Raw genomic sequence first — 60,948 nt, forward strand, 5'->3', positions numbered from 1 at the left:
TGCCCTCTCTCACCCTCTTCGCCTTTGCTCTTTCTTTCCATCTCCATTTGCTTTCATATCTACTCTACACCCATATCTCATCTCCATTTCTCTCCTTACTACGCCCATATTACTAAATTATTTTCCCAATCTCCAAAATTACATAAAATTCAGCATAAATGTAGCATGTTAACCTCTGCAAATATGGGGTTTTCATCCACAAAAACTCCCATTTTCTTCACCTCAATCAACTTTTGTGGCGTCAAATGCAAGAAGGAGACCGGCGGTTAACTTGAAGATCTACACATGGGTGAGTCCAAGCTTCTTTGAGCTTTTAACCACACAAAGGATCTTTCCAAATCTTCACTCCTCTCATTAAACCTCTCAGCCCTTCTCACCCATTTGTATATTGTACTACTAACCCTTCATAGTGATTACTAACTACTAACACTAACATGTGTAAATAAACACCCACCCACTCTACTACTTTTTGAGTAGGCATTGCTACAAGTTATTTACTCCAACTTCTACATCACACTCTCCTCTCACCTTCAATAATTCTCTCACCTTGAACCCACATCCATGTGACTCAAGGGATAAGAAGAGACCCACACTCATTTCAAAAATTAAAAATCCATAATCTATGATTTCTTATAATAAAATTGATTAGTCTTAATCCTAATTGGGGCTTCTCAAACCTATAAATAGAGCCCATCCATTCCTTGCAAAGGGGGGAATTGCACACATTGTACACCACTCCCAACTCTAGTGTGTAAGGAGATAGTGAACTTGTGAGCTCTCTCTATACATCAATACCTTTGATTGCATAGAGAAGCTTGGAGCTAGTCATGTCATTGTGAGGACTTGAGTGATGCCATACTCCCTTATCACAATTGTATCTTGCTCTTGCTGCATAAATAAGATTAGTAATTTGGGTGCAATTGTGTATAAAGTCTTGGACTCCTACATCTCCAAAGTTGATTTATGCAAGCAATCCGATGTTTGATTTAAGGTAAATTTGATCCTTGCATTTTTTTGTGGTGTGATTTATGCTTGGCGACTTGAGGACTTGTTTTTTTGATTTGTTGCCTTCTTTCAATCCATGGTAAGAGGGTTGTATGGTGAGAGGGCTCCCATAACCTTAAGACCATGTGCATAGTGACGACAACAAAATCAAGCTTAGTGTCTCTCTAAGTTCTTCTCCAAGTTTGGTGTGCATCTATTTGTGTTATGCTAGTCTCTTTCACACACAATATCCTATGCTTGGTGCGTGTGCCTTTTGATGTATATAGTTAGCTTGTATTGATTGGCTACAAGGAAAGATATTTTGTGTCCTAGTTCACACACATAACTAGGTGGTGCCCCCTTTTCAACCTATTGGTCAAATGACCTGTATATGTCTCTCTCTTTCTCTCTTTCTTTGAGTTTTTGTGCATGTTGTTTTGCGAGTCATGTTCGGGTGTTCTTTTTTCTTGAGCTGAACCTCACCCAAGAATGCTCCTGCAATATTTCTTCACAAATGAGAAAGGAGCAAGAATCTACTTAGATATCAACAACATGCACTACGTGCGAGAGGATTTGGGTAATGTTAAATTCCTTGAGCAGGTGGAAGCTGAGCTAAGAGCAGATAGGTATTATGATAACAAGGGAATAGCCTATATTCCAATGGAATACCCTCAAAGTGTAGATTCAATGGGAATGATAAAGGGAGAAGAAGTGATGGATAGACCACCACTTGAAAATGATGTTCGTGCAAAGTTTCTTTCCAAGAAAGAACTTGAAAGAGTAGTGGTCGATAATCGCAGGACAAGATCGTATAGAATGATGACGAAAGATGGGGTATTAAACTACCTCCGAGAGAACGTTGTGGGGTGGAAGGGAAACACACACAATGCCTCTATTATCACCCGACACACACTCTTGGAGTAACACACACACGCTAGGGGCACCAGACTCACACACACATACTCAGGAAAACCACACAGACACCCTCGGATGTGAGTCGAATCGAGGGAATCGTGTTGTGCGTAGCTTTGAATGGGTGCATACACACATACACACACTCACACACACACACAAAATCAGAGAATTGGGGTAATGAACCTCTGATATTTCCTCATTAAATTGATGAAGTACCATTGAAATGGAGAGAATGGCTCACTCACATAATGAATTGGACATAAAATAATTCAAATTTGAGGAAAAACCTCTCAAAAGAAAACACTCAACACCACGTGCTAACAATAGGAAATGGAAGCATTTCTGGGCAAAATGGATCTCACCATTGTGTTTGGAGCGGCCAAAAACCCTAATCTACAACCTTGGTTTGCCGTATTCTGACACCAAATGAGAGAATTAGAGGCAAAATACACATGAAAAAGAGGGTATTTTGGGTAGCGACTGACTTCCTTGCTTGTTGCTTGTTGCTGTTGCACGCCTATTTTTTGCACTTTTTTCACTTATATGCAGGCTTCACACTTGCCCTTACTAATGTGGGCACCCTTGGGCACCATTTGGGTCCATAATTGACTCCCAAGTGGCTAGAAATCACCCACACAGTCAAGACCGCATCTTTTTGCTGTCATCTGCACACATGGCACTTGTCTTCTTTCAATTATTTTCACATTTTTAACCATAAAATGCACTCAACCATGTGAAGATGGACCCATTCTCTACTCGCATGATGACCTCTCTGTATAATTCATCTCATAAGAAAACACCCCTGTTGTGTCTTCACTGACCCACGCATAAGACTCGATCCATCTGACCTCTTGACACTAGATATCATTTGATGCACCTGCTTACCTCATGAAGTGGGCCTGCAAATAGCTTCCTCGAGAAGTTTTATGCTACACCAACTCCTCATTATTGCATAAAATCACATGGATATTGATAATAATCAAAAACGATGTATCATGCACACACTGTCCTGCCTGTACACATGTGGGCCCCACTAGCTCACTTTGCCTTCGAGGATGGGCATCCTTTTATTCCAAATGCCATGCATGCATATATACATATGTCACAATATATTCACCAAAAAAAAGCCTAATATAGTTTGCCCAACCCCTAGCCTGCTAGATCATTCATGATCAACAGCAAGAAATAGAGATGCGAGACTTTCTGCATCCCATTTTGCAACATCCTTCAAATACTCTGTGTCATCTCCAGACTCCTCACTCTTTTGCACCATCATCAGCCTTGCATTATAGATCTTTAGCTGTAGACCATTCACCCTTGAGGCATGTAACATCCCATCCAAATCAGCCAATTGATAAGTACCATTTGGAAAGCAATCTGCCACTCTAAAGGGACCCTCCCACTTCACCTGAAATTCCTTTTGAAAGGTTTTATCAAGTCTGTTATTGTAACGCCGCACCAAATCACCCTTCACAATGCCCTTATTCTTGATGTTTTGATCCACCCTAGCCAAGGCCCTCTCTTGCATCTTTTCATAGTACTCCAATGCAACCATTCTGTCCAATTGCACTTCTTGCAAATGTAAGAGCCTCGCCTTGAATGCATCATTGGAAGGCTCCAGCAACTTTTCTAACAACTTAACAGCAGGCAACTCGACTTCCACTGGTAATAATGCCTCCTTTCCATATACTAAATGATATGGAGTAAACCCTGTACTTGTCTTTACCGAGGTTATATAGGCCCACAATGCACTTGGAAATTCCAAGTCCCAACTCTTTCCTCGATGCTCTGTAATCTTGGAGAGAATTTGCACAAGTTCTCCATTGAACCTTTCATTGAGTCCATTACATTGGGGATAGTAGGTAGTGGTATAGTTATGCTTGATCTTCATCTTAGTACACAAGTAATCCATCAAATCAGCCCTAAACCCTAATCCTTGATCCGAAAGGAGCTCTAGTGGTACCCCAAACTTACAATAAATGTCTTCATAAACAAACTCTGCAACATCATGTGCAGTAATGTGCTTGATTGCACTTGCTTCTGCCCATCTTGAAAGATAGTCCACTGCAGTTATAATGTAACTCTTCCCTCTGCTCGTAATAGGTAAAGGACCCACTGCATCGATTCCCCACTTCTCAAACACATCAAATGCCAGGATAGTTTTACGTAGTTCTGGCTTTAACACCCTTTTACCAAATGACTGGAACTTCGCACAAGAGGTGCACCAATGATGAACATCCTTTTGTATGCTAGGCCACACATAACCTTCTTGGAGGATCTTGTGTAATGTAATTTTGAATGCAAAATGACCCCCACATGCTCCTTCATGATTCTCCTCCAAGACTGTATAAAGCTCCTCTTTCCATGGCACACGTCGCAAGACCAAATCTGCCCCTTGCACGTAGAGGGTATCACCAAGGAATTTGTATTTGTTGGCTCTTCGCACAAAACCGTATTTCTTAGACTTCTCAATGTCCTTGGGGATGACCCCTGTCAATAAGAACTCCTCTTCCTTGGTTAAGCTTTCTCTTCCATGATACAAAGGCTTATCACACTTAACCACAAATAATACACCAATCTTGGTCTGTGCTGCTGCATGAGCTTCTTTGTTCTCAGCCCGCACTACATGCTTGATACTCCATGCTTCAAACCTTTTTAGCAAGCCTTTAATCCTATAACGCAGCTCCTTAAGAGTTGGATTCTTGCTCTTCCATACACCAAAAACTTGCTTTACCACTAAAAGGGCATCTCCTCTGATGCAAAGTCTTCGCACACCATTCTTCAAACATATTTGTAGTCCAATCTCTAGAGTGGAGTACTCTGCCTCATTATTGTTGTGAGCATTCACTACAAAACCCTTCTTACAAAGTAGATTTTTTTTAGGATCATACAAGACTATGCCCCCTGATGCTGTATCATGAATCTTTCTATAAGAACCATCAAAAAACATGACATGTGCATTATCAATCTCTTTCTCACCTTCACTTACCTTCCTAACAACCTTCTCTTTGATGAGAAGAGGACTCTCCTTATAGGTTAAAAGATCTGCTAATGTAGCCCTAGTGCTCTCTTCCACCAAGAAGAACTCAAATTCTTGTAGTTCAATCACCCATTTCTTAACTGCCCTTGACATGTTGACACCATTGATTAGCTGAGGCAAGAATGTATAACTCGTCAAAAATACAAAAGGGCATGGCAAGAGATAATGGCGAAATCGTCGACCAGCAAACACCACACTTGCCATTACTAACTCCACTTCCGACAACTTTCTTTCTGCCACAAACTTCACTCGACTTGCACAATAAACTGGCCGCATATATTGGCTCCCCTTACCCTTTTGCAAAAGCATAGCACCAATGGCATCCTCCCCTACAGAAGGGTTCACATAGAAGACTTGTTCCCAGTCAGGAGCTTGCATAGCTGGCATTGCCCCTATTATTTCCTTGACATTTTGGAACACTTCTTCACACTCCTTGTCCCAATTTAGTGGATCATTCTTAGTAGCATGTTGTAAAGGATATAAAGACTGTGATGACAAAGGAATGAATCTTGCCATGCATTTCACCTTTTGAATAAATGTTGCCAACTGCTTCATACTATTAGGTGAAGGAAGGAGGATGACTGCCTTAACCTTATCTGGATCAGCTTCAATTCCATTATCAGAAATCACATGACCCAATAATTTCACCCTAGGTTGTGCAATATGACACTTCTTTGGATTCAGCTGCCCACAATACTCATCATAGCATTGAAGCACCATCCTCAGTTTCTCACAATGTTCTGCCCTTGTACTATAGATACAAAAGTCATCTATAAAATCCTTCACACAACTACCAATAAAGGGTGAAAGTACCAAGTTTTCCCTCCTTTGATAGTGAGCCGGTCCATTTGTAAGTCCATAAGGCAAAACTTTATAGCAAAAATAGCCCCACGATGTTATGAATGTTGTCTTTTTCTGATCTTCAGGGGCAATCTTTAGCTGAAAATAGCCTGAAAAACCATCACAGACGCTATATCGCTCATGACCAGCCACAGAATCTAGGATTTGATCAATAAATGAAAGAGGGTATGGATCCTTTCTTGTAGCTGCATTCAGAGGCTTAAAATCCACACAAACTCTCCATCTTCCATCCTTCTTAGGAGCAACCATAGTAGGACTCACCCACTCTGTAGTTTCCACAAGATATATAAAATCAGCCTTCAAAAGTTTGTCAACCTCCTCTCGTAAGGCTTGCATTTTCTCTTGGCCCATTCTTCTCAATCTTTGTCTCACTGGTTTCATGCCATCCTTCAATTCTGTGCATAAACTTTCTCCCTTGAACCCCCTAATTTCTTCATATGAGGTGATAAAGAGATTTGGGAAGCCAGATAACATCTCCAAATATTCATTCCTTTCCATGACTGAAAGATCTGAACTTAACATCTTCATAATAATCCCTTGCTTCCCTGCCATATCCATTTTTGGTTGCATTAATTCCTCAATTACTTCATATGGTCCTGCATGTTCTTTTTCATCTTCATTCATCAGTGCCATCACATCCTTTTCCTTGTGCTCTTCATCCACAAAAAGAAAGGCCACTTCTACATCTTCCCCACTAGTGGTTGTGCTGTCACTATCAACATCTGATGTGGTGGATGATACTTCACTACTTGAGTCATCCTCATCTTCAAGATCTTCACTCATAGGCTTCCTCCCATCCATATTGAATGATCTCTTTACACCTGTCTTACCATAAAGAGATATTGTGCCACTTCTCCAATCTTGTACTACTCTTACTGCTCGTAGCCATGGCCTTCCAAGAATGATGGGATAGGCCCCCAACCCTGCTGGCATGACATGAAAGCCTACCATTGTTTTAACATGATAAGCTTCAATATCTAGATCCTTGACCACACCTAAGCATTTGACCTTCTGGTGATTAGCCATCCGTATGCGGAACCCTGATACTCTAGTAACTTTGAGTCCCATCCTTTCTACGCATGTTTTTGTAATCACACAAATCTGAGCTCCGCCATCTACATAACCTTCTCCAAGGTTCTTTTGCTTATGCCAGACATTCACCACTGGACATATTTCTGCCACTTCATCAATTGATAAAACCTTTACTGAACCATTTTGAGGCTCCCTCTCTGTTGGACTAACCAACTTCTTCCATTGGCGCTTAAGCTTGGGTACCATTTTGTACCAACTGACCAAATGTCACATCAACCTTCCTACTAGTAAGATCTTCTTTGAGGGTGTAACTTGATTGCCCATCCCCTAGTGGAAAGTCTGACACATGAAACCTTCTGCGTGCTCTTCTCTTGCGTTTTGCCTTGACATCTTCACCTTCATGGGCCTTTCCCTTTTTCTTACTTGGACCTACAACACCTCTTCCCTCCTTCTCCTCCGTAGTCCTCTTCCCAATTGGCATAACCAATGTATCTTCTGGCATTGCTATCTTCTCTAACGAGACCACATTGATGACCTTTGTCTTCCCTTTCTCTGCTGTAGTCAAACCACTAGGACCTGCTTCATCCTTAATGTCAATGCCAAAATCGTTGGCCCTGTTTGGCAACTGTGTGGGCAAGGGATACATGTCTCCTCCCATCCTTCTTAGTTTATCACAATGCGGGCTAATGTGACCAATCTCACCACAATTGTAGCAAGTAGGTATATTCTTCCACTTTTTGTTATTATTCTGCCCACCATCATTGTTGGACTAATTGGATTGCCTCCCATAGCCACGATTGTTTCCCACATTACTTAGCAAATTTAGGCTGAGATTCTTCATTAGATCCACCACTTGTCTCATCTCCTGCCTTAATCCATCATCTGGTACTGTGGCATTAACCACTGCTGGCACAACCTGAGGAGTAACAGGAACCACTGGTACATGATGAACCTCTGGCATGCGACCTTGCAAAGAATCCACATGCTGAGACTCGGGTCTCCTAGGCAAAGACTCCACACCTAACTGGGTCATCCTTCTCAGCTTCCACTCTTTGTTCTTTGCCACATCCAATGCATCTTCGTACAACCTGGGCTTCTTAAGCTCCACTCTCCATCGTAGATTCTCACCGAGACCAGCCAAGAATCTGTCCTTCTTCATCATGTCGGGTGGGGGTACTTGTGGTGTTAAGGCCTTACACATTCGCTCCCATGACAATGAAAACTTACGTATGTATTCATCCACTGGTTCACCCTCTCTTTGCATTAGACCCTGTACTTCATGCCACGCTTTATTCGGATCCTCTGTCTTCCTAAATTCCTCCACCAAAGCTTGCCTGAGATTGTCGAAGGTTAAGCCAATAGGTGGGTCGACTGTCTGCAACTCCTCTTCATAAGATCTAACCCATGCTCGTGCATCCCCTTTCAAGCAAATCTGTAGAAGGCGTAACATCTGTGCAGGGTTTTGTACATGATTGCTAATACATGAAATCTCCATTTTCTCCAAAAAATCTTCCACATCCTCATCACTTCCACCATGGAATTCTGGATAAGAAGAAACCATGGCTACCCAACTTCCAACCACTTTGAAAATCGGCTGAGATATTACCAATTTATGTGAACCTCCACACAAATTTAAGGGCCTAGAAAAGAACAAAGACATGGACGTCAAAAGAATTCTCATAGATGATCATCGGAATAATGACTGGCAAGGGTGACTCAAGTATTTCCCTCAACCTCTCAGGGCCGAACATATACACAATGCGTTGATGATAAAATATCTTTCTATCTACATGCACATTCACACTAATCCTCCGTGTAGTATGAAAGGGCAAGAATGGTGGCCTCTCTTGGTTATTCATGAAAGAAAACCTATGCTCATGTGGATGCCAAAGAACCCTCTAACTTTGCCAAAATTTTGCCTGAGTCTCCTTTGTACGATGGCACTCTAGACCAAAAAAAACTCAAAGCCTGTCTCAAAGTCTGTCACTGAACTGGGGATAATCTGTAAGGAATCTTCGACTTATAAATGTCACTGATAGCATTGACTTTCGATGCATGCACTTGTGTAATCAATTCCTCAACGGCGTAAGCACAAAGATGTGTTCTCGTGTCTATCCACAAACCAATACATCCTAACTATCCTCCAGAGGGGTGCTCGAGGGATATGCTCCAGCAACCTAATCCACCAATGTGTTCCTACGCCACGCTCAGAACACACTAGCTTCACAAAACCTCATGCAGGGTCCTCACATGTGGCTAGCAACTGACCCTAACCACAATAGCATACATGCTATGAACTTAATTTTCTGTAACCACGGCGGCGGTTTTTACCACAATGACCATACATCAACTGCAGTCCAAATTGATAAATTTAGAGAGAACTTCTCTCTAAATTCCCTGCAAAAGTGAAGCAATGCTGGTAAATTGTAAAGCGATGCAATCGCAATCCTGTAAGTTGTAGCCTGTACTTCAAAACCTGTAATCCGACAATCCGAAGGTACTCACAGACGAAGATCCTCAGTGGGGGCACCAAAAGAGATGTGGGGCAGAAGGGAAACACACACAATGCCTCTATTATCACCCGACACACACTCTCAGAGTAACACACACACACGCTAGGGGCACCAGACTCACATACACATACTCTGAAAAACCACACAGACACCCTCGGATGTGAGTCGAATCGAGGGAATCATGTTGTGCGCAGCTTTGAATGGGTGCATACACACATACACACACTCATACACACACAAAATCAGAGAATTGGGGCAATGAAACTCTGAGATTTCCTCATTAAATTGATGAAGTACCATTGAAATGGAGAGAATGGCTCACTCACATAACGAATTGGACATAAAATAATTCAAATTTGAGGAAAAACCTCTCAGAAGAAAACACTCAACACCGTGTGCTAACAGCAGGAAATGGAAGTATTTTTGGGCAAAATGGAGCTCACCATTTCATCCGGAGTGGCCAAAAACCCTAATCTACAACCTTGGTTTGCCCTATTCTGACACCAAATGAGAGAATTAGAGGCAAAATACACATGAAAAAGAGGGTTTTTTAAGTAGCGACTTCCTTCCTTGCTTGCGGCTGTTGCACACCTATTTTCTGCACTTTTTTCACTTATTTGCAGGCTTCACACTTGCCCTTACTAATGTGGGCACCTTACTAATGTGGGCACCCTTGGGCACCATTTGGGTCCATAATTGACTCCCAAGTGGCTAGAAATCACCCGCACAGTCAAGACTGCATCTTTTTGCTGTCATCTGCACACATGGCACTTGTCTTCTTTCAATTATTTTCACACTTTTAATCATAAAATGCACTCAACCATGTGAATATGGACCCATTATCTGCTCGCATGATGACCTCTGTGTATAATTCGTCTCACAAGAAAACACCCCTGCTGTGTCTTCACTGACCCACACGTAAGACTCGATCCATCTGACCTCTCAACACTAGATTCCATTTGATGCACCTGCTTACCTCATGGAGTGGGCCTGCAAATAGCTTCCTCGAGAAGTTTTACGCTACACCAACTCCTCATTATTGGATAAAATCACAAGGATATTGATAATAATGAAAAACGATGTATCACACATACACTGTCCTACCTGTACACATGTGGGCCCCACTAGCTCACTTTGCCTTCGAGGATGGGCATCCTTTTATTCCAAATGCCATGCATGCATATGTACATATTTCATAATATATTCACCCAAAAAAAGCCTAACAACGTCAGTCCTATTGAGTTGACACAAGTAAAGGAGTTCTACTTGTATAACTACCAGTTTGAACCCTTTGCTAGACCTGTTTTAGTGGATAGCACTCGCCATGAGTACAAGTTCACTAATAAGAGTGACTTTGAAGGGTTGACCTACATGGGGAAGCCTTTTTTGATCATGTATCTTGGCCAAGCACTAGCTAAAGTGACTACGAACCAAGAAGTAAGCCTCATGGAAAGGGTTACTAGGATCCCAACACCAGTGATGGATGACTCGAGAGGAATGGGACCACTACCTGTGAAAGCTATAGAATTTGGAACTAGACCTAGTTTAGTTTCACAACCCATGCAAAGGAATGGTGGTTTTGCGGTCGTTACAGGGTCATCTATGCCACATCATCATGTTGAGCAACCAACAAGAGATATACCTACAGGTGAATTACCTAGAGGTACCCCAAGAAGAATGACTCCGCCAGGGTTTGCATTACCAGAAGTATATGACGTCCCGGGAGCAAGAAGATTCATGGTAGAAAGCCATCCAATGCATCCTTCACAGGTAGCAAAGTGTATGGCTTCCAAGTATAGTAGATCGGGAGATCCCCACGCACATTCTTCTTCTTTTAAGAAGGTATTGAGAGTAGAAAATGTCATAGATCTCCACATTCAGTATGAAGGATTTGGTTTTTAACCTTGGAATGGATGGCCCTAACTTGATTCTAACATTTAAAAAGGGAGGACTATGCCAACATAGAAGCTTTGCTGTAAGATTCTGTGGAAGAGTTTTCTATGAAAGGAATAAAGCACAACACGGTCTCTTAGATACATGCTTTCAGGCAGAGAGATGAAGAGAGCGTCCAAGATGCGGCCTTGCAATTTAAGTAATACATCGAAAGATTTCCACCAAGAGAAAAGCCTCAAGAAGATAGAACAGTTGTCTTGTTTATCGAGGGCATACAAAACGAGCACTTGAAAAAGAACTTGCACTTAAAGAAGTGTAGCACATTAGATGAAGTCAAAGGGAGGCGGTCTACCTAGTAGACAATTGCCAGATTTATGGAGAAGTGTCCAGGGACACTGATGCTAAATCCAGTGATGCAAAATCTAGTGCTAGTGATAGTCAAAAGGTGAGGTCGACTCCATTGATAAATCCTGATCAACTCGCAAACTGAGTCATGAGAAGACTAAGCCAAAACTTGAAAGTGCAGAATCAAAGGATGCCACAGTTAAGAAGGTGTATGACTTGTGGAGGAGAACATCCTACAGAAACATGCCCACTGACAGTGCCTCTCAGACAAAAATGGTGTGCAATAGAGAATAAATGCACAAATCACACAACAGAGGAATGCTATTACAACAAAGGAGTCAGGGAAAGGCCCTATCAACCAAACCCTGGTTATCAACAAAACCCTCTAGTGAATCCGTAGTACCAACAGCAAGCGAGGAATCTGCAAATGTTCCCTAGATTTGCACCAAGGCAAATGAATGCACAAGGGGGAGCAGAAAGACCTAAGCCAATGTTTGGATAGTAGCCACCATTGCCAAGTGTAGACCAAGCAGCTGTGAGGATTCTTAAACTAGACCAACCCGAAGAAAGCCATGTCTTAGTCCCAACTTGGCCATACTACGAAGAAGGGAGTTTCAGTGGTCATGTTGCTTATGAAGATAGCTATGTAGCTATTGATTATGCTGACTTGCCGGCTTCGGAATTGCCTTATGAAGGTACTTACAGTCAGATGGAAGGATACTCTAGTGTTCCAGGAATGCTTATGTTTATAGCCAATCAGGGCGAGCCTGATGTAGTCCTTACCCACAGAGACCCTACGCGCAAGTTCAAAGACCTCAAAGAGTGTTAGGACCATGTTTCGGATGTCAAGGTGAACATTTGCGGAAGGATTGTCCTCTAATTGCAGCAAATGCTATTAGAAATGTTCAACCTAATGTGAGCCAAACTATCAGTCCTGATGAATGTGGTCATTGTTCAGATTGTGGTAAAAAGCATCTATTCAAGGATTGTCCACATCATCGAGACCAAAAAGGAAAGGCCTCTGTGAACCTCATTGAGGTATTGCCGTCAACCAGTGGTTCAAAGTCTAACACAAAAGTGCCATTAAATGTAGTAACAAGGGCACAAGCATAGAGGGAAGATGTCACGAATCAAAAGGATATTGAGAGAGAAGCGGACTCAAGCAAGTCTGTAAAGACTAAGTCTATGAAAAGAGCACTGCGACACAAATATAGGTCTCCATATCACAAGAAGTTAAAGGCTATCACAGTTGAGCTGTCAAAAGCCCAAGAGCAACTACAGCAAACACCTCAAAGAGAGTCAAATGTGAGAGAAGAGGAGATACTGCATGAAGCTGTGCCTGAAAGAGTAGAGCCAAAGGAATTCACTTCTGAAGGTTCGGTGTTAGCTGATAAGCATTTTGAGCCATTAGATGCTATACTAAAGGCTTATGAAGCTGAGCTAGAACATCGGTATTTGACTCAAGAGAATAAGTGGAGAGCCTACCCTGATGCGGAACTAGAGAAGTCTAGGCTAGAGATGTGCATGAAGTTGATTGCGACTACACAAATGTTAATGGAACCAAGTGTACCATAGCCTGAGTCCGATAGGATCATCCCGAATCCACTTTTTTCGAATGAGCCACAAAAGTTAGATGACACAAGAACAAGGGAAGATCCTGGGATAAGCTCTTCAAACAAACAAAGATCTCAACAAGAGGTTTCAGAGCCTTTTGTGTTGAGTGAAGAACAAAAGGAGATAAGGAGAGCTCTACAGAGAAGAGTTGACAACACAACAGGTTGTTCTTCCTATTCTCAACCACAACTAGTGCCCAAAGTTGAAGAAGATTAGCCTCAGCAACTATGGTCGGAAGTGCTGAAGCCACAGAAGGCAGTAATACATGGGTAGATACACTGCTAGAGGAAATAGGCCAACGAGAAATTATGGGCGACGAGCTGCCATCGATGTATGATGACCAAGGCACTAAAGTTACCAAAGATAGTAGGGAGGAAACACTGCATGAAATGCCTTCTTATGTAGGACCCTATGAAGCTCAGCCGGATGTAGTGTATTCAGCAACTAAGCAATCCCCAATTTATGGGGCAATCTAATAGCTCGCAGGCCCACCAACCAGCTGGCAGGCCCACCGACCAGCTGGCAGACCTACCGACCAGCTGGCCGACCAGCTAGGTCTGGCCTATAAAAGGCTTCTGCCCCCACACTTCCTTGGATAGGGACAGGACCTGCAGCTGCTCCTCATCTCCTCCATCTTTTGCTGCAGGCCCGCCTGCTCCATCTACCTCTCCTCTTCAGATTTGCCTTCACTGCTGCCTCCTCTTCTGCCTCTCCTTCCTACCTCCTGGCTGCTCCATCCTCTCCTCCAGATCTGTCCCAACTTCTGCTCCTCTGCTCAGATCTGCTCCTCTACTTCAGCTCTGTTCCTTCTGCTCCAGATCTGTCCCATCCTGCTCCAGATCTGTCCCCTTCTGCTCCTATACTCCAGATCAGCTCCTTCTGCTCCAGATCTGTCCCATCCAGATCTGTCCCCTTCTGCTCCTCTACTCCAGATCAGCTCCTTCTGCTCCAGATCTGTCCCATCCTACTCCAGATCTGTCCCCTTCTGCTCCTCTGCTCCAGATCAGCTCCTTCTGCCCCAGATCAGCTCCTTTTCTTCATCATGTTGCTATTCCAGATAGCCTGAAGGTTCCTTCCTCAGAGCATGCTGGTTTTCAGCCATTTCCTAGGGCAGCTCCAGCCCTTCATCATCCTCGTCATCATTGAGCTACACGGAGGACTGCGTTACGCTCCCTCTGCTGCTATCTTTTCTACTGTCTCTCTACATGGAATCATCTTTCTGATTCACCTCAGCCACGGTCCTTCAGACACGACGGCTTGAGGTTCTTGTATTCAGTTTTTCATATTACCGACAGGCACTATGTTTTCTGAGTTCCGTTCTTCAGTTGTGTCTAAGTATTGTTTACTTTTTGATCGCTCCACTGCAAACCCTACAGTTTCTCTATATAGTGTATCTAAACTCATATAGAAGAACAGAAATGCCAAAGATGGATACACATAGTCTGCAGGAGTTAATGTCCACACCCGTGAAGTGTACCTTGATGCTAGCCGATGAGCTACTGAAAATGAAACCTCAAATGTGGAAAGATGTGGGCAAGTGCTTAGAGAAAATGGGAGTGATAGCTTCAGAAGAGACTCTTAAGAAACAAGCACAGGACTTGGAAAAGCCCAAGCAGTAGTCAAAGCCGGTACCTCTGAACAAAGTAGGAGAGTACTGTGAAGGTGAAGATGGATATACCACCTTGCCAATAGAATACGGAGATGTAAAAACCACTGCTATTCTAGACAGTGGGGCAGGTGTCGCCATTGCTACTAAGTTGGTTTGGGAGAAATGGGGAAAACCAGCACTTCGACCAATGCGCTTAAAGCTATAGCTAGCTGATGGACACATTGAAAGACCCATTGGTCTCTTGGAGCAATTAGTAGTTAATTCATGTGTGATATAATATGAGCATACTTTTGCAGTAGTAGATTTTGGTACAAAGAATAACTATGATGTTATTCTTGGTAGACACTTCATGCGTCAAATGAAAATGTTTCAAGATTGGGGCTACAACCGCATCTACTTACGGCATATGGGAAATACCACAAGAGTAAATCTGCTAAACCACAGCTACAGGGATGTCAATAGGACTCCAGTGGAGGATTTTGAGTCGACAACAGCTGCAGAAACTTCACTAATGTCTTGGAACAAACCAAAAAAAGTTGACTTATGGGCCTGTGAAGCTTCAGAGTGCACATGACAAAAACGAGTGGAAAGGAGACAGTTCATATGAGGATTCTGAATACATTCCGGACCCTTTCCCAGAAAAGCAATTAGAACCATTGGAGTGGGTGCGAATTTTGGCCACATTAGATGTGTGTGTAAATAAAACCACTCCAACCAAGTTTTGTGATGATGAGGGGTATGACATTATTCCCATTAATATGGTTAAGCCCATGCTAAAGGAGCCACATAATGAGGACGAAAAAAATAGAGAAACGCAGGAGTTAGAGGAACAGATCCAGTGTCTAAGGATCAGAGATGAAATTTCTATCAGAGATTTAGACACTAGAGAATCTGCTACAGAAACAAGATAGACCTTGGACAGTGAGCAGGAAGATGAAGCATTTCAAGATGCTCTTTCTGCTATGGTTGACTTGAATTTGGAAGCAAATGATGAAAAGTCAAGTGAGGAAGAAGTAGGTAGCCATGAGCACGACAGCTTCTATGATTTTCCTAATCAGAAGGCTAGAAAGCAAGGCTACTATAGGAGGAAATGAGAGAGAAAATATGCAAAACAGAAAGCCTATGCCAGAAGTGCAGGGTAAGATGGCTTATCTGAGGTTGGTGAGAGCAGAGGATTGCATAAGTGATCAAGTCATGAGAAGCATGTCACGACAAAGCAACCAGCCTAGAAGAAAGATAAACAAAACAAAGGTAGAGGAAACAGCAGTTGAAGTTAGAGCACAAAAAGATATATCAAGACTTGAAGAGTTCCCTTATCTGAGAGTGGACAACTGACACGGAGAGTGAGGAGGAAATAGATTCACGATAGGATAAGATGAGCGTACCTTCCCACTACAAAAATTACGTCATACAGGAATGAAGGATTGTGATTGAAAATCCTGTAAGAGAGCAAAAGGAGCTAGGAACATCTTTTGATGGCCCTGAAGATGCCAAAAAGATAGACTTAGCTGAGTCAGGTGAAGAGTCAAAGCCTGTATATATTGCTACGGATCTCTCACCTGAGGAGGAAGAAGTCTTGATTAAGACACTTAAGCAATACAAGGATGTCTTTGCGTGGTCATATAAAGATTTAAAAGGGGTAGATCCTGACATCTGTCAGCACACCATTCCCTTAAAACGTGATGCAAAACCATGCAGATAACGCCCCTAAACTTACAATGAGACTTTCGCCAGAAAGATCAAAGAAGAGATAGACAGGCTTAAAGATGTTGAGTTTATATATGAGATAGAACATACTGAATGGGTATCGCCCATAGTTGTAGTTCCTAAGAAGAATGGAAAGCTACGTGTATGTGTCAATCTCAAGAAAGTAAATGCAGCTACAATAAGAGACAACCATCCTCTTCCTATTACTGTTCATGTGATAGAGAGAGTAGTTGGGAAAAAGGACTATAGTTTTCTAGATGGCTTTTCAGGTTACAATCAACTGTGTTCATTCGGTACTTCGTGAAGATCATATCCAACAATTGATCAAAGTATTTGAAAAATGTCGCACTTATTGCATATGCTTAAATCCAGAAAAATTTGTCTTTATAGTCCATCAAGGTAAAATATTGGGCCATATAGTATCTACAAATGGCATAACAACGGATATGGACAAGATAAAAGTCATCATAGACATGCCGAGACCAATGATTGTGAAGCAGGTTCAATCATTTATGGGGCATTGTGGATATTACCGCAAGTTTATCTACATGTACGCTGTAATTGCTAGACCTCTTTATGGATTGTTAGTGTCCTTTGTGTGGACTGAAGCATTAGGGGAAGGATGGTGGAAGGGCCCTTTATCTTGCCAGTCAACATGATTACTTAAGGCGCTTAATCTATATGCTTCCCAACGATCATATTTTTAAATTCAAATTTCAAATGAAAATGGAATTTCAAATTGGTATGAAAAAAGTATATCATGTGACATGTCTATGGAAAGCTCTTGATGAGTAGAGTCTAGATCTACCTTCTCCGCTCAATTTTGACCATGTATGTGAAAGTTATGGTGGTCCAAAAAATGAAAAAGTTGCCCCCACCTTTTTGGGAGGGAAAAGTGGTCAACTCCAACCCTTACAAACCCAACATTCTTGTACACATGGCACATAGTTACTTGCTAGTCCCTTAATAACTCCTTAAGTATGGTGCCTAAATAAGAGGCCCTTGTTTAGCCCATCCTTCCCCTAATGACTGTGAGGAATCATTTCAGAAGCATAAGCAAGCATTGATCTCTGCACCGGTGCTAAAATTGCCAGATTGGATGAAGATTTTTCATGTGCATGTTGATGCTTCTGCTTATGCCATTGGGTGTATATTGGCACAGCCAAACCAGGAGAGGGGAACATGGATTTTCCAATTTCCTATGCTAGTAGACAGCTAAACACCGCAGAAAAGAACTATACGACAACAGAGAGAGAAGGGTTAGGAATGATCTATGCTGTGAAGAAATTCAGGCATTATCTCCTAGCTAACAAGTTTGTGTTCTTTGCTGATCATCAAGCTTTGTTGTACTTGGTGAATAAACCGTGTAACACCAAAATGATTGTTAGGTGGTTTATTTTCTTGTTAGAGTTTGATTTCATTGTGGTAGTAAAGAAAGGGACGACTCATCAAAGAGTTGATCACCTTTCTAGGTTGTTAAATGGTGAATCACCTACAGGCATAGAGGATGACCTCCCTGATGCTTATTTGTTCAATATTGAAATGGTTCCCAAGTGGAGTGAAACCTTGACATCTCTCCTATCCATTGGGCAATTAAAGATTGAAGATGAGTTTGTGGATTAGAGCTTGATAGAGCAAAGCTCTCAATACCAGCTTTTAAGTGGAAGGCTGTACAAACAAGGAAGAGAGGGAGTTTTACATTTATGTATAGAACCCTCTGAAATCCCCGCTTATTTACAGATAGCTCATATAGACATTGGGATGCATCATGGTAAGTCACGCATATATCAAAACCTAATGCATCTAGGTGTATACTAGCCAACAATGAAGTTAGATGTCCATGAGCTAATCAGCCGATGTTCCAGGTGTACAGTGAAACCTCCAGTTGAATACAGAACTTTGTTTCAGGTGACTATAGCACCACACTGGAGTAAGTATTTACTTGACTACTTACAACAGAAACCCTTTCCCGAACGCATGTCAAAAACAAGATGAAGGGCCATACAAGTTGAAGCACGAGAATATCAGCTTACTGGTGATCAGCTATACAAGCAATGCAAGGATAATCAGCTGAGACTGTGTTTCCGAAAGCGAGTATATACCGATATTGCAAGAAGCGCATTCCGAGATAATGGGTGGTCACTTTTCCGCTGATAGGACAGCAAAGATCATTATGTTTGCTGGACTATGGTGGCCAACCATGTTCATGGATGCTGAAGAGTATGTCAAACGATTTGACAAGTGCCAGCGGACCAAGATTCCTATCAGAAAAGATGAGATGCCGATGAGACCTATGATGGGGGCCAGGGCATTTGCTAAATGGGGCATAGATTTTGTTGGACCCATTTCACCGCCGGCCTACAGATCACATTTAGAGTACATAATAGTCACTACAGGCTATTTAACCAAATGGGTTGAGGCTCAAGCTATGCATAAGAATGATGCAAGTGATGGGGCAAATGAGCGCGAAGTCGGGCTGCTTCATGCTCGTGCGCACTCACTCACAAGGTCACTCAAAGAACGGAGGCACCACCTTGCTATTATGGTCGCAAGGAAACCAATGCATAAAATAGATAAGCAAGTATGGACGTGATATGGTCACGTAGTAGAGATATGTAGAGATGGACTTCACAAATCTCCTCGACGGTTGCAATTGATCCTCACAATGACATAGCAAATGAAATGTAGTTTTCTTTCTTATATATGGTGATGATGATAGTGCATCCAATTGAACCAAGGTGTGGATTCGATTGGAGAGAGTGTGACTTTGGATTAGAGAAGGAGAGATGTGCTCATGCAAATCATGCAACGCTTAGAGTTGGGGCTTGGCCACCTCACTCCAAGGGTTGGCTATGGCTAAAGCAAACAACAAGTGATGGGGGTAAGGGAAGCATGCATCCATATAGTGGGCAAACAATAATCAAACTCCTTGCATAGATTGCAAGCATGATCCAAGAAAAAATGCACACATAATCCTCACATAATGAAGGTGAGGTGAATCACCATAGCCACATGGAGCACGGAATTACAATGCTCAATTAGGAGTGAGCTCACACTAGTGCATGGGGGAGTTATACAAGGCTTACACAATGGCTTGAGGCCCCAAGATGCTTAAGAAAATGGGGTGGGGATGGCCTCCTTTTATAGGATTTTTGAGATTAAGGTGGCCCTAATTACAATTAGGGAAAGGATCATCCTAATCTTAATTTACAAAGGGGGGTAGTGAGTAGGGATGGTTACCATTTGGACAATTAAGCTTAATCCCTATCTAAAATGTAGGGGTCCTCTAGCACCTGCAAATCATGCTCTGCCAAGTGTCCTTTATCTCTTGCTTGATTGGCCATTGAGTCCTTCTTCCAATGAGAAAATAGCATTGATTTATGTGATTTAATAGGGGGAAAATAGTAGAGAAAATAAGAGAAATAAGGGAGAGAAATGGAGAGCATAGCTCTCTGTTATGGGAAGGGAAGGAAAGAGAAGTGTGATTTTGATTTATTTTTTTTTGTGTAATGGGTGGTGAGTGTGTGTGTGGAAATCTAATATCTAGTGGGTGTGCAAGATGAGGAGTCGTGGAGGGGGAGGAACAAGGCCAAAAAAGCAAATGATGCTCTTTTGGTAATGCTTAGCTAAGGGAAATTGGATGGTTTGGGGTGGGACCTAGTAAATATTTGAGAGATCATGGAGCATAGGCTTATTTGTGCAAAATAATTCTTAAAATGAATTGGGGAAGGGCTTCACCGCACACACTTGAGGGCATTGACAAGTGGGTCCCATGTGGAAGGCTTGTCTCCCGCCTCTTAACTCCATAGTCCAAGTGGCTAAGCCACATAAGAGAGAGAGAGAAAAGTGGGTCAAAATGATGTATTTTTTAGGTGTGGGTGAAAGAGAAGGAAAAAGAGCTTATTTTCATGAGGAAAGTGATGAAAATGAAGGGTTTTTTGGTAGGATTTGGGTCTAGCCTTATATTTTTATGATAAAAATGAGAAAGTAGAAGAAATAGGGCCCTCTAAAGATGAGGACAAACAAGATTTCGAATTTGGAAAGGTCCAAAAGAGGAAGTGGCCATTTCATTATGAAAAAGAGAGAGAGTGTGTGTAGCTTATGTCCAAGTGTGGGAGAACCTTTGACTTCAGCTTTTTGGCCTTAAGGGAGCTTGCACATGCTCCACCTCCTTCAACTTCCTTGTCCCCTTATTGGCTGAATTTGTAGCCTCCAATAAGCCTCCCCTACTTCACATGAGCCATGGGCATCCATCCACATGACCTTAGGCATAGCATGCCACCTAGATAAGGGTCCTTTCTCTTCCCTTAAGCAATGTAGAGTCTTATTTAGGCCTTAGATAAGAAGTTTTCCACCTCCTACTCCGACTGCCCTTAGTAGAGGGTGTTCCCACCTTCTAGAAACTCAACTTATTAAGCAAAAAGATGCATATGTACATGATATTTTCAAAGGGGGGCTCACTTAGAAGGTTGTGATTTCCCACATCATTAGCCCTCCCCCAGACACTAGAGGCATTCATGCCTCTTGCTCCAATGTCTCCTTAATGATAAAATTTCCCTGTAACCTGCTTGTGCACTCATCCTCTCCACCATTGGAAAGATGTTCCATGGTAGTGCCTGGGTCACAAAGAAAAGTGTCTATGCATGGCCTTGTAATTGGCCCTATACTCATGCTCATTATGTAGGGAACATGCTGTGCAAAAGATGGGTCTTGGGCAGTGGATCCCAAGGGCTCGTAGCTTTCAAGGCTTACCTGTGCCAAGTCCACCTGTTCTTCAATAATTTGTGAGAAATATGGCTTAAGTAGCCACCCATTTACCCTTGTTTTGTGTAGATCTCCAAAAATGTCCACCAATTGGTAGCTTCCATTACTAAATTTCTCAAGCACCTTGAATGGTCCTTCCCAATGCGGTATGAACTTGTCGCCCTTGTTGTAGTCAAACCGGTTATCGTAGCATAGAACCAATGCCCCTTCCTTGATGCTCTTTGTAGCCAGCTTAGTATTAAACTTCTTCCTCCTCTTATCAGCTTGTTTAGCATAATATTCCATTGCGTCCTCCCTGCTCAAGGCTAGCCTCTCCAAATCTAAGATGCGCTATTTCAGCTTCTCCTTAGCACTCTTCTCATGTTGCATTAAAACATGCAAACTAGACAGCTCAATTTCTATAGGCAATAGTGCTTCTTGGCCATACACTAAATGAAAAGGTGTGAAACCTAAAGATGCTTTGAAGGAAGTGCGATATGCCCAAAGTGCTGCATTGAGGTGCCTATCCCATGTCTGCGTTTTATCCCCAACATGTTTAGTGATGATTCTACAAATCATCCCATTCACTTTCTCTACCAAGCCATTACATTGTGGATAATATGGTGTAGAGTGCTTGTGCTTAACGCCCAATTTTATCATCAATTCTTTAACCAGGTCCCCTCTAAACCCAAGCCCTCTATCGGAAATGATCTCAAGAGGTGTACCAAACCTACAGCAGATGTTATCAAACACAAACTTAGCCACATCCTTGGCAGTGATCCTACTTGTTGGTGCAGCTTCAGCCCATCTGGTCATGTAGTCGACGCCCACTATGATGTACTCCTTCCCTGCTGCGGTTCTTGGCAAAGGCCCAATTGCATTGATGCCCCATTTCTCAAATGGCCCAAAAGAAGTGATAGATTGTTGAGGACCATAAGTAAGTCATCTAGGCCCTATGCGCTGACATGCATCATATGTTTTGCACCAAAAATGTGCATCTCTTTGTAGAGATGGCCATACAAACCCTGCTTGCAAAACCTTTCTGCAAGTAATCTCATAAGCAAAGTGCCCACCACAAACGTCATTAGGGCATGAATGTAGGATGTGATGAATGTCATCCTTGGGAGGGACCTTTCGAAGCACTTGATCCTTCCCTTTACATAAGAGATCTTCGTTGATGAGTCGGCACCTTACTGCTTTTCTCGCCAGCCATCTTCTTTCTCCTTTGGTAAGGTGTGGCGGTGGCTCTCCTGTTTCCAGGAAACATATCACATCTTGGAGGGACTCCCTTCCTTGAAGCTTTGGCTCTTGGAGCTTGACAACATCTGCTTCTTGGGGAATCCATTGGATGCTCTACTGAACTGTGGTGGACAGTGCTTAGAATAGAAATTCTATGGTTCTTTTGGATTGAGAGGTTAGCGGAAACTTTCAATGGTAACACACAGAATGCTAGCTCTTTGCAAGAGAACCTGTTGAAGGATGGAGAAAGATTCTACCAAAGGAAGCTCAAAGCCACTAACTCTAAGATATCAAGGGTGCAGGAGAAGATTTTTAGGAAGCCTAGGAAAGAAAGACATAGGTTACTCCTCTGTCACCTTTATGACAAAAAGGATCACCTTGCAAAAGTGGACTTCAATTATGTATTGAAACTCCAATACTTGTAACTCGTCTCATCCTTTTCTTGATATAAATCTGCCTCTTTTTGGGGGGGGAAAAAAAAAGACTTTGCTTTTGAAAATTGAACTAAGGCTAAAAGTGATCCCCAACACTTTTGTGTTCTTTTTGGACAATGCTTCATATGAAAAATACTCATTTTGTGAGGAGGTATCCTCTAAATAGTCCCTCACTAAAAAGTGAAACAAAATAGGATGACACTACTCAAATTGACTTCAAGAAGTTTAGGAATTGTATTACATAGTGTGTAATATTCAGGTTAAGCTCAATTGTTCAAAAAGATTGTGCATTATATTGTGTTTTGTAGAGTATGAGTTTTAAGGGTGATATGATAGATCCTTGGTGGGTAATGAATTGGGTAAGCAAGCTACTATATGAGATCGAATTTGTGGACCTCTAGAAAGTAGCAGCTATTTCACCTCACATGAGCCAAAAAAACTTGCAGAATTGCAAACTTCTCGGTTTGGTAGTGTTAGAAATGGTCCATTAATATTCACACGTCCAAGGCAAGCTGCCTAGGCCAGACCCATACTTGTGGTCATGCAAAAGTGAAGTGCGATGGTGGGCAGGGCCAGGGTGGTTCAAGCTTGATAGTTTAGTCCATGGCAAAGGTGCGACGGTTGTGTGAGCGCACTGGTGGGGGGGCCGAGCCCAATTGCTTAACCACAATCACATAAAAAAGGCATCTTTTGGGCTAAAAAGTCTAGGAAGAGAGAAACACCACATTCATCCACATTTCATTTTTGGAAACTAAAGTACGTGCACCCCTCTCACATTTGGTAATCAAAGCTATGGCTTTCTCATAGTGCTTCTCTCCCTACTCTCTCTCCTAAGTTGTAGCTTTTGTCTCAAAAGTAGGTGGAAGAGTGTGACAGTAGCCAACACACACGCGCACTTGGCCTCATCTAAAGTAGCCACGAGTGCACAACAACACACATACCACTGTCGACAATGCGCAATGCGATAGACAAAACAATAGTAATGCCACGATAGTCGACTAACGAGATAGCTATGAGCCAAAAAAACTTTCTCCTCTCTTCCACTTGATGCTAAGGTCTTCTTTTTTATTATATACCCTAGCTCTCAAGTCAAAATTCTGGCATGTGGGATATCTATCCTACTTCTTGAATTCTCAAATCCTCTTACAAGCTCATTCTAGGAAAAAAAAACAACCAAATCTCTCTCAAGTTTCACCCTCTTTTACACTCACTTTGTGCAAAGCATAGCTCACTGTTGTAAGCTTTGAATTGTGACCCATTTGTGGTGGCACGTAAAGCAATTTGAAGACTAGTTTCACGACTCCTAAGTGCCACAAATACACAAGAAAAAGTAGTATGTAATTGGTATCTAAAATTGCACATAGGGCAAGTCATTTACGCTTGTTTTTTAAAAGAATATCTACGTGGTGGGGTCAATGTCAAGGGCTTTGGTGATTTGTGAGTAAGGGGCAAATTGAGGTCAGAGTGCTGAAAAATTGCAAAATTTTGTGAGGTTTCAAACAACGTTGATTGAGCATTTTGAAGTGTGCAATTGGAGTGTATGTTTGTGCACAGAGGTGTGGGTGAAGAAGGAGAAGAGACATAAATGTATGGACTCCTTGCCACAATATTGGTTAGGGATTGTGAGTATATGGTACAAAGAATAGGTCGCTATTAGTGTCTAGCCGCCTCATGTGGCTAGACTAGCACATTGGGCTTTACACCCCAACAAACTCCCACTTAAAGGACAGTGTGCCTTTAAGTCCGAGGTGTCTATGTATACATGTACATACATCTATGAGATAGACCATCTACCTTAAAACCATAAGTGCACTAGAATGTGCAAAGCACTCTGATGGTATGCCCTTTGTTTTAGTAGATGAGCAAGGTTATCATTTGTGTGAACCTTGACAAGCTGCATGCGCTTGTCCTCAAGCACTTCTTGAATGAAGTGAAATTTCATAGTGTGCTATGTCTTCGCATGAAACACTAGGTTCTTGGCTAATTAAATAGCACTCGGACTATCACAGTGTGACAATGGCATCTCAATAGTTATACCCAAATCTCCCACTAGACGACTGCCTCCTTGCATGCCTCTGAAGCTACAACATATTTGGCCTACTAGTGAAAATGAAGGCATATCCTAATGTGAACTTTCTCTTATCATATCACCTGCATAATCTGCATTTGTGTAGCCAACTACATTTGTTTCTTGCCTTCCAAAGCATATGCACAACTCCTTTGTACCATTAAAGTACTCCTTTGTACCATTAAAGTATCTCATGCGCCCTTTGAGTACCTCCCAATGCTTCTTTTGCTAAGGTTTGACATGAATCTACTCAAAACTCTCACTGCAAAAGCAATGTCTGGGTGCATAGAAATCATTGCATCCATCAAACTCCCCACAGTAGATGAATAGGGCACTTTTGCCATTTCAAGTTTTTCCTCATCAGATTTAGGACAGTCATGCTTAACTTCAATATGGAGGCAATGGAGTATTCAATGCCTTCTCCCTCTCCATATTGAACCTTTTGAGAACTTTTTGAATGCACTCTATCTGAGACAAATAAAGCAACTGCTTATCCCTGTCTCAAACAATACGCATACCAAGAATATGGCTTGCTTCCCCCAAATCTTTCATGTCAAGGCTCTCACTTAACTTTAACATTAGGGTTGAAATTTCGTCACACTATTTTAGTTGGAAATAAGCATGTCATCCACATAAAGGATAAATTGCCATCCATAGCTTGCTTGGCATAGAGGCAATGGTCAACATCACTCCTTCGATAACTTGAGAGAGCATAAAAGCATGGAACATGTGATACCACTCCCTTGGTGCCTGTTTAAGACCATAGAGGCTTTTCTTTCGCTTACACACCAAGTGCTTCTTAACTTTATCCACAAACCCTTCTAGCTGCTCCTGCTGCATGTAAATATCTTCATGAAGATCACCATGCAAGAATGCTATCTTAACATCCATTTGGACAAGATCCATGTCCTTCCTTGTAACCAACCCAACATCCTAAAGTGGTCATCTTGACAATGGGAGAGAATATCTCATCAAAGTCAACACCTTGCTATTGCTTAAATCCCTTAGCAACTAAGTGTGCTTTGTACTTTTGATTGCCATCACTAGGCATAATCATCATCTTGTATACCCATTTGCAAGATAGTGCTTGCTTATTCTTTGGAAAATATACCGAATCCCAAGTAGCATTCTTATGCAGTGAATCCATATCTGATTGCATAGTTCACTCCCACTTATGCTTATCATCTCTCAACGTAACTTCTTCATAGAAGGATGGCTCCTCACAATCTATCAATATGACATAATCTAGAGATGGAACATAATGATCAGGAGGTCGAGAAATCCTTATAGACTTCTTCAAAAATGGATGAGCCTAAATAGCCTATCATTCCACTCCATCACCATCAACCATGGGTTGATTTTGTTCTTCAACAATAGGTGTTTGTTGTCCATGTTGTACATTAGCCCCCTCATGCACATGTCCATCCTCTTGAATGATAACCTTTCTTATCTCCACATTAGGGAAGGGGCTCTTATGCATCTTCTCTTCATTGAAGTATACATCATTGCTATTAACAATCTTTCTAGCTTTAGGATCCGCTAAACGATATCCCATCTCCCAAGAAGTACCATAGCCAAGAAAAATACATTTCTTTGACTTGCGAGCCAAATTGTCCCTAAACTCCTTAAGAACATGGCAAAATGCCTTGCAACCAAAGACTTTGAGATGCTTGTATGAAGGTGACTTTCTAGACCAAACCACTTCAGGTACCTTCTCTTCTATTGCCTTATTTGGAGAATGTTGATCAAATGGATAGCTGTAGCAACTGCTTTTGCCCAAAATTGATTGGACAGACTAGCATTAGACAACATGCTTCATACTTTTTCTTGAATTTTATGGTTCATCCTCTCAGGAATACTATTCTGTGGAGGGTTATATGGAGTAGTCAACTCCCTTTTAATACCTATCGAATCACACCATTCTCGAAAGGCTTTTGAGACATACTCCCCACCGTTGTCTAAATACAAGATTTTGAACCTCTTGCCAAACTTATTCTCCACCAATGTCACAAATTTTTGAAATACAGAGAAAACATCATCCTTTCTCTTGAGAGGATACACCCAAACTTTCCCAAAGTAGTCATCTATGAAAGTGACAAAATAGCTAGCACCACCCAAAGACAATCTAGGCATAGGCCCACACACATCACTATGTGAAAGAGGCTCACTTTTATGAGTAGTACCCTTTTTGTGCAGTGATTGAGTCTATTCACTGTAAAGATAATGCTCACACACATCAAAACCAGAAAAATTGAAGCTAGGAACATAACCAAAACGAGACAATATTTTAGACATATATCCTAACCACGATGATGCCACAAAGAGATACTTGGTTTTGCTCAGTTATACATGTAGCAAATAAAGTGTGCCACACTGTGACCCATGGGCTATAACAAGGAAACCTTTGGTGATTTTCTATTCATCATCAACAAATGAAGAATGATAGCCTACGTCATCCAATTGCCCTCTTTTGATCAAACTCTTTGTGAGTTTGGGGACATGCCTCACATTGTGAATCGTGAAATATAAGCCATTCTGAAATTTCAACTGCACATCACCAATGCCAACAATCTATTGCCCTTGCAAGATGCATCATATGTGCTGAACCACTTCCTATTTGGAGTAACATGAAATGATGCCCCTAAATCTAAAATCCATTCATGCAAGGCATAAACCTCTAAGACAACTAGATCAACATGATGCATAGCTGACATGAAAAGAACATCATCATCCTTTTCTTCTTCCATACACACGATGTTGGTCTCATGTGTTCTACCTTGGGAATCACTTTTGCCTCCTTCTTACTTCTTTTCTTTACCTTTTTCATGCCTCCATTTGTGACAATCCTTTTTCATATGCCCTTTTTTATGGCAATAGTAGCACTCAAGTTCCTTCTTAGGACTTTGGGCCCTCCATGTTCTTCCTATTGACTTCCTCTATTAATAGGTGACCTTCAACATTAGCACTAATTAAACCTATCGTAGGTACATAAGTGCTTATAGTTATATACAATGTATCCCAACTCTCTCTGGGAGAGTTACCACAATAGAAAATAGCCTTGAAAGAATCATTTAAATTGATTCCATATGCAGACAAATGGCGGAATATTGTGTTGAAGTCATTAAGATGATGTGACATAGATGTCCCCTCCTTCATCCTAAGCTCCACCAACTCCTTTAGCCAATAAACTTGTGAGGCTACACTCTGCTTTTCATACAAGTTGTGCAACTTTTTCCATAACCAATACGATGTTGTCTTGTCCTTGATGTTGAAGTAAATGCTCTTGGACAGCGTGAGCATAATTGTAGACCTAACAAGCTCATCCATCTCCATCCATTCAAGATCAGTCATACCCTTTGGCTTAATACCTTTTAGTTTGATAAAACTGATTTGCTTTTTCTACACCACCACATTAAAGATCATCTCCTTCCAAAAGGAAACGTTAGTACCATCTAACTTTTTGATATTGAATGTGGTCTCTGGTAAAGACGCCATGCTTCACAAACCGTAAAAAATAGCAACCTTGACTACATGCTGGCAAAAATTTAGTAGAGTCTCCCCTATAATAGGAGCAATCTATCAACTATAAAAATTAATCTTAGCACACAAAGTGCTCACTTTGAATGGCTAATTCTATCACTATCTGCCAATCAATGTGTCAAACTCTAACCATGGCATAAAATGGCATATGCATACGAAGAAGAAACAATGATACATTATCTAGAAAGCAATATGCAATCCAATCACTGATCTATCCACATAAGCATACATCCTAATGTCAATGCATATAGTGGGGATGTCAAGGGATCACTCCTATACCTAATCCACTATCGTACTCCTATGCCATGCTTAGAGTATGATAGCTTCACAAAACCTCACAAATGACCCTCAACAAAAGGCTATGCAGTTGCCAGATATATCCACCACATTCAAAATATATCCAAAATGAAAGTCTCTCTGTCACACACAACTATTGTTGAGTTTGTCCGAACTAAGCGAACACACAATGTCTTATACATACACTGTGAATATGTGTAATTTGGCAATGCCTGCATACCAAAAACCTATCTTTGACAAAAAAGGCCGCAATACATAGGACACCTATGAGCACTGAGGAGCTCACACTAACTATTGGTACCTTTATTAGTTCTCATCTTTTCAGAAATCTTAAACTCCCCATGCAGCCTTCAAATTATACGTATACAATGGAGTTGGCTAACAGCAATGGAATGGAAGTGTGGGATCTGGTAGTTCTCCGCTTCCAGATCTAGTTCTACGAGGACAGATTGGATTTTGAGATAACCCAGCTTGCAAGGTTCGACAAACTCATTCTTAGCAAGCAATGGCATGTGTGGAAGAAACTAGTCATTTACTATTTTACCAACGCTATTCAGTTCGAGCATGAGTGCCACAGATTGTTGATTCGCGAAGAGGAGCATGACTTCTCATCAAATGTGAAGCTACTACGTGCAACCAAGATGCTCAAGCTAGACTATAAGTACATTTACTTTTGTTACATTGTTAATATTTCTAAGTTTGAGGATCCGACAGTGGGTGAAAACTCTACTAGAAATGCTCAAGAACTTTCTGATAAGATAAGAGTAGAGTTTGTCAATGTGTTTAAAACTGAGTTGCCTCTTGGTTTACATCCTCACAACAATGTGGAGCACAAGGTAGAGCTCATTCCAAGAGCGAATCTTGTGGGGGGCTAGACCACCCTTTTGGATGAGCCTAAAGGAAGAGAATGAAGTCAAGAAGGGATGAATACCTTAGTAACAAAGGATTGATTCGCCCAAGCTATTCACCTTTTGCAGGTCCAACTTTATTAGTTAAAAAGAAAGATGGCTCTTTTCGCATGTGTGTAGATTATAGAGCCTTGAATAAAATAACTATAAAGCATCATTATCTAATGCCCAAAATATATGATCTCTTAGACGCTCTTAGTGGGGCCACTATTTTAGCAAGATAGATATTAAAAGTGGTTATCACCAAATAAGGGTAAGAGAAGATGTGTATATAAAGCTGCTTTCAAAACTAGATTTGGTCAATACGAATGTCTTGTTATGCCTTTTAGAAAGAAAAATGCATCAACAACTTTTATGATGTTAATGAATGATATTCTTAGATCATTTATGGGTAAGTTTGTTGTGGATTTCATTGATGATGTGCTAGTCTATAGCAAGAGCATGCAAGAACATGAATTCCATTTGTTTAGTGTCATTCAAACTTTGCGTGAAACTCAACTTTATGCCAACTTTGAAAAGACTTTCTATGTTTGACCAAAATAGAGTATTTAGGTCATATTATCTCTATTAATGGGATCCCAACAAGAAAGTTTCAGTTATTCTCGCTTGGTGTGGTACTAAAGATTGTTATGGTCCTACAATCATTTTTGGGACTCTTTGGACTTTATAGGAAATTCATTCAGTTGTATTCGATTTGTTGCAACAGGTCCCTTATGTGTAGACAAGTGTGCAACAAGAAAGTTTTGATACGTTGAAACAAGTGGTTTTAATGGCTCTGGTTAACTTAGAAGATTGTAGATCTTGAGAAGCCTTTTGAGCTAGAAATGGATGCAAGGAGCATAGCCATTGGAGCAGTCCTTAACCAAGATGGTAGCCTTTGAGAGTAAGAAGCTCTTTCCAGCTCAACAACTTTGGCTAGTGCATGAACAAGAGCTTTATGCAATCATTTATGCACTAAAGACTTGGAGACACTATCTACATCGTGCAGAATTCAAGGGCTATACAATTACCATACTTTAAAGTATTTCTATAAAACCAACCTGAAATTAGAGAAAGACAAGGCAGATGGATTGAATTGATGTAAGAATTTCATATGGAAATTCTACATATATGAAATTCTACATTGTAATGGCAAGGACAATGTTGTTACAAATACTTTGTCTAGATTGCTATACAATATGAGCTTTACCACACAAGAAAGCTCATTGCTTCAACAAATCACAAAAGAACAATTAGAGGATCCTAATTTATAGCAAGTAGCTGAGAGAAACAAGAACGATTCTTTGATTATGGATGAGCCAATCTCCTCTAACTCCTCACCTATTACTGTTCTTTCAAGTGCATTTTCTAATTTCTCAATGGAGAACGGATTCATTGAACGCAAAGGAAAGATTTGTGTTCCTTGTGCACACGAACTACGAATGAGAGCCATAAAAGAGAACCACAATAGTCCTTCAATTGGACATTCTAGATGAGATAAAATAGTACAACTTGTTAGATGAACATTTTGGTGGTCACATTTGTATACGAATGTCCAAAAGTATATCCAATAATGCTTCTAGTGTCAAGTTAATAAACCAAAAATAATTAAAGCTCCTGGCTTACTCAATCCTTCATAGATTTCGGAATCAAACTAGCAAAGTATATCCATGGATTTTATCGTGGTGTTACTGAGAACCCAAAGACAGAAAAATACTATTCTAGTGGTGGTTAACCACTTGAGCAAGATGGCTCAGTCTATTGCTATAAGAGAAATTGTGGAAGCTCCATAGGTAACAGATTTATTTATTTAGAATATTTTTAGATTACATGGTTTACCTACATCCATAGTATCAAATAGGGATGTACGGTTTGCTAGCCATTTTTTGAGACATGTTTTTAACAAATTAAAAGTGTCTCTAACATGAGCAATGGAGATCATCCAGAGACTAATGGTCACATTGAGCGGGTCAATCAAATCCTAGAGGATATATTAAGAGTATATGTGTCTAATAAGCAAACAAATTGGGATACATACCTTCGTATTCTAGAGTTTGCTGATAATAACAGACCTAACAAGGTGACGGACTTGTCTCCTTTTGAGATGAATTATAGTATGTATCCATTTGCTCTGGATACTATAGGCACAGCTAAGAAATATTCTAGTGCGGTGGAATTTCTTCGCAAGATGCAACAGAATTTAAAGTTAGATGAAGCTAAGACTCAACAAACTGTTGATAGTGCTAAATTTTATGCTAACAAGAAAAAATCAATTAGGATTTTTAAAGAAGGAGAAAAAGCTTTTCTCCACGTGCTGGCAAGTCTACTTCTTTATCTACTGGAAAATGTCCTAGGCATTCTCCTCGATATTGTGGACCGTGGAAGATTATCTAAAAGCTTTGCAATGTGGAGTATAGTCTAGAGTTGCCACCTGGTTGTTGTATCCATCTAGTATTCCATGTTAGTAGATTAAAAAAAATTATATCACGTGATGATAATTTGATAGATGGTATCATTTCCCAATAGGAACAAGATACGGTAGACCATGGTTGAGACAAGATACTAGATCAGAGAGAAAAATGACTTCACAATCGTATTCTCCGAGAGTTTCTAATGCCTGGAAAGATCATTCTTTGACAGCTGCCACCTAGGAAGCTCAACACTTCCCAGAGCTGATCATTGAGGACAATGAGCTTTGAAAGGGGGAGCACATGCTAGAAATGGTCCATTAATATTTGACGGGTCCAAGGAAAGCTACTAGACAAGACCCATACTCGTGTGAAACAAGGGCTTAAGTGCGACAAGCAAGACCAAGGTTCAAGCTCAAGGGTTTAGCCCATGGCAAAGGTGCGACAATTGTGTGAGCATTGGTGGGGCCAAGCCGAGTTGAGACAATCGCTTAACCAAAATCACATGAAAAAAGGTATCTTTTGGGCTAAAAAGGCTAAGAGGAGAGTAGCACCAAACTTATCCACATTTCATTTTTGGAAATTGAAGTACGTGCACCCCTCTCACAAGTAGGTTCTAAATTTACAACATGGTAGAAGGACTTCATATTACCATTTTAGTATCAATAATTTGAGAACAAATAGTAAAATCAATTTTTTTAGATAGAATTCACCCGATGAGAAAAAAAAAATAAGTTGGATTATTGTAGCACCTATTTTGTAAGTAATTGCAACTGAGGAAGTTGCTGGGGTTGCTTTGGTACAAGAGGAATGCCTAACTAAATTTGAAAGCAAGAAGGTTGACCACCCACAAACTTGATGCATGAGTGAGAGTAAGTTGAAATATTTCATCCTCTTAAAAAGTAACATCCTTATCTTTGTAGAACCAAATTTGAGATAGTATTTAAACACAAAAGAGTGAAATGACTCTCAAATCAAAACAAGTTGAAAAGTATAAAACAATAGGGTGGTATAATGCTCAAAGAGCTTGACTTTCAATTCCACATGGTAAATATATATTAGTAGGAAAGGCACCAAACTGCGTACCAATGGTGAGAAATTTGAGTTTGATCACTTTCAAGAGTGGATTGTACGAGTCACAAAAAGGTTTCCCTGAGCATGGTAAATCTGTTACACAATCTTGGCTTGTTCCTTGTCAAACAGGAGTGCAAAACTCCATTTGGCACTAATAACAACTTTGATTGTCAAAGTCTCATAGAATGTGTGTATCATGTTACAAAAGACCTACGCACTAACCAACACAAGACAACATACAATTCCAGCCATACTCAGTTACAACAACGTCATAAGTGTCTGCAGAAGAGGCACAGCATACCTGGCTAGGCATCGTTGGGGCCAGGGAACCGCCACACGTAACTAAATATGCTGACCCAATGACTGCACACCTCTTCAGCTGTTCTAAATAGTTGCCTGACAAGAACAACCATGGGATTGCAACATGATCAATAGCTTTGGTGCTACTTCACTTCCTACACTTCTCACCTATTCACGGACCATCATGGATACTAGGTCACAAAACAGAATTCTCAGCTGTATGATCAGCAGGTTACATGTCAGCATCCCAGCATCGCATTCCAGATTCAGCAAATGAATGCTTGCAAGAAAATTCTAGGAATGCTTACATGTAGAGCTCTCCCCCATCTGAAGTCACCATCACTCGTCGGAATTCTCATGCATCAACCTATACAATCTCTCTTAATGATGATAAACAAGCACTTGTCTTGCTCACTATTGAGGCCCCGCCCTGCACTGAAAAAACTGGTGTGACAGGTCGAGCCATCCATTTATCTCTCTAGTGCATACCAACTTGATAGCCTCCTGACTGAGCTGGCACAATCAGCAGACCCTATTTATCAGCGCCAGGCTGTTAAAGGCATCACCAGACAGCCTCTCCAATTTTGGGTGTACCTCGTCCACCATACAGTTTTGGATGGACCTCGTCCACGTTTTCTGAGACACCACAATCAACGTCAGAAAAAATTCGATAATGGGCAGTGAGGTCATTTTATTGGATGACCATTAGCATATTTTGGTGCGCCCGCTGATCTTGGTTTGATGCCCCCATGGAACAATTTCTCTGGAGGAGAGACGCCAGGCACAGCTGACTTGCTTCCATTTCTGTTCACTTCACATATATTATTGCTTCTAAAGGACAACTTACACGAGAAGTTTTGGGGCATTTTCCCTTGTGGGAAAAAGGCCCCCTCTTGTTTCCTTACAGTATTCAACATCATGAGCTTCTACAGACAAGGCTCTGCATACCTAGCTCGCGGGGGCTGGCAGCCCCCTGCCCCCCACTGCACCTAGCTAGGTATGCTACACCTTGTTTGAAGAAGCTCATGATGTTGTTGTAATTCACAAGATGGGAATTTTCGTGGGAAAATGTCCAAAACTTCTTGTGTTGAAACTGAGAACACAGACACTGAAAACAGTGCGTGGAGGTGCACTACCTTGACCTAAAATTCTGAAAAGCAGCAACTATTGGAAAATACTATACAAACATGTTATGAACTTCACCACTGCTGAAGTCCTTTAGGAGTCGATCCCTCTTGCATTAGAAAAGCCTCGCCACATTACAAAAGCAGGGCACCTCAACTTTACAAGTGTAAACAGATTTGTTGGGGAATGAGATCTGCAAGAACAAATGTCTTCAATTTGGCTGTTACCGTGGCCTCACCGCAGCTTCGTAGGGAAAGGACTGACAAGTCCTTGTTGGAAGCAGTATTCTAAACTGACTGCTGCAAAGGCAAAGACTGTAATGCTCTCTGCAGAAAATAAGCATCCCTCGAGAATTTGTTCTGATGCATTCTGAGGCGAAACAGTAACAAGCAGCCTAACCACATCAAGACCTGCATGAGAAAATACAGCATGCGTCAATCACATACAGCTAGCTAGAAGCAGAAAACAGTGGCTTCAAAAGGAGGGTAGAAGCATACTTCGGACAAGGGCAAACGCAGCTACACATCCAGCCTTGAGTTGCGTGTTTCTGAGGTCTCGTCTTACCGCATATCGATAGGTTAACCCAAACACACAACAGCTAGCAAACACAATTCCTGCACTCACAGCCAGCTCTACTGCATCCGTAATCGTTGCTGAAAAGAAGGGCAGTCCTGCCAGGGTACCCACCACACCTGCCACCCCCGCCGCCTTGCCCGACTCCACACGTTCCATATCTCTATCAATGGCCCCCTCCTCCTCCTCTAAGTCCATGATGCTGCTGCCTGCTCGTGCTCTCACAAGTGCAATCTCCGCGTTCTTCGCTTCGAGTTCCGCTTCAAAGACATTTCTTTGGCACTCCTCCACCTTCAAGAGGAGGGCAAGCATTTTTTACATCCTTCACCATCAGTACTACTAGGATGTTAAACGAGTATGCACATGAAGTTTTCACACATTTACCAATGCACTGCACACCTATCTGGGTGCAATGGGCACAGGCCACTACATATAGCTAGGTATAGGGTGCCTCCCCACTGCATATCTGCAGTCCCCTGTCCCACACCACATACAGCCAACCTCCCCACCGCCCGTATGCAGTGGAGTACGGGGACCACTGCCCACCATGCCCCAGCGCACCTAGCTAGGTATGCAGTGCTTCCCCCACATAAGCTCATGATGTTGAGCACTATTAGGTGTGGCATACCAGGGAATCTGCAGCACTTAAGTTATCGGTAAAGGACATACGCCGCTGCTGCTCGTCTAAGGCATCCAAATCTCTCCTGGCTTTTGCCACCCGCTCCACGGCTGCGTTGAGGTCTTGTATGAGAGCCTTCGACTCTTCATCACCCAGCATCTTCTCCACCTGCCCTTCCAAGCTCCACCCTTTTTCTCCGTCACCCAGCATCTTCTCCACCTGCCCTTCCAGGCTCCACACTTCTTCTCCCTCCTTGCCTTCGCCTTCGCCTTCGCCTTCGCTGCTGCACCGCGCCGGCGGTGGCGTCGGCCCCTTCCCGCGTCTCACCCCAGCCCCACAGCAAGAAGCCCTCCGCTGCAAGGCAGCCCCCTTCCATAAGTGCGTATATCTCGGAACGCTCACAGTACAGCCGAGTGCTAGCATTTCTCAATCCGATAAGAAGGCAAGTTTTGGATCCATTTTGCCGCTACACCCAATCTCTTTTTTCCTAGTTTGCACGGAAAATTAAATTCAAAATCTAAATTTTGAGACTTATTAGAGAAGAGTTAAAAAGGGGGATACGATAATCCCTAAAGTATCCTAGGATTATGAGCAATGTTAACAACCATCAAACACCACCTATTTGGGTGCCCATGGTAATGACTTTATGATCACTATCATGGCTTTCCTACTAGACTCTACTAGCAATCTTCTTAGTATGTATATTTAATGTAATGTTGTACTCTGATTTGTTGGGTTGCTGACCATGTTGGCCAGGTGCCCACCCACATCACTAACTTACTCACTGACACTCAAGTGTATAGTATACTCTAGTTTGTTGGGTTGCTGACCATGTTGGCCGCCGCCCATCACACTAATTTACTCACTGACACTCAAGTGTATAGTATACATTGTGAGCCACTTATTCATTGTGATTATTATTGTATGGGAGAAGGTGCATGCATTGCATAAGATTTTTGTGCAAAATTTGCAGCTCAAGTGAAGGTAATTTGCAGCTCAAGTGAAGGTAATTTGCAGCCAAGTTTTGGGTTGAGAATAGAACTGTTTTGGGGCTGACTTTAGGGCAATTTTGGGGCTAATTTTAGGGCTATTTTGGAGGATTATTGCAGCCCATGCTTGCCCCCTACTATGCCCCTTAGTTGCCTTAGCTTTGGGCCATCATTTGCAAGCCACAAAAGCACCCAAAGGAGCTATAGTTGAGCCCTTGAAATGTGGCAAAGTTAGCCCTCTTTTACTCCTCCCGTCTCACGCGTTTTGCCTGCCCAGCTTGTGCCTATTGCATAGCTTATATGCCATGCCTACTACATGCCCTGCAGGTGCCCACATTGCCTAGTTTCACAGGTGTTCTCGATCTATGCATTACATGTGTTTTGGGTAACCCATTGTGTGCTTCCATAGCCCACTTTCTTGCTCCCACAGGTTACACGTACACATAGGTGTCTAGTAGGTGTTTGGTGTAGTAGATTTGCTACTACAGTAGTGTATGCATACAGTGTTCAGAGAAACGCTTGCTCTATTGAGGTATGCTATTGTGGTTGAGCATTGTTTTGTGAGCATATAGTAGCTACTATAGGCAATTACACGTGCAAGTTACAAGTACAGCTTTCGTTACAATAGCTTCTTCTCTACATGTATTCATTTGTGGTCACTTCTCATTTGGTCGTTATCCGGTGAGTTGTGTTGTCTTCTTTAGTTACTTTGAGCATAGGTTTTCTACACTTTACTCTCGATTGCCATTCCGGTGAGAGTTTCCTCCAATCCATGAGTCACGGGCATAGTGATAATGTTTGCTCTTGGTTACCTGCAATTGGCACAGAGCGTATTTGGTGGACGTACGTGCATATGTTATATGTTTAGTTTATGACATTGTGCTCACTGACACTATTTTGGCTTTTCTGTTGTATATGCTAGTTGTTTTTTGGTAGTTGTATGCATTGTTATGTCGATTTGATAGCCATTTGGATAGTGACTTGTTTTTTGTTGGCTATGCATTGATTTGGTCTCATGTGGTGGGAGACTCGTTTTGAAATCAAATTTGCTTTAAGCTCTTTTAGGGAAGATTACAAGTATTTACACTAGCTCTTTTAGCAATGCAATCAAGTTGCTTTAAGCTCTTTTAGGTCAAATACCAAGTATATACTCTTAGCTCTTTTAGCAACTAACCTTAATGACACTTATGATTTCCTTTTAATCAATACACTTAGTAGTGCTAGCATGTGATAGAAACAACATAGTGGCTAATGCATTCATTTAGCTACACACACACACTGTGGAGCAGTGCTCTCTACCGTTCAACATAGTGCTAATAGAGTTCAACCGATCAACAAATGTGTTAGAAAACACAATGTCAATCCGAGGACTCAACCCGATTAGTGCATGAAGGCTTATCCCTTGTGGGAGAGTTCACATACACACGACAACCACTAGACGATTTAACCATTCAAGCATCTCAATCAATCTCTCAATCCCATGCACTACACTAACCAAGAGACAAGCAATGCATAACAATCTCTTAATCCTACTCAAGCATTGATTGAATCTTAACTTTCCCTAATGCAAGCAAACTAATTAGTGTGCATTCACTAATCCACAAGCTTAAGCAAGCATTAATCATAACATTCACAAGCTCATAGAGAGAGTCAATCCATGATTAGCTCATTGCCATTGAAGTGGGCAAGAGCACGCATCAATGGAGACTTCACACACACAACAAGCATGCATTCACAAGAGAAAGCAAGAAGCATTCAATTAATCATAGACTAATCTACTTCAATGAAGCTAATAGAGATTAAGAAATGGAAATGAAGCTTTACTCATAGATTAATGGAGCCAATGCTCATTGAGTACAATAGAGAGAGTTAGAGAGTTGCCATTGCTAGAGAGCTCAAGAGCTTACTCAATAGCTTAAGAAATGGCCAAAAAGTCCTTTTTCTTTAGCTAACATCTCTTTTATAGAGATGCCACTAACCCTAGGCCTCTTTCACACATGGGCGGAAAACCCACTAAGTGAGCCTTGCCTAATACACATAGAACTATCATTTAGAATCCACATTGGCCTAAAATGATTTACATTACACTTGGGCACAAAAATATGGAAAAATTGTGTGCGTCTTCCCGTTCCTATGGCTACAATCCCACTCTCTCTCATTAATTGCATCCGGCTCCTCTCCATAATCCATGTTCCGTGTTCCCATGGAACATTCACCGTGGAACATTCCCCCCTTCCTAAATTGTGCATGTCCTCGGGCGCGATAGAAACAAAAGCTGCAAAAACAAAGAAGAACAAGAATAGCCTCTTTATTGAAAGAAAACAATCATCAATGACAATCACACATGTGAGTATGCAAGTGAAAGGCCAATTAGAGTTTTAAAGTGTGTTAAAAGAAGCAATTAAAGACTAGTCAAAGTGAGACTAAGTGGTAGAGAGTGCTATGCAAAGGCAAGTATGATTGTATACCTCAAGTTATGACCGCAGTCTCAATGTCCTACAAGTGTTTAAGTTATTCCTAAGTGGCAACCCACTCCTACATATAAACGATGGTGATTGGACTTTTTTTGTGTGTAAAGAACATAAGATTCAAGAGAGTTATCAGTTTTAGCTGTATAAAGAGTAAGGTTTCATCCCAATGAGACCCAAGCAATGGCCAATAGACCTTCGCCAAGAGAATCTAAAGTCCGCTAAGTATCTCAAAGGCGACTGACCCTTTCTTTCTTTTTGATATAAGGAGTACCCCATGAAGATGAGAGCATCGGTCCCTAGGGCCCATAATGTACCCAAGAGTCCTACCAACATCTATCAAGGCGATAGAGTCCTTGTGTGTCTTCTTCTTAATATTTTAGACATCAATGTTTACTCCATGGAAACCAAGGCATCGGCCCCAAGGTGCTAAGCAACCCAAGGTCCTACCAACTATTCCACATGGCCGTAAACATGTCATATCTCAAAGTTACTTCTTGATATATTTTTAGGGCATATGTTTTGTAAAAAATTTTTTGTTTTATCCTAGCACCTAGCCCATACCTAAGAGGTAGCTACCACTAGAGATAACTAGTATACTTCTAGAGCATAAGAACTTGGCATACTCTTTTGGCATATGTCCTACACTGTCTTCAAATAGAAATACCTACTACTAAGTTGTCTAAGAACTTAGAAATCACTCACCACATCGTAACAACTAAAACTTAAACCAGCCAACTATGTCTGAGCATGCAAACAATATATGCAAAAATGAAAAGCACATAAACACAAAAGATTATGATTTGAATACACTTGTTGTAGTGCTCGTTGATGTTGCACGGTTGTCTTGATGCATTGTTGATTTGCAGACTGAGTCTTTTTGCTCGTTGCTCATTGTAAGTATTGCATCGCTCCCCCCTTCCTAATTTGGGTGCATGGAACATGGACTATTGGAGCATCTTTGTATGCTCTTTTTAGCTCAAATCTCTTCCAAATGTATTATTAACAAAAACAAGAAAAGACAAAAATGAAATTTGTTATTGGTGCCAAACACCGAATATAGCCGAGGGGAAAAAACCCAGTGGAAGAAAAGTGCCCTGGCTTGTTGATCTTATTGTGGAGTTCATAATCTTACTCTTGCACTAGTGGTGGATCTGTATCTGCCTTTGCTGGAATCACAACATCAATCACTTCAGGATGCAAGGATAATCCTGTACAAAAGCCGGCCTCTAGAGAAGGTGGTAGAGGAAGAAGTACTTCCTCGCTATAATATGGCATGGGTACAGTGGGGAGGTTGACAAGGCATCTATTATTTCCAAATTGACTAAGGTACTCACTCACTTCTTGCCAGAATACACATGAGGATTCTTGGGGAAGAAGGGTCTGCAAAATTGGAGGGGCTAACAAGCTAAGAGTGTCATTTCTCCATTCCTGTGCGGTTGCCTCTTCTGGAAGTCGCCTTTGATTGGGTCCACGTACTGGAACAATTACTTCCAATATTCTATGGCGCTGGGGTGTGACTCCCATAATTTTTTGCATCATTCCCATGCTATAGCGTCAAAAATAAGTACGACATTGCCAACATGTGTGAGAAGCTGCACCTAACACAATACGGGCACAATCATTGCAGTGTGGAAAAGGGTGATACTGCTGATAAAATAGATCTACAAAATGTCGTCCACAGCAATCTTCTCCCACAAGTGCATAGAAAAAGCGTGAATGTGTATGGAAGGATGGAATACTATGTCCCCCTTGGTGGTTAGGATGTGATCTAATTGGAGCAACACATGGTCCACAAGTATCCAACCATCGGTCCATAATGAAATACCTGGCAAATAAAAGTTGGGTTAACTGCACTATAGTAAAGTAAACTTTTGCAAGAGTGCAATTAGCATCTTAGTGTAGATTAACCTCCCTCCTTCCTAGTGTGAACCCTAAATGGAAGAGATCCCAAAGAGTTGTTGTTGGAGCCGTAGAGCCCTCTCTTTGATGGTCATTCTTGTTACCATTGTTACTTGAAGCGCAGTGTTGCCCACCTTTAAGGGAAGTGGTGAGACGTTGAAGTCAGCTTTGAGGATTTGTGAAGTGGAAGCTTCCACTGTAGGGAGTGGGCTGATCTTCAAAGGAGGCTGGATCTCAGGAATCCACTTGCCTTTCCCTTCTCATGTAGGTGCCAATATTGTAGAAATGGGGCCTTTTGTGAGAGATGGAAGTTTTGGTACCCATTTCTGCTTTGTTGACTTTGCAGGAGGTTGTTGCTGGCAAACCCTCTTGGTAACACTCGTGTTAGCCTTTTGTTGCATTGTTATGGAGTGTACTCGAGGTTCTTTGTGACAGAAGTTTTCGCAAGTGCTATAGCTCATTGATTTCCTTCTTGATGGTTGTGAGTGGCAGCGGCTGGCACTTTGTCGCACTATTGCAGTGTTTGTTTTTGCTTGGGAACCCAAATGTGGGTTGCGCCTAGACAATAGCCTTGTGCCTGTAATGGGGATTTAGGAATCCAACACTTGTGAGAACATGGAGCATAAGCCTGGTTATTGGAGTTGTTCCCTATGGGGTACGGCTTGTTAGAGTTTTTTTGTGTCTGGAAGGGTTTTGACAAGCGCATGTAAGAAGCTCTTGGTAGCCAGATTTATCCTGAATGACATTGTTTCTTGACATAGCCTTGTGCATGTAGAAGTGAGATTGGAACATGCCATCCATGCGTGCCATTGCTAGCTGTGTCAACAATCCAGTGCATTTGTGAACTTTCAGAAGCATGTAGTTTTGGACTAGTTTCCAACTTTTGGAAAGATGGGTTTGGTGGCACGCTAGGACCTGTAATGCGTACAGAATTCACCTTCATGGTGTACCATTTGGTCTTCTAGTCTAGTTGACAATTGGTTTGGCAGATCCATGGCCTACCTAACACAACATCGACCAATGCTTGCTCTTTGTTAGCAACATGAAAATTTGCATGCATCGATTGATCTTGGAAAGCAATCTTGAGAGTGCATTGCCCAAGGCATGGTGTTTCCCGCTTTTGAGAAGCTCTGAAAGTCTACGTGAGTCTTAGTAAGCTGGGGTTGCCCTAGCATTTCCCACAATTTATATGACAAAACATTGCAATCTGCGCTCGAATCAATGAAAGCATATGCAACATATGAGGCTGTTTGCATGACAACTTGCATACAGATATGGAAAGGGTCTACAAGGTCGTCAAGTGCACTTGCTTGGATAGTCAACACAGTTGCCTTGCGATGCTCTGTCATTTTTGCAATCCGTGCTTCAACCTCCTCTTGTGCTTGGCGTTTTAATAGAGCTTCTCTTTCTTTCCGATTTTGTGCTATGTGAAGGCATTGCATTAAGTCATCCGTTAGGGGCTCTTCATAACGTTTAAGGCGACTACCATTGATGTAATCACCCATGGGTACACCTTCTAGTGTTTCTAACCTCATTGCGCCACTCGTGTTGAGTTCTGACACCACAAATGGCCCTAGGCCTTGGTGTTTAAGCTTGCACTTATGTTTCTTCAGGGTGTATAGCAAGACTAAATCACCTTTCTGAAACCGTTTTGTCTTCACATTCTGGTCATGCCAATATTTGCATCGGCGCTTTTCTAGTACATGCCCACAACTGCAAGGAGACGAGTCTCATCCAATTTCTCCAATTGTTCTAGTCGCTCAGAGAGTTCATGTCCTGTCCAATTGAGTTCCTGTGCCACTCAAAGAGTGGGCAACAAAAATTCCATGGGTAGGATAGCATGAATTCCATAGACTAGATCAAAGGGTGTGGCTCCAACCGCTGTTTTATAAGCTGTACAATACGCCCATAAAACAAAAGGTAGCTTCTGTTCCCAATCCGTCCTTGATTCACTTACTACTTTAGTCAAGGCAGTGCAAATAGTCATGTTAGAGCTCTCAACTTGACCATTGGCTTGCGGGTGATAGGGTGCAGAACATCTATGCACAATCATGAATTCATCAAGCAAGAATTCAATGACCTCATTGATAAAATGCATGCCTTGGTCACTCATAATCTCGATAGGTAGTCCGAAGCATGTGAAAATGCTCTCATAAAGAAACTTGGCCGTAGTTCTTGCATCGTTACGCATTGTAGCTTTGGCTTCAGCCCATTTAGTGAGGTAGTCGATAGCAACTATGATGTATTTTGCATGTGTACGTTGTGCAGGAGGCTTAATAGGCCCAACAAAATCTATGCCCCACTTGGAGAAAGCTCTTGCTACCATAATAGGCCGAAGAGGCATACTATCGCTAGAAATTGGTGGTTTTGTTCTTTGACATGCATCACAACGTTTAACAAATTCTAAAGCATCCCCAAATAAGGTGGGCCACCATAGGCCAGACCACAAGATCTTCTTGGCCACGGTTTCTCCTGAGAAGTGTCCCCCTGCCACTCCTGCATGTGCATGGTGTAAAACCTCTAAGTATTGGCTTTCATTGACACATAATTGCAGATTGCCATCTCTTCCCCGCTTATAGAGCTGATCTCCTACCAGAGTGAAATTTTTGGCCTCCACTTCCAAAGCTTTTTTCCTATGTCTAGGCAAGTCTGGGTTTGTGTGGCCATTTCTGAGATAATTTTATATGTAAGCACTCCATCGTGGGGTAGGAGTAGTTATGTAAAGCGTTGCAAAGGGTTCTAGTCGTCGACTTTGGCAATATTCACAATGCCTCACAAATTCCTCTACATCAGCGTAAATGTTTTGCCACCACATACCTTCCCTCATAACATTCCTAGCAGTTTGCATGCCAAAAAGATGGAATCCTCCTGTAGTGATATGAGCATTCTGCATCACTTGCTTGTATTCATCTCCCTCTAAGCATAATCGTAAAACTCCATCAGATCCTTTTTTGTACAACCTACCTGAAATGAGCATGTAAGGCTTACAAGCTATCATCTCTTGAATGACTTCTGTGGTGATAAGTCTAAGGGGCTCGATCCACCCTGTGGTTAAAATTTGAAGAATTGGTTCGGCCCATCGAGGTGCTTTTTCTAGCATGAATAATATAGCATCTGGCAAGTCATCCTCCACTCCTACTGGTTGTTCTCCAGAGGTTACCCATGATAGATGATCAGCCCGTAAATGTGTTTACCCTGGTTTTACAGCCACTGAAAAGTCAAACTCAAGCAAGATGACAAACCAGCGCACAATCCATCTAGTTGCATAAGGCTTGTTCACTAAGTAGAGTAGTGCTTGATGGTCAACAAAAAAGATGAAATGGTTAGCCAGTAAATAGTGTCGAAACTCCTTTACTGCATACACCATTGCCAATCCCTCTCGCTTAGTGGTAGTATAATTATTTTCAGCACTATTGAGTTGTCTACTCGCATAAGAGATAGGGAAATCCATGTTTTGCTCACGTGGTTGAGCTAGAATGCAGCCTATAGCAAAAGATGAGGCATCAATATGTACATGGAATACCTTGCTCTAGTCAGGTGCCTTAAGGATAGGTGCAGACACCAAAGCTTGCTTCAACTTCTCATAAGCCTCTTCGCAGGCATCTGTCCATTCAAAGGTGATTAGAAGTGCGTACAAAGGCTTGGCTATTTCAGCATACATGTAGATAAATCTACAATAGTAGCCACAATGCCCCATGAAAGTTTGCACTCCCTTAGCATTAATGGGTCTCGGAAGATTAATAATGACGGCAATCTTTTCTGCATCTGTTGAAATGCCATTTTGAGACACTATGTGGCCCAAGATCTTTCCCTGACGCACCATAAATTTACATTTTTCTGGGTTCAAACAAATCCTATACACCCTACACTTATTGAAGATAAGCTCCAAGTGTTTTACGTGCTCAGTTCTAGCCAAGGAGTGGACACACAAATCATCCATAAAAATCTCTAGGAATACCTGAAGATACTCCTTGAAAGCATGTGACATAAGCCTTTGAAACATTGCGGGGGCATTCGTTAAGCCGAAGGGCATAACCCGATAAGCAAAGATTCCCCACTCTGTAGCAAATGTTGTCTTATGTTGATCCTCCTTTTTGATAGAGACTTGATTTTAACCCAAGAATCCATCAAGGAAACTGTAAGCTGCCTTACTCGCCACTCTTTCCAAGACATGGTCTATAATGGGCAAAGGGTAGTGGTCTCGGATTGTTGCTGCATTCACCTTCTTCAAGTTCACACACGCTCGAAGTTTGCCGTTCTTTTTAGGAACTACAACTATGGGGGACACCCATTCAGTGTGTTCAATTTCATATATGAGCTCAGCTTCCAACAACTTATCAATCTCATCTTTGATTTTTTTTGCAAAGTTATCATTATACGTGTATGGACGTTGTCGCAAAGGCTTTGCATCTTCCCGCATCAGAATGGTGTGCTGGCAAATGGCAGGGTCTACACCCTTTAAATCCTTATAGCTCCAAGCAAACACATCTCTATATTCCTTTAGAGTAGTTATTAGCAATTGCTCCTCCTCTGTTGTGAGATCATCCGCTATCCACACCATTCTTGGTTCTTCACCTTGATCAGCAAGATCTATCTTCTTTGTATCTTCTGGGCCATCATAGGAGATGCCTGGTGTTTGTGGTTTCTCTCTCTTGGGAGGTTGTAGGATGATCTTTCTATCCTGAATTGTGTACTTTTTAAACTCCCTTGGAACTTGTCCAACCTCCTCATCGTCCTCAGAACTATCACTTATAGAAGACCAAGTAGCTTCAAGAAGGCACTTACGCTCTTGTAGTAAGGCTTTCCTCTCTGCTTTAGTCATATGCCCATTAGATGATAAATGACTTTTTTCATCCTTGGACTTCAATTTTGGTTTCTTCTTCTTCTTAGATGTAGCGCTACCATTTTCTGGAATCTTTTGCACTAGTTGGAAGCCATATTGCCATTTGACTTCATCCTTGATGCAATCACATAGGGGACTCAAGGAAGCTAGGGGAATGCAAGTTGCAAGAGAGCCTAGAGAATTTAACCAGGACACCTACATTGGAATGTATGTGTGTAAGTATAACTAATTTGCATTAATGTTTTCATATACTTAATGATGTCATTAGTATGTAACAATGACGTATTAATTTTGTATTGTCTGCAATTAATATTCTTATACAGAACTCTCCAAATGTTTCAACCTAAACTCTTTATACGAAGAAACATCATTTGGTACATACCTAACTGAACGAATGAGGATAGAGCGGGTGGCTGTGCCCACCCAGCCAGATTCATTTTCATGTGGGTGGCGGACGGCATTCAATGCCTCGCTCTTGATTGAGCGAGCTCTTGGAGTTCCCAGCGTGAGTAAAGTGACTATCTTGTTGGTTTTTACCATATTTTATGTATGCAATGATTGCTCAAGTAAGGTGTCGATGTTTTGCTCTCAGGACATTCCACTCGAGTCGTACAGTGACTCCAATGTCACCCGGTATACCCTGATGACTGTACAGGGTATACTGACTGGCATTGCCAGTCAGCGTGTCCTCGAGGTTTCACAACGAGAAGACCGGGAGTGCCAAGAGCAACAACGCAGGTTGGAATGCCAAGATCTCGAGCGTGAGCTTGCCTTAAGCTACACGCAAGCTTCTCGCCAGTTCGAGATTGACTCCTTAGAAGTGCAGGAGTTTGCGCGTGCTCAAGATCAAGCCGCGAGGGAATGAAGGGAGCAGGTGGAGCAAGATGCACGGGCTGCAATCGAGGCTTCCCGAGAGGAGCTGAACCTCCCATCCGATGCCCTTCCGCCACGCCCTGGGAGCCAAAGGGGGAGCGGTAGCCAACGCAGGCGCGGGATCCAACGGGGGAGCGGCGGCCAATGGGAGCAGCCAATGGGGGAGCGGTAGCCAACGGGGGAGCGGGGGAGGGGAGGGAGCCTCTTGAGAATCGTTTTTTTCAGCCTTCTCTTGCCACATGCTTGAAGAATATTGTATCACATCAATTTGTATCATATGTTTTAACTTGAAAGAAAATTGGATCACCATACATTGTACAAAATTACTCGGATTGTACTTGAATTCCAATTTTCAATTTCTTCGTTTACATTATTGGATCGAGAAAACACCCTGAGAAAAATTGATACATTGCTATGACTAAGGCAATGCAGAAAAATTGATACATTGCTATGACTAAGGGAATGCAAAGCACTATTGTGAATGCCCTCTTCCTTCATAGAAAAACTGCCCCTAGGATTGCCCCAGTACGTCACGGCCAGGGGTGGGCACTGCCATGGTAATGAAGCAGAACTAAGCCAACTGCAGGATAGATATCCCAATTGATCAGCAGCTACTTGAGAGCCCAAGCCACAACCTCTTGGAGATCCATTAGAATATTCCAACTATCGGATCTGCCACAATATTGGTTTGTGGTGTGCGGCAACTTATGTGTAGCTGCAGGTCCTTGCAGCAGTAATTAGCTTTCTCCATGCGTCTTGGAATCTGCAAAACAATGAAATGTTCTTCAATGAGAATCATACTATTGGTTGGAATCATACTCTCTAGGAGAATAACTTCCTCGTAAATTGAATACTAACCTTTCTATCGCCCAAGCTGAATACAAAGTCCTCTGGCAGCTCATCAAGCTCTTCAGCGATGAGATCTTGTCTAATTTGCGCAAGACAAGTTTTTGTAGTTGCATTCAAAACAGTCAACAACCTTCCTGACACATGTATTTCCTGTCGTAATGCCTTGTTATTTGGCCCAAACTCCAAGTCTTGGTCTAATGGAACCATGCTTCCATGAACAGAGTGATACCTAGTGTAATGAAATGCCATAACAAAGTTTTGGGAGTGGATAATGTACCTACATATCAAAGAATTTTTATCTACCACACAAAGACTCCCGTCTTCCTTCCTACTATCCCACCCTTTATCCAAAAAATCAAGCGCTCTGTCAGATTTACATATGAACATTGTCTTAGTGGTTCTGACTTCTTCGTCATAAAAGAAATCCACAAACACTTCGATAGGCATGAAAATAGAAATCCTGACATTCTTTGTTGCAGTAGAGAGCTTTAGGGCATTGCAAATGTCATGTTGTAGTCGTATCCTATAACTCTCGCTAGTATGTGGCGCTGGTAATGGCCAATCCTGGCTATCAAATCTAGGAAGGGGCAGTGCAGCAAGTCTACCCCATGCAGAGGGTGTGCTTGGCTCAGTGTATATCATATCAAAGAAGAAAATGCCATTTTCTGCAAGCTCTTTGTGTGTTCTTCGTCTAGTGTACAACTTCTCTCCAACGAAGGCATGATAACAATAAAAAATCCCTGTTATGCTTTGTATAGGTTGCCAGTCCACACTGTTGGAAGGGTAAAGGTATGCAAAACCAGTCGTTTGGCACCATCAGCTTTTGCATGTTCTCTACTTACATACCAAAACAAGAGAAATAAAATGCATGTGGGTTGAACTTACAGTTGGGCCGGTGTCGGGGGCCAATTAAGTGGAAGCTCCTTAAGCTTCAGGTCGACATGATGAAAGGAATGTTGTATATGCACCTCGGTCACACATGAGCTACCTGGACTGACTCTGAAACCTTTCACTTGCCCTTTGAAGTGTTCTATGAAATCATTGGTACTCTTCCTTTTGCGTCTTCTTGTTTGCATTAGAACCCAACTCCCGATGCTTATCTTTAGAGGTATCCAAGAACCATCCGCTGTGTTGTAGCTGTTAAAAACTGTAATGGAATCTATATTTGTACGAGGCCTTCTACATGTTGTCATTTTGCAAACAATTAGGGTACAGAGAAATGGAGGCTTTGAAGCTAGGGAGGGAAATGAGAAGGTTCAAAAATTTGGAGCAGGGTTCGGGAAAAGACGGGTTCACTTTAGGCTAGAACTTGTTCAACTTGGGTGAAATCCCTCTCACTTTTTTACTTTACATAGAAAAATCTGGCTCAAAAATGGCAATTTCCTTCTCATTTAATGTTGAAAAGGATTTGATTCCTTCTCCTTAAAAAAACTTATTCAGAGGGAAAGAGGCCTCCACGTAGTAAAGTCATGCCTGTACTTCACGAGGGTTACTTCGGTACTTCGTGCTTGTCAGCAAAAGGGGGCTCCCTCGGGTTTTTTCATGTAATAAGTCTGCCTTTTTATTTTGCTTTTTCTCTTCGAAATTTAGAAAATCCCCGTTACGGGAGCCTCTTGCTCATTGGTCCAGTGACACTCTCTCTCTACAACTAAACGGCCCGAAATTGAGTCCAAATTCCGCCTAATGGATGGAGCATGTAGTAGGTGGTGTTTAACGTTAGCCATTATGAATCAAGAATGGCATTGTGAAGAGCATTTTCTCACTGAAGCAACTGACAAAACAACGTACCATGCACTGACGTGTTGACACCATGTTGAATTCTCGATGTTCCATTATCCAATGGTTACTAACAACCACTAATACAAACTCATATGAGACAGCAACAAAACAACACCTAACCTAAATAAGCTAACATGTGTATTGTGAGAAACCAAAAACCATACTGAGGCCAGCCAACCCACTCATCATATAACACTACCACCGGGTTCCATCCTGCTTGGGCTCCATTGGACTCTATCCCACATGTACCACTGATCTTCTAGTTGATACCAAAACTTATTATTACCATCTTTATAACAAGCATGCTCAGGTAGGTATGTTAACCCCTCCTTCCAACTTTTCTTGCACTGCAGCAGCAGCCACTCGGCATACCTAACAATGACATCTTTGATGCAATTCAACTCCTTGAGCTTCTCTTGATTGCTTATAATGTCTTCCGAAATTGCTTTTGCCTTGCCCACAAGGTCACAATTGATAGTAAAATTCTTTCCCACACTGCTGAAAGGTGCTGGAAGCACTGAGGGAGGAGTATCTTTTTGAAAGGCAAAGAGCCATTCAAGAAGATGGCTACCATGATTGCAATCCAGTCGAATCATGGAGATGTAGAGGCCAAGAATGGAGCGAAGCCTCTCACGGCTTATGGTTTTCCCTATAGAAGAAGAAACGATGGAGATGACTTTGTCTTCTGCCTCAGCCATCATAGCAGAAATTTCTTTAGCAAGCTCTTTGGCCTCCAAGGTGCCAATTTTGGTCAATCTCGATGTGACCTTCCTGCCCTTCCTACCATGAAAACCGAGTGTGCCAGCCAATATGCTTCAGCAGAGACACAAGCATCGACATGCAACTCTTTGTGGTAAAAGTACCAAGCTTTGAAATATGATACTTGATCTTCAGTTGCAAAGGGTTTGGCGCTGCCCATAAAGGCTTTCCAATCTTTTGCTTGTAGAGCTGTAGAGAAGAGATGGTTGATGTAGTTGAGCAGGGAGGACAATACTTGCACGACAGCCAGGTATCTATTGAGACCATGAGGGGCATAAATGCGCTGCTCTTGTTTGAATTCTCTCAGCTCCTCTTTTATGTCTTTCACCTCTTTCAAAAGGTTCTCACAAACTGCATTCATCTCATCTTGCCTTTGCCTCTTCAAAGAAGCCACAATCTTTCTGTTATGCTGAGAAGAAGTTACCTTGGCTGATTTAGGGGTTAAAGCTCTTTTCTCAGTAGTCCAAAAATCAAGATCAGGGATAATGGAGTTTAGGGATTCTGGGGTTACTGCAGAAGGAACAGAAGAACTAAAGTAGACATGTACAGGTGGAGATGGAGGAGAATCTTGAGGGACAGGCGATGCCATTGCAAAAAGGGCAAGCAAGAAAGGGCAAGAAAGCTGCAAGAAATTGGATGGCAATAAAGTATAAATGCTGAGTTAAATAAATAATTGCATTAATTTACTAAGGATATACTTAAGCATATTTTGATGTTAAAAAAAAAGGGGGGGAGGGGGGTCGGACACACACACACGCCCCCCCTCCCCCCTTTTTTTTTAAACATCCAAATATGCTTAAGTATATCCTTAGTAAATTAATGCAATTATTTATTTAACTTAGGACACACACACGCCCCCCCTCCCCCCTTTTTTTTTTAACATCCAAATATGCTTAAGTATATCCTTAGTAAATTAATGCAATTATTTATTTAACTTAGGACACACACACCCCCCCTCTTTTTTTATTATATTTTTGTCCTTTCTTTCTCTCTCTCTCTCAACATTTCTTTTCAAACGCTTTTGCTCTCTGGCTCGACAGTGCAGAGCCTCGTGAATGCACGCCATTTCTCTCTCTCGCCTCGCTTACACTAAGGTATTTAAAATCTTTTGCTCTTTGGCTCGACAGTGCACAACATTTCTCTCTCGCCTGCACACTGGCAAGAAAGTTGTAAGAAACGGTTTTACTCTTAAGAAAACGTTTTCCTTTCACAAAGGGACCCTTAAAATTGACCCTCCCCTAACTATTCACCTCATTGTTTGTTTGTTTTGTTTTGTTTTTAATTTAAAAAAATGCATTTTGGCGCGATGGGATCATTAATCCTTTATTTTACACTAGTTTGCGTGACCCGCCTTTGGCAGGTCCCGCAAACTCTTACCACAGGCCGCTTCGAGGCCATTAGCAGCCGCCTTCAGCGGCTCCAACCTTCTCTCTCTCTCTCTCTCTCTCTCTCTCTCCCCAACCAATCTGTTCTACTTTTCTTAGCCACTTCGTGGCAATGAATGATGTTAGAGAGAGAGAGAGAGAGAACAAAACATCACCTTAAGTTCTCTCTCTCTTTGACTGCTCCTTATACTCCTCTACAAAATGGAGTGGCTGAAAGGATGAATCGTACCATCTAGGAGCGAATGCGTAGCATGTTATCAAATGCTAATTTGCCTAATGGGTTTTGGACAGAAGCAGTGTCTACTGTTGTCCATCTAATTAATAGATCTCCCAATAAGGTTTTGAATGAGAAGGTGCCAGAGGAGATATGGTATGGCAAGAGACCTTTTTATAGGCATCTTAGAGTCTTTGGTTGTGAAGCATATTGCCATGTCCCTAAAGAGTTTTAGGACAAGTTGGCTCCAAAGTCCACAAAATGCATTAGGGAAATTTGGAGCTCATTTTGGGGCCCTGTAAGAAAATACAATTTTTAATATTTTTTGGGCGATTTTAAAAAAAAAAAATTGAAATTTGACTAGAGAGGGTTACTTTTTGGTGACGCGCCCATCCAAAATAGCACTTTTCAGGGCCGAAAAGTGCATAATACGTCCAAAATAGAAGAGTAGGAGCAATCATTGTGCAATCATTGTAGATGTCCAACATTCCCTCCTATTTTGAAAAATTCCCACTTTTGAACATTCCCTCGTTTGAACGCACTTCTAAACAACTTATACGACGATTGTTTAGGCTCCATACACAAATTGCACCATGTCATCTAGCAATGAGCACAACAGAAAAAGACTATACCACCTGCACATAGATTTGGATGAGGATTACACACCAATTGAGAAGAGGAGGAAAGGACCTAGACTGAGTATGTTACATAAGGAGAATATGAGAGCTCAAGGTGTGCATCATATTGACCTATGGTGTGATGGGAGCCTTTACCCCAAATGCCCTGTGAAGCATTGCAACCCCCCATTCTCGACCCCGACACAGCTTCTTAAGTTTGCAGGTGATGGTTACCAAGGGTTATTAGGATATGTAAATGCCCATGCCAGTGCTGCTCAAGCCTTCAAACACTTGCTCCAACAAATGCATAATGAGAAGCTCATGACTGAGGCGAAATGTTTCAAATTGGAAGCAGAACTTCGAGCTGAACAAGAAGATCATACAAAAACGAAGGATAAAAATGTTTCAAATTGTTCTCTAAGGATTGCAATTTATCATCATCAATGCCCACCTCCAAATCAAGCTTGCAGGATTGGACGAGGGCGACCAGTGCATAATCTTCCCTGAGATTAAATATTGCATGAACATTATGAAGCAAAGCAAACTCAAACTCACCAATCTTGAAAGTGGGAAGAAACAGCACTGCATGGTTCTCAACATCAATTTCAAGGTCATTTTCACTGATCTCCACGGCTACCAATACAGTTCTCTTTTTCAAATCTGAAACATCAAGATTGGCAGCTTCAATTTTTTCAGCTTCCACATTGATCTCTTCTTCTATGTCCACAATTGCCTCATGCTCAAGCTCTGTCTCTTCCATGGTTGAATGTGTTCTCGAATAGTAAAGGTACAAAGCGAATGCGATGGGCTCGAAGAGAAGCTTACAATTGTGGGCAGGGTGAGAAATGCAAACCATCTTATAACTTTCTGGCATTTGGTCATATCTCTTAAGGAAGGCTCTCTTAAGGCTTTGATCTTGCATCAGAGCATTGATATGTATGAATGATTTGCCTGAAAAAACCTGTCTCTCACCAGCAATCAGATCTTCAAAGCTATTGAAATCCTCTTGTAGAAATGCTTTGTGCTGATGAAGAATATTCATGTAGTCAAGCTCTTTGTTGAACATCTCATAGTATACTGGAAACTCCCTTTGAGCACCAGATGCTTTTAAAAATTCAAACAACTTGTGTTGGGGTGTTTGCTGCTGAGGGGTTTGTTTGATTGGTTGCATCAATAAACTCCTCCTAGAGGAGAGGGCCCTACTTTTTCCGTTAGAATCCTCTGTTTTACATGGTGCAATCTCCTCATGAAGTGATCTCCCTGAAGTTTGAAGGGATGTCCCTGAAGCTTGATGGGACGTCGCTGAAATTTGATGGGGTGAATTCTCATCAGACTCTTCTTCTGGTAGAATAAGTCTTGCCCTTCTTTTGGGAGAAGGATGGGACACCATGCCCCTTTGAACACTTGGCTTAGCATCTTTTAATTGTCTGAGAGTCGCGGAGAAATCCAACTTTCTTTTTGATGGGGTAAGAGTCTTTGAATCTCCTGAAGAATTTATATGAATGATTGACTCTAACATATAATAGTGCTTTTCACATAAAACGCCTTTTCACATAAAACGCGATATGTGCATTCGGAGAAACTCCGACTGCCCTTATCGCGTTTTATGTGCATGAATCCAAAATGTCACTATTGGAAGTATGATTAAATAATATGACATACGAATTTTGAAACTATAGGAAATTTGGCATACCAAAATCATACGAATTACAGTAAATTTACATATTAAATGCGATTTGTAGCGTCTGACAGACTGCAAGTGACCTCATCGCGTTTTACATGGTAGGTTGATGAGAGATTTATATGTGTGGTTTACAATATAATGGTTCAGAATATGATATGTGAATACAATGACTCTTACAACTCCCTGTATAACCTCATGAAGGTTGTTTTGTTTTCGCAAGTTTCTAGTGGAATTTAAGATATTCATGAATAAAATATACAATGAGTATGATGCCTGAAGAATACCTATGGTTTTTCCCTCCTTGGCACTTTTTTCCTCAATGGCTTGAGTTTTCTCCTCCATAGCCGCAGCCGGTGTGAGTTTTGTTGTGAAAGGAATGCTCTTTGGAGAAGAAATGTATTCTGTGAGTTCAGTTGTGAGAATAAGGCCTGTTCAAGGTGAATGTAAGGATACTGCAGAAGACACGCTTGTGGTGGTGGAAAGTCGAAAATCGCATCGTTCCCGAGGATATATGCTGATTGCCAGGGCCGTTAGAAGTCGTGCAATAAAGGTTCGCCACGTGGCAGTACTTTTTTAATGCCCCGTACTTTTCGCATTAAAAGACGGCTCCTTTACCAACCTCTCCTCGTTTACCTTCTCCACTTTTAGCAACTTCACCCTTCCATTTCCATCACTCCTCCCATTTAGCTTCTCACATTAATCAACTGGTGCTCCCTTCCATTTTCATCACTCCTCCCCATATAGCTTCTCACATTAAGCAACTGGTGCTCCCCTCCACTTGTGCTCCACAAATAGCAAACCCAAGCAAATGGTGCTCCCCTCCATCTCTGCCACATAAAGCAAACCGCCATCTCTGCTTCACATAAACAAACCTTAGCAACTAGTGCTTTCCTCCATCTCTGCTCCAAATAAAGCAAAGCGGTACATATCTATTCCCTGCCAATTTTTTTGTTGTATATTGGTAAATGCATTCAACTGTCACAATCAATCAAGCACTTTAAATCCTGCATCCTCCCTCCTGTTTCTACAGAGTTGACATTCCATTTTATCAATTCCTGTGGAATGTACAGGCTTGAATATTTCTAAACCTATAATCAATGCCATGCAGTTGTCACAGGCTATATTACTTCTAAACACCAAAAACGCGATTTGCCATTTGGGCTTCTTTCCGAGAAGGCAAATCGCGTTTAACATGCTTCATTGTTTGTTTAACTTTGTCTTAAGAAACTGCTACAAAAAACAAGCTTTGAATAAATCATACAAACATATAAAACGTGATTTGCCATCTCGGAAAGAATCCGAGATGGCGAATCGCATTTTTTGGGTTTATACATGGTTTTTTGGGTTTATACATGGTTTATACATGGTTAATACATGGTTTGCAAAATGCAAAATTACAGCCCCACTTAAGTATGGTAGCTTGAAAACTTTAAAGATTTTATGCGTCACAGGGAGTTTGCACGTAAAATGCGATTGGCCGGGAGCCGAGTTGGCTTATCGCGTTCAATGTGTATACATATTCTTCACTACTTTTTTTCTGATTACAGACCCTTGAAGTCATTCAAGTTTCACACTGAGAATGAATGTTCTTTTACCACTTTCTTTGAACTCATTCAACCTTCTGAAATGGTTCTACAGATTGTAATGGCGAGAACAAAGCAGACTTCAAGGAAGGAAGGGAAAGGTCATGGCTTGGCAAAAGCGGCCACTTCAAGGTCTCCTCCAGAAAAATTGAAGAAGCCTGTTTCTAGCAAAACATCCAAAAAAGGGAAACCTATGCACATGCTTGACAGAGCGAATAAAGAGAAAAAGAGAAAGATAGCTCTCAACACCAGGAGTTTATGGGAGATTAGAAAGGCCATGAATGCCTTGGATCATGCTATTCCCAGGGCTCCTTTTCAAAGGCTTGTTAGGTCCATATGTGACACCTGGAAGAGTGATTCAAGGTGGGAAAGATCAGCTATCCTATGCTTGCAAGAGGCATCTGAGGACTATCTTGTTGAGTATTTTCAAGACTCAATGCTTCTTGCAGCTCATGCTCACAGGGTCACCATAATGAATAAAGACATGGAAACCTTGAAGAGGGTGAGGTGGAGATATGACAAATTGCTGCATCCAACAGATTGGGTGGATTTAAAAATGAGAGAGATTTTGCTTGTGCCACCAACAAGGACAGCTACTGAAGCAGGTATAAAAATTCAAGAGGTCACACATGAGAGGGATACCAGAGGCAAAAGAGCTTATGAAGAGTCATTGAAAGAGCAAAAAGCTGAGACAACCAGAACAATGACAGTGGAAACCTCCCTTATTGAAGTAAGGATAAATAGAGTCCTACAAGACCTCGGCCCCAATATTCTGGTGTCAATATCGGATAGTGATTCCACGAGAGAGTATCCTCTGAGCAAAGATTGTATAAAGGCTCTGAAGAATAAAGAGGATTACCTCACTTGCACTCTTATGCTACTTTTTCTTTGGTAAGAGTTTGAATATTTCTTATGGTAATGTCTATACATACAATTGAAGAGTAATACTCTAAATATCTATTTTTCTTATTTGCAGTTTATTAAGATCTAAAATGCAACCACAGAACCAGGAGGAAGTTTTTATAGTGGACCCTTCCCTTTCCCTAATGCTTAGCAATCCTCGCCAAAAAGTGCACGAAATAGCAACCTGGTTCACACACTATAAATTTGGGATTGTTTCGTTGATCATTTTCCCTTATTGTTCAAGGTAAACGTAAATTACCCTATTAAAATCAAAATACTTTTCTGAATTTGTGTTTAAGTCTATCCCTTGTTTGCAGAGATCACTGGAGCCTTGTTGTGGTCGATTTGAAGGAGAAAGTTTGTTACTGCTACAATTCTATTTATGGCTCTCACACAGAGTTGCCATTGTAAGAGCTCTATATTTCTTATTGTACATGAGTAAAAATTCAATACTAACAAGGCTATTTTTTATTGATCTCAGTGCTTTAGGTAGAATGTTTGATGCAATAGATTCACTATATTCAGACAATGGCATAGCCAACATTGAGCCACTCACATATGAGGTACATTGAACTGTAAATAGATTATCAGCATGCCATGATTTTACACTTTTTCATAATATCTTCTTTTTATAGACTCCGCAACAAAAAAATGAGTCCTCTTGTGGATGGCGAGTTATAATCAATTGTAAATATATGTTGGATAGTTTTTTTGAGACTGAACAACTTGAATTGGTGAGTCTCTCTCACATTAAAAATAGCAAAAATGAGCCAAATACAACAAACTGATATTTCTTTTCTCTTTTCTCTTCTACATAGATGAGGGAGGACAGTTACAACAATGAGTATTTTCAGAATTATAGGGCAAACATTATTGAAGAGCTCCTTTTACATGTGAGGCATGCACCAAATGTTGAGCATGTTGATGTGCCTATTGGGAGTGGAAGTGGAGCATGCGACGACCCGATTACTTTCAAAGAGGAGGCCACGACCGAGGCAAGAGTGTCTGAGGAGAGCAAAGGTTTGAAAGAGCCCGCCACTCACACAGCTGAGATCGGTAAGCCGGAAGAGGAAGAGAAAGAAGATGCAATTCCGTCCCCTACTTCATTAAAAGCTAGCCACCCCTCGGAGAGCTGTGTAGAGGAAATGCAGACATGAAAAAAGATTCTAAATTAGTGAAATCAAGTGTTTTATCCTTCTTGTACATTCTCAATGTATATATGTATATACCTTCAGACATCATTGTTGTATATGTATTGATGTATTCGGAAGGCTTCGACATTGTATTGTTCTTTCCCTCCTTGCCAATATCTATAAAGAAGAACTTTTGTTAACAATGGCTTTGCTTAATCTTTCAATTTCTGAAGTTTGAGTACTGTACATACCTTTCTATTGTTGACAACAAAACTGTGAGAAAGAGACAATATTCTTACTAATTAATACGTCATTGTTACAGAATTAATGTTTAATGAATAAGATCCAACTAATACATACATACAGCAATGTATGTATAAACTTGTTCACTAAATATAATGTATAATTATACTACATCCCCTTAATTATAGAAAGAATAAGTTGCCCTTAATATGATGTGAGTTTTTTTTATATAATTATATTACCCCTTTATAAGAGTATTGTATTCTTACATACATACATATATCAACTAATGTATGATGGATGTTTGTACTCACCATTAATACTCTACAGCCACCCGCTCTATCTTGGTACCTACAACATCCTTAATAGATCCTACATCCATAGAACCTAGACACACATCTATACCTTGCACAATGTTCGACACTAGAAAAACTACTTTCAAGGGAGAGGTCAAATGTTTGCATTGCTCTTCCCATATCTTAAGCAGGGTTCCCTCACCTATAAAAAGGGCAGTCTAGTCTTCATTTTGGGCATTGTATTAGTGAGAATTAAGAGTTTAATGAAATAATGCTACACTTGCCTCAGCACTACACTTGCTAATAAAGAAGAGCTTGAAGTCTTGCCTCTCCATCTCTCTCCATTAAGGCAACGATTACTCTTAACGGGTTCATTTAGTAAGATGTGTTGTTTTTGCTAGTTTTGTTTTTGTTTTTGATATCTAACCCATACTTTGTGTTTATCTCTTGATCTCTCTCTCGTTTCCAATATCTAATCTCTGATTCTTATGCTAATACTCTCTCCAATGCTATCTCCATCTCTCTTAAGCCTCTCTCTTGAGCTCTAAATGCTCCACTTGAAGGTGGTCATTGAAGGCGGTCAAGTATCAACCTTGCCAACGTCGTGCAACCTTCTTGTGAAGAGCAACTAAGTGCACAAGGTGAGCATCATTATCTTCATCTTTCTCATGTTTCTCTCTCCATTCATCATCTCTTTCTCTCTTACTTCTCTTTGCTACAGGTACATCTCTCCCCCGCAGTATCCTTATTACTTTCTTTTAAATGTTCTTTCTATGTGTATGTGTGTGTGTAAGGGAGAGTGAGTGAAACTTCTTGCCTACATAACCTATCAAGCTCTAGAAATCACAAAAGCTATAGCATAGACTCTTCTCATCACCTTTGAATCTTTCTCACAAATTCTCACAACAAGAGGCTCGGTGCTTTCCTAGCAAGACCGCTAACTTCTCGAAAACGTGCAATGATATGTCATGGCTGTAGGAATGTGCAAGGGTTTTAATAGATTGTGTCTTATACAAGGTCATGCAATGCGGCCCTATGGCCCTATTATGCATTAAAAAGTAATGCATTGAGAAAACATGTTGTGCAAGAACCAAGGTCATGGTACGATGTGTCCCATGGGAAGCTTCGGCTTCAAAACCTTGACTTCTTTTGTGAAGTCCTTCTTGACCTTCACTTGTTGATGAACCGTACTTGGCGCAATAGTTTTTACTTTCCATACCTGTTGACATTTGTTACTTGCCCAAGTGCTTTGTGGTTTTTGTGGTTGTTGTTCTTGAGGCTTTGCTTTGGGTCTCCACACTTGCTTAATGGCTTTGGCTTTTGATGCATTGTGTGGTTGTCAAAGCACTTGTTGACTAGCTTGTTCATAGTTTTCTTTGTAGAACTTGTTACCAAGTTCTTTGGAACCCATGCCATCCCTTCTACTATATAATGAAGATTCACCTTCAGAACCCAAACTTGCTTGATGGACTTCCTGAACTTCTTCGCACTTGTTGTCTGGTTTTGAAGTTTCTTCTTCTTCAATTTTTGAATCTTGTGAGATGACATTGACAGTGGTCTTTGAATCTTTGGAACCCAAATATACGTTGCACCTATTTGAGCTTGAAGTAATGCTTTGGGAATCCATCTTTGTTGATGATTCGTCGGTGACTTTTCCGTTGGCTTTTTAGCCGCTTCTCTAGATGTTGGGAGCTTTAGTGCCTTAGAAGCATCATCAGTCTTTATCTCTGGTGCATCTTTCTTCACCCAAACCCACTTGAGCTTAGCATCTTCATTGCTTTTGTCAGTGTTAACCTTCTTTTATACATGTGGTTGTTGAGTCATCTTTGACTCTTTCTTATGCTCTTCATTCTTGATTGTGTTTGATTGTGAACCCACAATGATTTTCAAGGATTTCAGCAGTTCTCGGATGATAGTGGCATACTCTTCATCAGGTTGTCTTAGTGGTACCCACAATCTATTGTCGGCACTCTGACAATGTACAAGCTTTCTCTCCAAGTTGATGAAGTAGTTGTGTTTCCTTTGCCACATCCTCCCTAATATCATTGGAGTGTCCTGCATTTTCACTTGCGTGACAAAGAACTTGTCCCCATAGCTTAGTTCACTAACAAATAAATCCAATTCACAAATGCCATGAGCTTTAACTTTATCTCCTGTAAATGCTTGAAACACGATATTAGTTTCTTTAAGTGCAGTGTTGTTCAATTGAGAAAACAATTCATATGAGATCGTGATCCCATCCGCTCTCGAGTCAATAAATGCATAAGTTGGTAAACATTGTAGCTTGAATATTAATGAAAGAGAGGAGGTGTTTCTTCCTTGGACTCTCCATCCTCAAGATCCTTCATTATGCTAAACTTACAACATTTAGACAACCCTTCGACTAACGGAATCACTCCTTGCATCCTACATTTGTTAGCTCTTTCTCTGGCTTTCTCTTGAGCCTTCTCAGCCACTAATTTGCATTTCTCTTGATGCCATTTTGCTTTATGCAATATCTGTCAAGCTCCGTTTGCATTAGAGGAATGTTATACTTCTTAATCTGGCATCCGCTTATCCAGTTTGGCATTTCTTCACCATCAAGCGTCGAAAGCTTTACTGTGCCACT

At 41.4% G+C, this 60,948-nt stretch overlaps 1 protein-coding gene and 1 pseudogene across 2 annotated transcripts; both read right to left on the reverse strand.

The window, feature by feature from the left end:
• Positions 1–34,404: 34,404 nt before the first annotated feature.
• Positions 34,405–42,684, reverse strand: LOC147894889 (uncharacterized). Its single transcript, XM_087384237.1, has 4 exons — positions 42,442–42,684; positions 35,830–36,174; positions 35,126–35,492; positions 34,405–35,038 (listed from the first exon to the last, which is right to left on the reverse strand). The coding sequence occupies exons 1-4, from the start codon at positions 42,682–42,684 to the stop codon at positions 34,863–34,865; spliced, it is 1,131 nt and encodes a 376-aa protein (XP_087240363.1). The 3' UTR covers positions 34,405–34,862.
• A 4,860-nt stretch (positions 42,685–47,544) lies between these two features.
• Positions 47,545–49,149, reverse strand: LOC147894890 (uncharacterized; annotated as a pseudogene). The gene is made up of 3 exons (XR_015542040.1): positions 48,631–49,149; positions 47,754–48,536; positions 47,545–47,658 (listed from the first exon to the last, which is right to left on the reverse strand). The product of XR_015542040.1 is annotated as an uncharacterized LOC147894890 (transcript).
• Between the last annotated feature and the right edge of the window lie 11,799 nt (positions 49,150–60,948).

Source organism: Dipteris shenzhenensis, chromosome 13, assembly GCF_047967505.1.
Source record: "Dipteris shenzhenensis isolate YYH24624 ecotype China chromosome 13, Dip_SZ_1.0, whole genome shotgun sequence".
Lineage (NCBI taxonomy): Eukaryota > Viridiplantae > Streptophyta > Polypodiopsida > Gleicheniales > Dipteridaceae > Dipteris > Dipteris shenzhenensis.

Excerpts from the sequence above, each read along its gene's own strand:
- LOC147894889 (XM_087384237.1), bottom strand. The coding sequence starts at position 42,684 with ATGGGTGATTACATCAATGGTAGTCGCCTTAAACGTTATGAAGAGCCC. Across the intron at positions 36,175-42,441 it reads CTTTCCATATCTGTATGCAA|CGGAGGGCTTCTTGCTGTGG; the intron begins GTTGTCATGCAA and ends GCTGCCTTGCAG. Across the intron at positions 35,039-35,125 it reads TGCGTTTGCCCTTGTCCGAA|GTCTTGATGTGGTTAGGCTG; the intron begins GTATGCTTCTAC and ends TTTCTCATGCAG.